The 72,089-nt window shown below is 42.8% G+C and overlaps 1 long non-coding RNA gene across 1 annotated transcript; it reads right to left on the bottom strand.

Annotated features, from left to right (window-relative positions):
* Positions 1–59,550: 59,550 nt before the first annotated feature.
* Positions 59,551–69,964, bottom strand: LOC138764519 (uncharacterized). Its single transcript, XR_011358176.1, has 3 exons — positions 69,862–69,964; positions 68,504–68,613; positions 59,551–60,006 (listed from the first exon to the last, which is right to left on the bottom strand). It is a non-coding gene; the product is annotated as an uncharacterized lncRNA (long non-coding RNA).
* Between the last annotated feature and the right edge of the window lie 2,125 nt (positions 69,965–72,089).

Genomic DNA, 72,089 nt, shown 5'->3' with positions numbered 1-72,089 from the left:
TGACTTCTGGTGCCCGGTAATGCCTCGTGGAGACTATGGTGCTGTGGTGCTCGTGGTCAAAGGTGGCACTGCCAAAGTCCACCACACGGATGGCCGTATTTTTAATCACATGCTCCTCACGCTTCTGCAAGAGAGAAGGTCAAGCTCATCAGCTGGCCTGCCACCGTGGGTTGACAAGGGTTCAAAGTCCAGGCAGCCGTAAAGAGATCACAAACACACACACACTCCTACCTTTTCCACGTTACCCACAACCTCGTAGTCAGAATTTACAAAAAGAATGTTCTCTGGTTTTAGGTCAGTGTGAGTAAGCTTGTTGTCATGTAAAACTATTAAAGAGATAAAAGGAAAGATTAGACAGCCATAGATACCATCTGCCCCAGAGCACAGCAACAAAGTGGTCAAGTGGAGGACTAGCAACCCAAGTTCAGGACACCGTTTCCTCAGTACAAACTGAAGGCGCATTCAATTCACTAAGTAAATCAACAACAAACACATGGTGTTGGCGAAACTGCCAACGAACGGCCTTCAGGGAAGGACACCTGCTGCCCTTGCTTGTGCACAATTTGTTCAACACTTGACTGTTTGAGGGGCAAGATAAGGGAAAGGCTATAAATAATGTCAATATTGCCCATGACCAGCTAATGGGGAAACAATAAAATTGACTAGAACTGACAGCATTCTTCCGAATGAAGTTTTAAGGAGAAACTTGTTACTTCAGGTCTTTAACTTGCTAAACTGAAGCCATTAGCAGAGTCCAATACCATGATTATTTATTTGTTGACCAGACACCACACTGGTTAAATCAGGATGGAACTCACAGTTAACTGCGTGGCAGGTCTGAAATGCCATGTGTCGTACTTGATGGATAGGGTACGGAGAGTAATTATTGTCCTTCAGGAAGTCAAAGGTACTCTGGCCCAGCAGCTCAAAAGATATACAGATGTGGCCGTGGTAATCGAACCAGTCGAACATCTGTACGCACTGACTGAATGGGAGAAGAGAGAAGAGCATTTAGACACTCCAATCACACAGCACAGAAATGGGGCCCAGGGCCCACCAACACTACATTGACCACAAAGCATCCATCCACACAAATCCCATTTTATTCTCCCACATATCTATCAACTTGCCCTAGGTTCTACCCCCACCCAACAGAACAGGGGCAATTTACAAATAACACCAACTGAAGTACCCGCCATGGAAGTCAAAGAGCTGCAGATACTGGAAATAGGATTTTTTTTTTTTTTTTTTTTTTTAAAAAAACATTGGAAAGTCAGCGTGTGTGGAAACAGTTCATGTATCCAACCTCTCTCATTTTTACCCAACTCTGGAAAATGACTTCTCTTTCCACAGATGCTGCTTGGCAAACTATTTCCATCACTCTGTACTTCAATTTACTTTTAACCTTGAGATACAACATAGCAACCGACCCTTCGGGCCTACAAGCCCAAATACATCTGGGTGACCATTTAAACTATGAGCCCCATCCGTCTTTGGAACATGGGAAGAAACTGGACTACCTGGGGGAAATCCACACAAGTGAATATATAAACTCCTTACAGTGCTGGATTTGAACACAGGACACTGGCGCTGTAATATTGTTTGTTGCGCTAACCGCTACACTATGTAGCCACATTAAAACCAAGGTTCCTTTATGGTAATGTTGTGGTGACCCACCACCACGGAGATTGAGCCAGCACATTGCGCGGCACGCACGGTAATAAACAGCAGCATTACAAGACCAGCAGCCCTAAAATGGCACTGGCCAAGTGCCCAGCTAACAAATCAATAACAGGCTGGTATTCACATGCAAAAATGTTCCTGTCCGCTATTGTTATTCACGCAGCTGATGTCAGCCAATCAAACAAACAGCGGGAACTCCAACTGTATAAAAGGACCCTTTCCAGTCTCAATAAATTTCAGATCTTAACCTCCCACACTGTGAGTGTGTGTTTCTTTGTAGCAGTCAGCTACAATGTAATAAAAACAGTGCAATGTTACATGGAATTTAATAAGACAGTCAAATTTGCCATTGGCAAAATTACAGTCAGAGAGAGTCCCCTCAGAGCCCCGAGTTTCTATAGATTAGGCTCTAGCGCTTCTGCAGTCCTACTGAGTCCAGTCCTAGATCAACAACCATGCAGTTTTATACCAATGATTTGCACCCATCCTAAATCAGCAACTCTGAGGCATTCTCCCATGGTTACCATACATCTTCAACAATCAAGAAACCAACCCCAACCCCCACTGAACAAATTTAAACAGATATTGCTCCTTGGGCACAGACCAATGCAGGAGCTATTCCCATAAAACCAAGTTCAGTGACATGACTTACAATTTGTTTTCTTGATCCTTCTCATTGATTTTTTCCAGCACGTTTATTTCTAAACGGGCAGCCTCTCTGTACTTCTCCACATTCTTAATTATTTTAAGAGCCACTCGAGAACTGCCCCTGTGAGAAGAGAGCAGAGCTGTCAGGAAGCATTCCACCAAAAGGCACTTGGGCATGAAGTGGACAGCTGCACTGGTGGAGAGAGGAGGAACCAATCTACATCAGAAGGGCCAAATGGCCCATGTTCATTTAAAATTTTTTTTTAGATATAATGCATGGTTACAGGCCCTTCCAGTCCATGAACCCATGCTGCCCAATTACACCCTATTCAGCTGCAACCCCTGGTACATTTTTGAACGGTTGAAGAAAACCCACAGACATGGGGAAACATACAAACTCCTCACAGTCAGCACAGAATTCAAATGCTGGTCCTGGACACTGTACAGTTTTATGCTAACCGTGCCACCTCCTAACGTGCACTGTTCACTGGCCAGTGCAGATGAGATGACGACTTAACAACAGTAGTTAGGAACAGACTGAGGGCAGATCCTCAGAGTACTATCACAATCTTTAGTGAATCACACCAGATCCACGCCAGTAATACGCATTACCCACGTTCCCATCAATTCCCTCGCAAATTCTACCACTTATCTACACCTCAGGGACCACTAACAGCGGCCAAATAACCCGTGTCTTTGGGATGTGGGATGAATCTGGAGAACTCTGGGAGAGGAGGTGCCATAAACTCCACCCAGGCAGCACCAGGGGTCAGGATCAAACCCAACTAACTGGAGCTGCGAGATAGTGGCTTTAGAAGCCATTCCACATCTCACACAGGTGCAGACTAAGGATGGAACGCCCAACAGTCATATTCAGACAGCACTGATCAAGAAGTTTAGCTCAGTTAGTCCATTCCCAAAGAGTTTGCACCTGCAACCCCACAACCCCGGCCCCCCCACTACACATCTCCCATATGTCAAAGCTTTGACCACTCAAATCCTACCAACACACTTCTGCAAGATGTGTCCTCTTGTTAAGCCTCCTACCCCATCAATGGTAACCACATACTTCAGTCCCTTTATTCACCAAAAGGCACTTGGGCATGAAGTGGACAGCTGCACTGGTGGAGAGAGGAGGAGCCAATCTACATCAGAAGGGCCAAATGGCCCATGTTCATTTAAAATTTTTTTTTTTAGATATAATGCATGGTTACAGGCCCTTCCAGTCCATGAACCCATGCTGCCCAATTACACCCTATTCAGCTGCAACCCCTGGTACAGATGACAAATAGTTCAGATGACAAATAGTTGAGGAACTGGCAGAGATCAGCACTGACTACCAGTTGCTTAACCGGGTTAGCGGAATGTTCCAGGGGTCAGGAGGTGGATAATTCAGAGAAACTACGGAGAATTCTCCTGTATCGCTGGATCTATATGCTGCCCGACTCACAATCCCCAGCATCAGATTATAGACAGAGTCATGCAGAAAAGAACAAGCCCTTAATGTCCCATTTGTCTGTATTTCGTCCACATCCTTTGAACCTATCTGTCTGAATACCAGAATTTTACCTACTCTATAGCTTCCCCCTGGACCAGCTGTGAGTGGAATGTCACACTTCAGCTCCCTCTTTAAATCTCTACCCCTTTCACCTTAAATCTTTCCCTCTAGTTCTACCCTGGGGAAATTGACTTCCTTCATCTATGCTCCTCATGATCATACAAGGCCACCTCCCAGCCTCCAACACCTATGCCATAGGTGCTTTGTGATTAGTAAGAGATTACTTAAGGTGGGATGAGAGTGGAAAGAAAAAGCCTGAAAACCACTGTTTTAATTGTACCTAACTGACTTGTTATGTGCACGGTGTGGCAAACCGCGTCACTCCTTAGTTGTGGGGTTGGGAGCTCCCGAGTTGGGGGATGGTGATAGCACTCCAACTGTATTTATTTAAACTCCTGTGAAGGTTTCATTAAACAATTCTGTTGGTTCAGCTCACAGACGACTCCTGTTGTGTTTTGTTCACTGCACCAGACGCTACATCGGTTTCCTAACTCCAAAGGAAATGGGTCAATGATAATTTTTCTCAAAAAATTTCAGTAACAACTGGGTCTGGAGCAGTGATTCTCAACCTTTCCTTCCCACTCACATCCCACCTTAAGTAATCCCTTACTCATCACAGAGAACATATGGCACAGGGATGACTTAAGATGATATGTGAATGGGAAGTTTGAAAGCCACTGCTCAAGAGAATAAAGTCCCAGCTTACCCAACCTCACTCTACAACTCAACTGCTCCAGCCCTGGCACCATCCTCTCTCTTCTGCACCCCTTTCCAATTTATTGATGTCTTTCATGAATTGCACAGTGGAGCTCAGGGGAGATGGGGAAATCAGAAGGAGCTGGGGAAATCAGAAGGAGCTGGCACCTACCTCCGATGGTCGATGCACTCTATGACTTTGCCAAAGGTTCCTTCACCTAAAGTGCTAACAATTTCATCTGACAAGGAAAGAGAGAGAGAGAAGGCAAAATGAAACTCTTCAATGAGACCAAACAAGAGCAACATTTAAAAAGAACAGTCAGACTGAAGATAAATTACAAAGTCTCTTCTCATTACACAGATATTTTTTGCACTTGTCAGTACAAGTAAGGCACATGTCTGAAGCAGAAAGCATATAACACCATCTGCTGAGAAAAAAAAGATTTCTGTACAATATTATTTTCCTGCATTTAGGATAAATTATAACAAGTATAAACATAAAAAAAGCAGGAGGAGAAGGAAGGGGATTAGAAAATAAAAACAGCAATGAGAGTTCTGCAACTTTTTTTTGGGATCTTAACTATTAGAGCTAAATGAAGTTACGATTTAAGCTTGTACATCGTTCTTGTAGCCAGTCGCCGGTGCGATAGATCAGGTGGCCTTCGTTGTCATCTTCCACACTCTTGGCCCTCCTGCTGCTCTGATGACTCCGCTGTGTACGCAGAATCCCCGATGCCCGGGCGGTGACAGCAACACACAGAGGCGCCCATCAAACCATCATCCAAGCCAAATTGGAGAGAGACATTTTCAAACCAGCAGCCACATTGGATGGTTTGGGGTGTTCGCATTGTAGAGAAGAAGGGGGGCAGCGATGGAGTGGTCGATTGCCAGATTGTCAAGATTCCAGGCAATTCATACGCCCACACAGGATATATAACGATAGGGATATTGCAAGGGAACATGTCAAGATACACAGTACTAACTCAGAAAATAAAAAGTAACCAACATTTCAAAAATCCCCACCTAAACCTTCCCACCCCAGTTAAGCAAGGTTTAATTTATAAAGTAAACTTTTACCAACAGTCCCAATAAATAATTTCTAGAGCAGTTAATTTAATCACGTAACATCCCAGGAGAGTTGCAGTGATATTATTACTTTTTTTTTTAAATTTAAGAGTTCAGTAATAAGCCCAACCCAACTCCTGCCTCAGTTTGCACTGTTCCCCAGTACAGCAACATGCAGCACATATCAAGCAGTTGCAGTCCCCATGAGCGAGTGGCAACTGGAGCACGCGACAGGCTGAATGCTGCACTGCTCCAGCTCGCAGATTGCACCAGGACTGCTCAACCTAGATGGAAAATAAAATGTAATATCGCTGCAACCTCTCCCTAGTAAATGCTCCCAGCTCTGCATTATAGTCACGAGTACTGTGCAGTGCATTAACTGTCAATCATATGGCAGCCTCCCATTTCTAATCCAGCTAAGCTCCTCCTATCACAGTAACCTAAGATCTGCACAGGCAGGAGGAACACTCCACAAATCCCAAACTGTCTCCTTTCCAAGATCATCCCTGAACATTTACAGTATTCTCAGCTTTGCAACACAAACCAACTCAGTCTTGGGAGGTTCACATTCAATTTAAAAAAAGGGGATAATGTCAACATGGGTGTGAGAGGGCAGGGAGAGACAGAAATAGATCCAAACATTCCCTCAGAGACGGTACAAAATACAAGAGAGTGAGCACCTGGCTTCACACCAGGTGATGACAAGGTTCTATTATCAATCACAAAGTTTGTATGTGATCCTAGTTTTGAACTGGATTTGACCTATTTGAGTACATCATGCAGTCAACAAGAGAGGGACATGTGACAACAGCAGAGACCAGCTCAAGAGAACATTTCTAACAGTCCACAGGACTGAGGAGGGAGCAGGGAGGAGAGAGGGAATGAGGTCAGGGGTAAGGAAAGGGCAGGGGGGGGGGAGGGGGAAGAAGAGATGTGGCAGGGTTGGGGGAGGGTGGGGAAGGCTGGGGGAGGGACAGAGAGCATGGAGCAGTGGTTTCAGCCACCCTGCTTCAAGCTCAGCTCATGCAGAGCATTCACTTCACCGCAGGTTCCACCCAGACCCACTTGTGCGATGCACACAGGTAGATATCCTGAACCAGTGAAGGATGGGTAGGTAAAGCACACCACCCCCCCCCACCCTGATGCAACACTTCCACAGAAATCTCAGCTCCCCCCAAAAAGGTCAAGAAATTGAGGAGTTTATGCATGTGGGGGTCAATTTTCCCCACTTTACCTAGGCCAGAGGTGCATTCTGCTACCCTCTACCCTTCACTGCCAGCAGTGGGGGAGGGAGTGAGGGCTATTGTAACAATCCAGCCCAATGCCAACAATTGCTCCTGGCTCACAACCAATCTGAAGGTAGGAAATGACGGATGGCATTGACCTGGAGGCTGCACCCAGAACCCACAGGCACGTGCCAAGTATTCCACTTTAAATACAGTCCACACAACCATAAAGAAGAAAAAATGGTGTACTTACCAAATCCTGTTGGCTGTAAAAACAAAAAAGACACTTATATGCTAAGTAGAGAGGAGGAAGTACTCACCGAGGAGGAGCGGCTATAAGACCTGCTTCGATGGCGCCGCCTTTTGTGCTTACGTCTGCTGCTCTTCCGACTCCTGTAGCTCCTGCCGCGGTCCTGCGTGCGCCGATAGTCATACGAGTTGTGCGAGCAGTACTCTGGCTCATGGTAGCCGTCCCCCTGTTCCCGGCTGTAGTTGCCCCGGAAGGCATCGCAGTACCTCCTCTCGTTGTATAGTCGCCTATCACATGAGCAGTTCTCTATACTGCAGAGTGGGGGACGGGGTTTGCAGGTGCCAAACAGCAGAGAAACATCGATCAAACAGGGTCAGAGCACAACAACAAGGATGCACCAGCGCTTCAGAAGGTAGCTCACTGGCTAGATTAGTGGCCAATGGGGAGGGATTACAGGGTGATATAAACAGGCCCTTCAACCACCAGTGCATCCTTTTCACATAACCCCATAAGAGGCTACAGGTGATGATGTCTGGGCAAATCCATTTTTGACTGGATACTTGTGGGCCTACCCATCTCATTGGCAGGACACTAATCAAGGCATGGTGCCTGACCCGCTGAGTTCCTCATTGTGTTCTCAAGGTTCCAGTCGCTGCTGATTTGGAGTCTCTAAGCTTTGCACATTGATTGCTGGTACTTTTTATGAAATGCCTTATTGATCTGACACATGCTTGCAAATGTTTTTTTTTATATAAACAAAGATTTTTCCCTGGAGGCTGTGAAAACGTTTTCCTCAGATCTCTTAACCTATTAGCTCTTCCCCTAAACTAGTAGTTCTCAACTTCCCCACCCCACTTGAGGCAAGTTCCAATGATCCTGAGTTTAAAAAAAAAATCACATTCTATTCCTCTTGGTTTGTATAGTTATGACCTTGAAATGTGTCAGATTCCACCCTCTGGACCACACCTGAATGGCAACCAGCTCTAGCACACACCCTCCTCTCTCTCTCCCCCAATCACAAGGCACTCTCAGTTGTTTTCTGACCTTGCAGTAAGAACCCTTCCACACGTTGCCCATCGATCTGCAGCCTGGCTGCAGGCAAAGGTCAGATTTGAGAGTTTCTCCCCTCCAGCTGCTTGATTTGTGGATATCTGGGGTGCACAGCTAGCCCTTCACAAGGCAGAGTTTATCTGGACAGCTGCTTGGGGCTGGTAAGAAGTTCCTGTAATTTAGAATATTATAGGACGGAGAGGGGGCCATTTGGCTCCTCTAGACTGTGCCAAACTATTAATCTGCCTAGTCCCACTGACCTGCACCCAGTCCATAGTACTCTAAACCTCTCCCATCTATGTTCAAATTCTTTTTTAATGTTAAAATTGAGCCCAAATTCACCACTTCAGCTGGCAGCTCGTTCCACACTCCCGCCACTCTGTGTGAATACATTCCCCCTAAACTTCTCCCTTTTCATCCTTAACCCACGTCTTCTGGTTTGTACCTCACCCAACCTCAGAATGAAAGTTGCCTTTTTACACTATATGCACCCTTTGTAATTTTAAATACCTCTATCAAATCTCCCCTCATTCTTCTACACTCCAGGAAATAAAGTCCTAACCTGTTTAACCTTTCACTGTAACTCAATTCCTGAAGTCCCAGCATCATACTTGAAAATCTCCTCTGAACTCTCTTTTTAAAAGAAACTTTATTTAAAAGATAAGTAAAAAGTATAACATACAATCTAAATATTCAAACAAAATAATTTTACAAAGATTTATATATAAAGTAAAACAAAAAACAAACATAAAACAAATAAGAAAAAGAAAACAAACAAAAAGAAAAAACCAAACCCCACCCCCCCAGCTAACTCCCTTAAGGGGAGCCAAAAATATAAATCATATTTAATTTTTTTTAAATAAATGTTAATAAAAGTTCAAAATACATCCAATTGCATACATTTCAAATACGGAGACCACTTATCAACAAAAAAAAAAATTATCATATAAATTGTAAGTAATTTCTTCCATAACTAGCAATGCATTTATGTGCTACCGATAACACCAAATGTACAAAAGCAATTTGAACTTTATCCAAACCCACTCCCCTTAATGAATACAAATCTCCCAACAAAAAAAATCGTTGGATCCAAAGGTAGTTTAAAATTATACAATTTTTCCAAAACTATTTAAATTTCTTTCACACAAGTCCAAACAGCATGTAAAAAAAGTACCAGTACATAAACCACATCTAAAACAAGAATCCGAATTACTAAACCCATTTTTTTTTTTAAACTTTTCCGGGGTCAAATACAATGGATGTAAAAAAATTATAATTGACCATACCATATCTTACATTAATCAATTTAATTACATTGTCCTGACACATCTTCAGGAAAAGTAAACACTAAATCAGTCTCCCATTTAAGTTTAGATTTTTTCCAATCTGGTTTATCCATATTGTCCTCTAATAAATTACACATAACTCAAACATAACCCTTCTTTGGTAAAGTAGAAGTCAAAGATTCAAATTTCGACAAAGTAGGTAAATACATCTCTCTACCATAATTATCTTTTACCAAATCCCTAAGCTGATAATACACAAATAAAGAATTTAAAGGTATTTCAAATCGTTCTCTCAAATGGATAAAAGAAATTGTCCCTCTACAAAACAGTCCTGTATTGTCTTTATACCCTTAGAATTCCAAATCTTTAAAAACTATTAAACATTGAAAAAGGGATACGCCAATGATTGTATATAATGGAGTTAAAATTGATAATTTATCTTTCGACCCCAATTAAAAAATTTTTTAATCCAAATCTTTAATACATGTTTCAGTATTGGCATATCATATTCCTGTAATAAAATCAAATTCCAACAGAATATAAATTCATGCATCTCCGTTCTAGGTAGACATGATTTATCCACCTTAGCCCAACTAGGAGGTTGATCCAAATCCATCAATCTACTAATAAAACTTCAACTGAGCTGCCTTATAATAATTTTGAAAACGTGGCAATTGTAAGCCACCCAATGCATATTTCCAAGTAAGCTTGTGCAATGCTACTCGAATTTACCTTTCCACAAAAACTCTCGTACTGCTTTATTCAAATCCTGAAAAAAAACTCTGAAAGTAAACAAGGTATTGATTGAAATAAATATTGAATTCGAAGAAAGATATTCATCTTAATACAATTAACACGTCCAATTAGAGTTAACGGGAGATCTTTCCATTTAGTTAAGTCTGCTTTAATCCACCTCAATATAGGTACATAATTTAATTGAATATCTTTCTCATCTAGTACCGGTAACGTTAATTTAGATAAGTAAGAATTAATAGAACCATTATTCTGTTTCCCCTCAGAAGTATATAATTTTTGATAAAATGAATAAAACTGGGTCATTAATTTCTTGAGGCTTAGAGGTGATTATTGAATTCTTCCTAACAGCATTAATAGTCCGAGACAACCTGTTCAGCTTTCAATTGCCAAGCAAGTACCTTGTGAGCCCTTTCCCCAACTCATAATAACGTTGTTTAGATCTATTAATCAAGTGCTCAAACTGGTAAGTTTGTAAAGTATTATAGAGTAATTTTAACTTCGCTAATATGGCTTTTTTTTAATCTTCTGTTATATCTTTCTGAAAATCTTTCTCTAGTTCAGCAATCTGATTTTCCAACTGTAAACTTTCTGCCATATATTCTTTTTTAACTTTTGTAGAATAGCAAATAAGCTTTTAAAGCATCCCATACAACAAAATGACTCTTCACAGAATTAATATTTTCGGTCAAAAATAAAGAAATATGCTCTTTAACAAAGTTAACAAACACTGGTTTTTTCAATAACCGCATTAAACCTTCATCTATATGTCGAACGTACCATCTCCGAACTTTCACGAGAATATTAATAATGAATGATCTGATATAACTCTACTTTTATATTCAGTTTGCAGTACCCTACCCTGAAGATGTGCTGATTCCAAAAATAAATCAATTCTGGAAAACGAGTCATGCCTTGAAGAATAAAAAGAAAAATCTTTCTCTGTAGGATTAACTTTTCTCCAAATATCTACCAAATTTAAATCTTTCATTAACACATTAAGTTGTATTGCCATCTTTGACTTCTTTATACTCTTTGGATTTCTATCTAATAAGGATCCAAAACACAACTGAAATCACCACCCACTAAAATATTCTCATTAGCCTGATTTAACAAGAAAAAAAGCTTTGAAATAAACCGCTCATCATCTATATTGGGTGCATATAAATTAAGCAGTGTCCAAAGTTACACAAAAATTTTACAACTAACTCTTAAAATTCTACCAGCATTCCCTTCTGTAGATTCCAATTCAAATGGTAAATTCTTATGAATTAAAATCGCTACTCTTTTTGCTTTAGAATTAAAATAAAAAATTTGACCAACCAAGTCTCTTCAATTTCAAATGTTCTCTCAGTCAAATGTGTTTCTTGTAAAAAAGCAATATCAATTTTCATCTTTTTTTTTTTATATACGCCAATACTCTCTTTCTCTTTATTAGATTATTTAACCCCTGAACATTAAAAGTTGCGAAGTTCAATTTAGACATAATTTTAACTATTAGTAAATATACACACACTAAAAAAATTAAAGTCTATAAAATAATGCTCCCCTTTGTAATCCTTCAAAAATTAAAAAAAAAATGAGGGGAAAAAACCCTCTTAAAAAAAAGTCAAAACAAAAAAAAACACAAAATAAACCACCCAAAGGCAGTATTACCCTAAAAACTGGGTGTGGGAAACCCACTGGTGGCAGTTGACTTACAAAATTTTCGGTGTCATCCACCCCCCTAGCCGGATACATTTTCTTTTCTTTGGATACATATTTATTATATAAACACATTCAAATATAGTCCATATTTTCAACCCAGTAACTCCAAACCCAACGATTGCTCCGGATCTTCGATATCAAGAGGATTCTATATTTCTTCTTTCTTTCCATTTTTTCCATTCTTCCCATACTTTCCAATTCCACTGCTATTTCCATTTAATCTCCTTTTAGGAGACAAAGGCGGAACACGACCATTTCTTCTCAATTCCGGCAGGGAGTTCGCAAAAACTAAGGCATCATGATCATTTTCGGAGGAGTCACATGATGGAGCAGTGGCCGGCAGGAGAATACCAGCCCTCACCAGAAAATAAGAAATAAAGTGAAGAAAATACAAAGTTCACGAAATACAAAACATAACAAATAAAAGATAAAGTTGTAGAGAAAAGAAAGAAAATGGCACCCAAGAAGGAAAAAGTAAAAACAATGGGAAAAAAAGAAAAGATGCCGGAAGAGAAAGAAGGCCTACCTGCATGAAGAAACGGAGTCGTCGTGAAGAGAGCCCGTTCTCCACGGTTGGTGACAACCCTGCAGAATCGCGACCCCCCCCCCCCCGACCGCTGGACTACAAAAATGGCTCTTTGAGCCAAACAAAAGTACGCAATGCGCTTACTAAGGAGAAGAACACCGATGGGAGGGGGGCTCAGTCAAGGAGCGGGCAAACACAACGCGACCAGCTGAGAGATACCTGACACCAGGGCTCTCAGCTGGAAGAAGAGGAAAGTGTCAGGGAAGGGAGTGAAAAGAAAGAAGAGCAGCAGCAAGAGGCCCAAAAGATGAGTAGCCCAGAAGAAGAGGACCAACAGCAAGAAGCCAAGCAAGAAGCCCAGCAAAGTGAGACAAGGAACTCATCAGGAAAATCAAGAGACACAGATACAAGGAAGAGAAGAAGACATAAACACAGGTGCAGACACAGAAGAGGTAGAAGACCAAGATCTGCACAGAGAAATAGAAGGTAAAACAGATGGACAGAATATAGATTAAAAAAAATTTCAAGAACAAATGAGAGGATTAAAAGAATAGTTGACATTAGAATTTAGTGAAATGAAAAGAAAAATTAAAAGTGAATAGAATAGAGCTGGTCATGTCAGAAATAGGGAAAAGATTAGAAAATGTGGAAGAATGAGAAATGGCTGTAGAAATGGAAATAAAAGACAAGAAAGTGACAAAAAAGTTAGAGGCACAAGAGTTGTTCGCTCAGAAAATTGATATGATGGAAAATTATAGTAGGCGAAACAACATAAAAATAGTGGGCCTAAAGGAAGATGAAGCAGGAACAGATATGAAGGAATTTAGAAAAGGATGGATCCCGAAGGTCCTGGGAATGACAGAAATACAGGAAGAAATGGAAATAGAAAGGGCACACAGAACACCAGCTCCGAAATCAGACACATCAAAAACCAAGATCCGTTTTTGTAAAATTTTTGAGAAATACAACAGGAGTAAATGTACTGGAGCGGGCAAAGAATAAAATTAGAGAAAACAAAAAACCATTGGAATACAAGGGTCAAAAAATGTTTTTTTACCCAGACATAAGTTTTGAACTCAAAGAAGAGGAGTTTAATAAAGCAAAATCGATCCTATGATCATTTTCAAAAAATTGAAATTGAAAGTTTCCATAAAAAACCTTCAAAATTGCAGGGTAACGAAAAGTGAACTTTTAACCTTTTCGCCACAGAACATCTTTAGCTGTATTGAAGTCTCGCCATCTATGAATAACTTCCTGACTCAAATCAGCATAAAAAACCACTGTTATTTTGAACCATTAATGGGGATTGGTTTTGTCGTGCTTTTTGTACTGACATACGTAAAATCATTTCTCTATCCTGGTATAATTAAACAACGAATCAAAACTGCTCTCGGCGGCTGTCCTGGAAGCAGTTTTCTTCTCAGAGCTCTATGAGCCCTAATCCAACTCCAAACCTTCAGGAAAGAACTCTTTACCCAAAACTTCTGGGATCCGGTATTTAAAGAATTTTATAGAATCAGAGCCTTCAATATCTTCTGGAAGACCAACTATCTTCACATTATTTCTCCGACTGTGATTTTCCAAAGAATCAATCTTCTTCAATGTCTCTTTTTTGAATTCCCCAATCTATGAAGGATCCTTCCACTTTTTCTATTCTTTGTCTATTATGCTCCACTTGATTTGACACTCAGAAAACGCTGTCACAATTTTCTTAAAATTTTCTTGTACAGTATCATGATTTTATACATTATGTCACTTTTGACTACATTCATATCTCACTTCATATTTGACATTTCTTCACAAAGTATGCATCTTCATTTTCACCTCCATAAATCCTTGATTAATTTGATCTGATATTTGTTTTGACTTATTACCCATCTGACAGGCAATCCCTTCCAGAACTGTAAATACTGAATCCATTCCAGGTTCCGATTCCACTTTGTGAGGTTAACCTTCATAGGGACCTATACAGGAGGGATGGTTTACACCTGAATGTGAAGGGGGCCAATATACTGGCAGTTAGGTTTAATAAAGCTGTCGGAGCTGATTTAAACTAATTTGGCAGGGGGAAGGGAACAGGACTGATAGGGAAGTAGTTAGGAGAGAGAATATAGGGGTGGTTCCGATAGACGGTGAAACAATAAGGAATAAGGGAGCTAAAAGTGATAGGAGAATAAGAACGAATGCACCAAGAACCAAGGTGGAGGGAGAAAGGAGGTATGGCATCAAGGTATTGTGTATGAATGCAAGGAGTGTAAGGAATAAAATGGATGAGCTTGAGGCGCAAATGGCGATGGGAGGTTATGACATTGTCGGAATAATGGAGACATGGCTGCGGGAAGGGCAGGATTGGGAAATAAATGTTCCAGGGTACACGTCCTTTAGAAAGGACAGAAAGTTAAGAAGAGGAAGTGGGGTAGCTCTGTTGGTAAGAAATGAGATTCAGGCGTTTGAAAGGAAGGACATTGAAACAGGTGAGGTAGAGTCTGTTTGGATTGAATTAAGAAATTGCAAGGGCAAGAGGAATATAATGGGGGTCATTTACAGGCCTCCGAAAAGTAGCTCAGATATCGGTAGTAGTATAAATCAGGAATTAAGAGTGGCATGTCAAACTGGTAGCAATACGGTAGTTATGGGGGACTTCAACATGAAGGTGGACTGGGATAATCAGACGGGGGCAGGAACACAAGAGAGCGAGTTTATAGAATGTCTACGAGATACTTTCTTGGAACAGCTAGTGGAGGAACCTACCAGGGGGAAGTCGATTCTGGACTGGGTGCTGTGCAGCGACGCAGACTTAATAAGTGACCTTGATGTAGGGGAGCCATTAGGGAATAGTGACCATGGTATGGTTACTTTTAAGCTGCAATTAGAAAGGGAAATGGAAAGGAAGTCAGAAGCATCTGTACTTCAGTTAAATAAAGGGAATTTTGCAGCTATGAGGGAGGAGCTATCCAAAATAAAATGGGAAGATACACTAGCTGGGAGGACAACTGGGGAAAAATGGCAGGTTTTTATGGACATTTTTCACAGGATTCAGGACATATTTATTCCAAAGTGGAGGAAAGGCTCTAGGAGATGCAAATGGCAGCCCTGGTTAACTAAGGAAATCAAGTGCATTATCAAGTCCAAAGGGAGTAATTATAAGATAGCGAAGCGGAGTGGGAAATTAGAGGATTGGGAAACCTTCAAAGAACATCAGAGGGTAACTAAGAAAGCCATAAGAGACGGGAAAATGAAGTACGAGAGGAAATTAGCAGATAATATTGCGGAGGATAGCAAAAGCTTTTTTAAGTATGTGAAGAGGAAGAAATTGGTTCGGTCTAAAATTGGCCCTTTGAAAATGGGCAAGGGTGAAATTATTACCGGAAACAAGGAGATGGCAGAGGAATTTAACAAATACTTTGCAACTGTCTTCACCAAGGAGGATATAGGTTATAGTCAGTTAGGGGGTAGTGGTCAGACTTGGGGAACTTTACTGGGGAGGTAGGGGATCTAATGGATATCCGGATCCAAAAGCAGGAGGTTATGAGTAAATTGTTGGGACTGAGGGCTGATAAATCCCCAGGGCCTGATGGGCTGCATCCTAGGGTGCTTAAAGAGGTGGCTATGGAAATTGTGGAGGCACTGGTCGACATTTTCCAAAGTTCCATAGATTACGGGGAGGTCCCTGAGGATTGGAGAGTGGCTGATGTGGTGCCGCTTTTTAAGAAAGGAGGGAGGGAGAAAACGGGAAATTATAGACCGGTTAACCTGACATCAGTGGTGGGGAAGATATTGGAGTCCATCATAAAAGGAGAAATAGCAGAACACTTAGTCAGTAATAATAGTATAAGGGCTAGTCAGCATGGATTCCTTAAGGGTAAGTCATGCTTGACTAACCTTCTGGAATTTTTTGAGGATGTGACAAAGAGGGTGGACTCGGGAGAGCCAGTGGATGTGGTGTATTTGGACTTCCAGAAGGCCTTTGATAGATCAGGGAGCATGGTATTGGAGGTAAGATGCTGACATGGATAGGAAATTGGTTAAGAGATAGGAAACAAAGGGTTGGAGTAAATGGATCTTTTTCAGAATGGCAGGATGCGACGAGTGGAGTGCCTCAGGGATCGGTGTTGGGTCCTCAGTTGTTTGTAATTTATGTTAATGATTTGGATGAGGGGATTATAAATAACATGAGCAAATTTGCAGATGACACTAAACTGGGTGGCAGTGTGGGGTGTGAGGAGGATGTAAGGAAAATGCAGAGGGACTTGGACAGGCTGGAGGAGTGGGCGGCTAAATGGAAGATGAATTTCAATGTGAACAAATGTGAGGTTATTCATTTTGGGGGAAGTAATAGGAAAGCTGAGTATTATTTAAATGGAGACAAGCTAGGGAGTGGGGAAGTGCAAATGGATCTGGGTGTACTTGTTCACTGGTCACTGAAGGCTAGCATGCAAGTTCAGAAAGCTGTGAAGAAGGCAAATGGAATGTTGGCTTTCATAAAGAGGGGATTGGAGTATAGGAACAGAGACGCCCTTCTGCAGTTATACAGGGCCCTGGTGAGACCCCACCTGGAGTATTGCGTCCAGTTCTGGTCTCCAAACTTGAGGAAGGACATACTAACTATAGAGGGTGTGCAGCGCAGATTTACAAGGTTAGTTCCAGGGATGTCATATGCACCAAGGCTAGAAAAACTGGACATATCCATTGGAGTTTAGAAGGATGAGGGGGGACATGATTGAGGTATACAAAATCATCAGGGGGATAGACAAGGTGAAGTCTGATTACTTGTTCCCAATGATGGGGGAGACGAGGACTAGAGGGCATAGTTTAAGAATACAGGGTAGGCCCTTTAGGACGGAGATGAGAAAGCATTTTTTTACCCAGAGAAGTGTGAATCTGTGGAATGCTCTGCCACAGAGGGTGGTAGAGGCGGATTCGCTGACTATGTTCAAAAGAGAGTTAGATAAGACTCTTGTGGGTAACGGAGTTAAGGGTTATGGGGATAAGGCTGGAAAGGGGTACTGATGGTAATGATCAGCCATGATCTAAAATGGCGGTGCTGGCCCGACGGGTCAAATGGCCTATTCCAGCTCCTATTGTCTATTGTTTATAGGTTGCTGACTCCCCCTGCTGGACATAATCTGCAAAGGTAAGCAATTCCTCTTCTGTCGTCGTGGATGCCTTGGCAGTGCAGCTGCGGGTCTGGACACCCGACGGCCACATCTTATCAAGGAGCTCCCGGACCTGCGACACTCCATACAGGCCGGGCAAAGCCACGGGGCGCGTTGGAGCGTCTTCCGACACTACTCCGCGCATCCCCAGGCTGCCCGGCAAGATCGCGGGGCCACGGGTCTCCCTGTCAACCGCGCACACGGCTTCACATGCGCACGTATCAGCAGCGGCCAAACTCACCAAGGTGCCGGCACCATCTTGCAGGAGCAAGGTCAGTGCCGGTGTCAAAATCAGTCGGGCTGGAGTCCTCTGGGCCTTAGGAATCACCGAAATCGACTCCAAGGCCTCAATTCCAAGGTCTCAATTCTTCCGTATTTTTAAATGGCAATTTCTTTTGAAGTTGAGCCTTAGATTTTTTTTTACATTAGTTGCCATAGTAATTTACTATTGTTTAAAAAAAATTAAAAATATTATTTTTAACTAATTTTAAACAACTTAAAGTCGGACGTTTAATGTTCCAGCTGGGAGTAGGTGGAATATACATCTTAACTTTACACCATCTTGCCACACCCCCTCCTTTGAACTCTCTCAATCTTATTGATATCCTTGTCCAAATCCCCTGAATTTTTAAAGGGAGAAAAAAAGGACAAATCAACAAGAGCATTCAGTGAGCTTCAGCCTCCTGAGACAAATCTTTGTTTAAAAAAGGCATTTGCAAACTTGTATGAGATCAATAAGGAACTTCATTAAAAAGTACCAGCAATCAATGTGCAAAACTTAGAGACTCCAAAACAGCAGCGACTGGAACCTCGAGAGCACAATGAGACGCTGGAGGAACTCAGCGTGCCTTGATTAAAGAGTCCCACCATGAAGCATTGACTTGACCATTTCCACCCATGGATGCTGCCCAACCCGCTAAATCGTACCCCCGCCCCCCCTACATTTCAATTGCTTCCTTACAGACTCTGTCTGTTAGAAAGAAGAGTATCTGGTGCTCAGTGAGGACTCAATTGGAGATCAAAACAGAAGATGCTCGAAACTCGGGAGACCTGGCAGCAGCTGTGTAAATAGAAACTGATCGTTTCATTCCACAAATGCTGTTTGAGCTGGGTTTTTCCCCCAGCAGTTTTACTTTTTTTTTTATTCCAGATTTCCAATTTCTGCAGTTTTCTGATAGAGATCGTTGGTCAGTTATAGAGCAGAGCAACAGGCCCTTTGGCCCACCATTTTAAACAAAAAATACTTTACATTTTAAATACAGCATGTTAACAGGCCCACGGGGCCATGACACCCAAATACTCCAATTAATCTACAACCCTCACACATTTACAATGACCATCAAGTATCTGTCCCACATTCATCCCATTTACCAGCGTTTCCTCTGCAGCCTTCTATGCTTTTGGCTGATCTAGCCATTCTCAACCTATTTTTGGCTAATCTAGCCATTCTCAACCTATTTTTGGCTATCGCCCCTTAGGCCTCAGCTCTTGTGAAGCAGTAAAGTTGGTTTTGTTCATACTTCTCTCCTAGCAATGACCTGAAAATTTTTTTATGACTTCAGTCTGTGCCCCCCACTTAAATGTGCTGTAGGCCCGGGGGGTGGGGGGGGGGGGGAGACAGTGCAAATGGCCCCTGTTGAGAATGGCTGGTCTAAATTATTTTTTTTTCCTGTCTGCCTCCAAATCACCCCCATCCCTCAGGCAGCATGTTCAAGATTCCAATCCTCCTGATGAATAAATTCTTCTTTGGAACCTTTCTAAAATGAACAATGGTTGGAATATAAATTGACTCAAACAGGCACATCGATGCAAGAAGAAATATAGGTGATGGGTATGAGGAAGGGAAAAATTAGATTGTTGTGGAGTAGATTTATAAGTCAGGACAGCGTTGTGGGCAGCAATCAGTGCAAGTACTTGGTCGTGCTGCCATCTCATTAAAGGGCACTGTGGATTGAAGGATCTATGCTGCAAAGAGATAAAACACTCCTGCTCAAGTACAAGCAATGCACAGGTTAGCCAGTGTTTGAGAGTTGCATCCACACTGTTAACACATATGGTTTTTTGGATTGAGGGACTCTGGTGTGCTGTGTACACAGATCCAGTGCCAGGCCAGCAGAAAGGAGATTCAAGGTCATAGTATCAGCAGGTTCTGCCCAAGCTAATACATCAGGTGGTTTGGGGTCGGCAAAAGCAGGTATGACGGGGAAATTTTGGACCATGGCAATGTATGTATTCAATACAATATTGAGCCCCTCTCAGCGCTTCAGTTGGGGCCGTGGGTACAAGCTGTCTGTATTAATCAGATTTCCTCTGCAGCTTTGAGGGTTGGATGTGGTTGCAGTTATTGAATACAAAAAGCAGCAGGCAGCTTTAACTGGTTAGTGACTTACCTGAAGGTGACACACGTTAACTCGTTGACCCCCTGCCTTTTGTTTCACCCCAGATAGTGGGTACGTGACATGGTACAGTGGCTCAAAGTTCAGATTTATTGTCAGAGTACATATATTTGACATCACATACAACCATGAGAATCTTTTCCTGTGGGGCTTTGCAATTTCTATCCAGTAAGCGTAAATAAACCATGCCGGTGTAAATATAATTATAAATAATGAGCATACGAGTCATTAAGTGAGTTTCATTATCCTCTATGCTCAAGAGTCTGATAGTTGAGGGGTAATAACTATTCCTGAACCTAGTGGTACAAGTACTGTGGCATCAGTTCCTCCTTCCTGATGACAGCAGCGAGAACAGAGCAAGGCCTGGGTGGTGCAAATCCCTTGAGTTGATGCTGCTTATAAAAATGCACCTTTAAATCTTTAACATTACGTCTGATTTTTTTTGTTGAGTATGAGTTAGGAGGTAAAAGCTAAAATTCACTTCAGAGATGAAGTCAGTCATATTATTTCCTCTTCTTAAGAGAAGCCAAACCAAGCAACTAAGGGGCACGGTTCTAATTTGACCTTAAAAATGGTAGATAAAGTTCAAAAGTAATTTTTTTCCAAAATTTTCTAAACTAGGGCAAGGCCAGACCACATGTATAATTGAAGCCTCAAAAATGTTACATTTATCCCATATTGGATCAATATCCGAATAGAAGCGAGACGATTGAAATATGTTCTCTGTTTAAACTGCAACAAATGTCATGCACAAAATGAGGATTCATTTATCAAATTTAGAACAATATCCCAATCCTCATCTAGAAGTGACAAATGATGGTGTCTGGATGCTCCGAGTAGCATTGTCTGGTTCCCCCAATGTTGCCCTTCATTTCCTATGTAGTTTAAATATGCAAGTTAACCTTGTTTAGAGAAGGGGGGGTTTGATTAGTAGGTTTTTTTTCTCTTGAAGTGTTTTGAAAACAGGCTTGTTTAAGAAGGGTACACACAATTTATAATATATGCTTAAGGTATTATTAGAGAACTACAAATTATGGTTTTTTTCATACATTTCATCCAGGTATTGGATTAATATGTGTGTATCTCTTTTTTTTAAAATAAAACTCAACAAAAATTATTTTGAAAAGATAATTGATGCCACTCTCTGACAGCAACTTTCCATATGAACATGATCAATAGTGCAGAGAGCTTTGCTGGCGATGAACTGGGCTTAAGTTAATTAAGAGAATCCACACTGACCAACCATGCTCCCACCTACTGGAGAGTTGAAATTGGCTTTCAGGCCAGGGGGTTGAAAGTAGCATGTGTGGCCAGCTACCCACTGCCACAAGAGAGTCAGCAGGTCATGAGGCTAATCCCAAAGAGAGATCATGACTCATGACTTCTCACCAGATCTGAAGAAACACAGAAATGCCCAGTAGCACCAGGCAGCAACCCAGTTCAATCCTGACCTCCAGCACTGCCTGTCATGCTCTCCGTATGCTCCTGGCTCCTTTCATATCACATTTCCGTTGAGTGCTCTGGTTTCCTCCCACCCTCCAAAAACGTACAGGGTTGTGCAGGGCAGGAGCTGAATTAGCCATGGCAGTACACAGATGAACCTGGGGTGATTAATGGATATTTGGGGAAAATTAAATGGGTTTGAGCAGGACAAGTGCAAAAGTAGATGCTTGATGGCTAGTGAGGACTGACTGGGCCGAAGGGAGTCCTTTTATACTGTATGAGGCACTACTGCATCCAGTGAGGGGCTCCTGTGGGTGAAAGTAACAGCAGAGATAGTAAACGGGAAAGAGCACAAACCTTCTGGACCTGATGCAACTCTCGTTCCTGTGCCGTCTGTCCCGATCACTGCTTCTCGACCTGGATCGCCGCCTTCCTCGCCTGCTTCGCCGGTAACGATCGTGGTAACTGTCCCTGCTCTCTCGGTCTGATGAACGGTACCGCCTCAAACGAGGCATCTGTAAAAGAGAAAACGGCAGCTTGTTTTCAGGTGAAAAAGTGGATCAGACCTGTGCATCAGCCAGCTGAAGGAAAGACCAGGTCAGGATCGACGGCCTCCTCCCATTCTGATCTTCAAGATCTTTCGGGTGGTACGGTCAACATGACACTATTATTGCCAGCCACGCAGGTTAGAATCTCATGCTGTGCATAAGGAGTTTATTTGTTCTTCCCATATCTGCCTCAGTTTCCCCAGGTGTTCTGGTTTCTTCCCACCCTCAAATGTACGGGGTTGTAGGTTAATGTGGGTATAATTGGACAGAGTGGGCTTAATGGCTGGAATTTGCTTCTACCATGCTGTAAATAATTTTTTAAAATTTAAATTTAAAATTTAAAGCAACTAGATGGTGCTTTGAGCAACCAGTGTCTCACTAAGCTTTCTTTTTCTTCTTTGGCTTGGCTTCGCGGACGAAGATTTATGGAGAGGTAAAGTCCACGTCAGCTGCAAGCTCGTTTGTGGCTGACAAATCCAATGCGGGACAGGCAGGCACGGTTGCAGTGGTTCCAAGGGAAAATTGGTTGGTTGGGGTTGGGTGTTGGGTTTTTCCTCCTTTGTCAGTGAGGTGGGCTCTGCGGTCTTCTTCAAAGGAGGTTGCTGCCCGCCGAACTGTGAGGCGCCAAGATGCACGGTTGGAGGCGATATCAGCCCACTGGCGGTGGTCAATGTGGCAGGCACCAAGAGATTTCTTTAGGCAGTCCTTGTACCTCTTCTTTGGTGCACCTCTGTCTCGGTGGCCAGTGGAGAGCTCGCCATACAACACGATCTTGGGAAGGCGATGGTCTTCCATTCTGGAGTCGTGACCTCGATGCTGTCGGCCTCTGCCATCTCGAGTATTTCGATGTTGGAGATGAAGTTGCTCCAATGAATGTTGAGGATGGAGCGGAGACAACGCTGGTGGAAGCATTCTAGGAGCCGTAGGTGATGCCGGTAGAGGACCCATGATTCGGAGCCGAACAGGAGTGTGGGTATGACAACGGCTCTGTATACGCTAATCTTTGTGAGGTTTTTCAGTTGGTTGTTTTTCCAGACTCTTTTGTGTAGTCTTCCAAAGGCGCTATTTGCCTTGGCGAGTCTGTTGTCTATCTCATTGTCTATCCTTGCATCCGATGAAATGGTGCAACCGAGATAGGTAAACTGGTTGACCATTTTGTGTTCAGTGTGCCTGATGGAGATGTGGGGGGTGCTGGTAGTCATGGTGGGGAGCTGTCTGATGGAGGACCTCCGTTTTCTTCAGGCTGACTTCCAGGCCAAACATTTTGGCAGTTTCCGCAAAACAGGACGTCAAGCGCTGAAGAGCTGGCTCTGAATGGGCAACTAAAGCGGCATCGTCTGCAAAGAGTAGTTCACGGACAAGTTGCTCTTGTGTCTTGGTGTGAGCTTGCAGGTGCCTCAGATTGAAGAGACTGCCATCTGTGCGGTACCGGATGTAAACAGCGTCTTCATTGTTGAGGTCTTTCATGGCTTGTTTCAGCATCATGCTGAAGAAGATTGAAAAGAGGGTTGGTGCGAGAACGCAGCCTTGCTTCACGCCATTGTTAATGGAGAAGCTCTCTGAACCCTTCTCCATTAACACTGAGCTTTATTGGGGGAAAAAAAAATCACAAGCTGATCAAATCACAAAGTGATCAAAACAGTTGATTCACAATATCTAGGCAGTTCATTTTCTGAACAATAAATGCCTCAAGACCTATGGGAAGACCAAAAGGAGTGACAAGAATGCTAGATGGGTGGTGCTGTAGTGGGAGTTGTTGACTTGGACAATATGAAGTCACATGCAGGCATGAGTTGGTAACTGGTAGCTAGATGAAAGAAAGTGGGATAAGGCAAGGATTCATGCTTAGGCTCCATTCACAGAACATATCAGTGACTTGAATGGAAAACTGCCAATACAATATTTTAACAATTTAGACAGAAAACTACATTGGTGTTTGAGGGAGATGTAGAGACTTCAAGGTGACTTCAACAAGTTCAGTCTGTGGTGAAGCATGCAGCAGATGCAATCAACGATTGTGAAGATATCCACTTCAGTAGGACAAACATAAAAGCAGAACATGCTTTAATGGTGACAGATTGGGAAATGTTGACGTACAAAGGAATGTGGCTGTTCCTGTACACCAGTCACTGCAAACAAACCAACAGTTGCATATTATATCTTCAACACAAGAGATTTTGGGTGTAGTCTTACTCGAAGGGGACACAATGGCACAGCTAGTAACTTGCAGGAGAAGGGGTGGAATCAGGAGGGGGCATGGGGAATGTGGAGAACCAAAATGGCACAAGCGTAAAATTTTGTATAAAATGGATGCCCAAAAGGTCCATTTCTATGCTGTAGCTCCCTTGAATCTATGGGGCCATGGTGAGACACATTAGAGCAGCCATTCTCAACGGAGGCCCCAGCACATTCAAGTATTCTTTTCATCTCACACAATTTTTTTAATGTAATTGGTAGGGAAAAAGTACAGAAGAAAGCAAAACTTGACTGCAGCACACAGAAGGGGCACATAAAATTTGAGCAGAGCCCTGGAAGGATGGGGGAGGTCACAGCCAGAAAAAAAAATTGAGAATGGCAGCATTAGAGCATTGTGCACATTGATCACAATTTTGGAGAAAGGATATACTTATCATGGAGAAAGCTTGAAGAAGGTTCACCTGAATGATTCTTCAGAGATGGCAACAGTCTTTTGAGGAGAAATTGGGTCAATTAATTGGCGTTTTAAAGAACGAGAGGAAGGTGCATTGAAACATACATTTTGATTGGTGCCAACTGGCTGGATATAGGGTTGCTTTCCCCATCTGGAGGGGAAGGGAATTAAGAACAGAATTAGTCTCAGGGTATTGGGCAAATTATTCAGAATTGAAGTGCTAGGACGCTCTAAACAGAGTGACCCCACAGTCGCCAGGAGTGGGAATTAACAATTCTCAGGTCTTGACCCATCAACCAACTAATCCAGTTTCATGTGTGAGATGGCTTGGAAGAGTTTCCTCGGTACCATGGGTATTATAAATACTATAAATATTTCTTTAACAGTAAAAAGGGTTTGTTCTCTGGATTTGGAAAACACTGATGTCTGTCATTTCCACACAACACATGCACAGCACATTTACAATATTTTGGCGACAAGGTGACAATGTCAGTCTCAATAGATCAACTGCAGGCCGTCCTCAAGCAGTAGCAGAAAATCTTTGAAGAAATACAAGTGAGGCTAATTGACCATCTGGCAGAATGTCCGTGGGGACTCCAGCAGTTGTAGAAGGTGAGCCTGAAGTTAATTCAAATTCAGCAGGTGCTTTAATGAGCTCTATCACTGAGTTCTCATTTGACCCAGACTCAAGTACATTTGAAACTGGGTTTAAAAAGTATGAAGATTTATTTGCAGTCGACTTTGCCAAGTTCAATGATGTGTGGGAAATTAGGCTGTTGTTGCTGAAGTTAAGCACTCGAGAACGTGAGCGCTACACAAACCTCATTCAATTAACGTGTTGGCAGAGATATTCGGTGAGCAAACATCGCTGTTCAACATTCTGTATTAGTGCCTCAAAATGACAAAGAAAGATACCAAAGATTTCAGGACATAAGCGGGGATGGTGAATCGACAGTGCAAATGTTTTAAACTCCCTATGCTGACTGAAGACCAGTTTAAGTGTCTAGTCTTTGTAGTGGGAATAAAGTCACATCACGATGATGCCAATCTCAGAACGTGTTTGCTAGCAAAATACGACTTTTCAAAGATTAACAGCCAAGTGCCAACACGTAATTAATCTGAAACATGACAGCAAAATGATGAAGTGGTATACCCATCTTCAAGCGACTACATCCAGTCAAGTCAGCAGACGCCACTAAACAAAAAAAGTGTGACCTGCCTAGTGCCTGTTAGAACTGCAATGAGTGGCACTGGACTGCCCATAAAGACGTCAACAATGCAGTGAATACAAGTGCCTGGAACATAAAGCAGAATGCTGTAGAGCTGGAAGATGGAAAACACCTGATAAGTTCGCTTCACCCTCAAAAGTGAAACCTATCACAGCAACTCTCAAGGTGGCAAATGCCAAATATAGGAAATATGTGAAAGTACACATTAATGGCAACCCAGTGAGGCTTCAAATTGATATAGGGTCTGCCATTACCCTAATATCAAAGAAAACATGGAAACAGATTGGTTAGCCAGAGGTGACTTGAACTGAAAATATGGCACAGAATGCTTCCGGGGGAATCCTGGAGTTATTTGGTTCAGTTGACTGTTCCGTCAGCTTAATGGCGCAGAAGGAAATGGAACACGTTATCTGGTGAAACATCCTCACCCTGATCTCATGGATCTTGACTGGTTTGAAAGGTTAGACCTTCTGGACTGGCCACTCAACAATATTTGCCGCAAGTTGCAAATACCCCATAAGCAGCAAATATCCCACAAAAGTTGCTGGTACAATCAACACCATGAAATGGTATTTTCCAAAGGCTTCGAACTGTGCACTAAAACAAAACTCTATGTTCTGCCAAACATGAAACCAACTTTCAAGCAAAAACGTCCTGTCCCATATACATCACTGAAAGAAGTGGAGCAAGTATTGGAACTGTTGAAACATGAAGGAGTAATTGAACAGGTCAACTACTCATCATGGACTGCACCTATCATGGTGGTGAAAAAAAATCCAATGGCTCCATTCGTCTCAACTTGTCTGAATGCAGCATTGGACACTCATCAATACCCACTACTATTGCCGGATGACCTCTTCGCCAAGCTGAATGGTGGCAAATGCTTTGCAAAGATTGACTTAGCTGAGGCTTATCTACAGGTGGAGGTTGATGACAAATCCAAGGAATTGCTAACATCAACATGAACCATCGACTGTTCAAATACACACATCTACCATTTGGAGTGAAGACTGCTTCAGCTATCTTTCAACAGATCACATAGATGCAATGCTGAACGATGTTCTAGAAGTTGTAGCATATGCTCCAGAATTGTCTTGATTGCATTCTGTCCCACAATGACTATGGGTTTTGAGTGCATCCAGAAAAATCCACATTTTCATGGTCAGTGAAATACCTTGGTTTCTTCGTTGACGAACATGGACAACAGCCAGATCCACAAAACACTAGGTGTTTTTTATGCTGCAGTACCTGGGTAGCCCTCCAGGGACTCGGGTGTAATTACAGCACCTTTCAAACTGGGGGGGGGGGGGGAGAGATAAAAAATTGTTCCAGTAAATCACCAACATGGCAATTTAAGGGGAGATCCCGCTCCTGCGGTGACGCAATAGGTGACACGCAAACTATCGACGGTCAGTCTCCCCGCCCCCCCCCCCCACCATCAATAGTGCTCCCTCCACTCCGCAGCAGCGACCCCTCTGCCCCCACCAATTGCAGTAGAGACCTCATTCCAATTGTGCCCTCTCCCCCAGGCAGTGACCCCACCCCCCTTGATCAAGGCATACACTTCAGCAGGGGTTTCCCTGGGACACCAGCGCACAAGCACTGATGTCACGAGTAATTGGGTCAGCCCTTTATGTTTTCAAGCCGCTGGTGGACGCGACCTAGGCAAATTTAATTGGGTTCCATGACTACCTCCAAGATAGGGCAGGGACCCGGTTGATTTTGGAGCCCGCTGAATGGGTCAGATCCTTTCAAAGTGCATTGTGAGTGGGGTGCTAACCGGGCAAATTGCCCAGTTAACCCCATTTTACAAGGCAGCTTGAAAGTGCCTATTGTGGGTGACTGGCATCCATTAGGAAGAGACATTAGCAACCATACTACCAGTTTATGGCTAAATACCTGTCAACCACAAGCATCGGGCAAGCTGATGAATTGTCACAACTCATTAGCGAGCAGGAAAAAGACCCAGAAGATATTCTTGTTGCGGAACTCTCTGTAGAGGCAGAGGTCAACCAGGTATTGAAAGATGTTGATAACAGCAGAAAATCAGACAAGCAACGAGCAAAGACAACCTCCTGCAAGAGATAATGTGTTATCATTGTTCAAGGTGGCCAAAAACTTGTCCACGAATGGAAATCCCACCATTCTTCAAAAGACGAGAGTCATTGGCATCACTCATGGCTGGATTTTGTTTGCAGAAAGGATTGTTTCTCCCAAAGCTCTGCAATCTACAATCCTCAAACAATTCCACAATGGACATCCTGGAACAAATCGAGGGAAAGCATTTGCATGTTTATTGGTCTCTGATGGATGACCAGAATGAACAACTGACAGTCATGTATCCAATATGCCTTGGCTGCGAAATTCCCTGTTAAGACAAATCTATATTCCTCGCCTCAACCAAGCAGGCCGTGGAATTATCTTCATATCGACTATGCAAGACCAATTAATGGGGAGTACCATCTAACCATAGTGGACATACTCCAAATGGCCTGAGATCATCAAAGTAGCCCTACCAACAGCATCAGCTACAATCACGGAACTCGTCCATATCCAATCGCTTTGGTTCTCCTGTCACATTAGTTTCACACAATGGGACACAATTCATTGAACCAGCTTCTCATGTTGTTTTGTAATCAATACGGCATCACGCATATTCGCTCGCCTCCATATCATAGTCCAATGGTCAAGTAGAACATTTTGTGGATATATTCAAACAAGCTCTGAACAAAGCCAAGGGGGAGGGCCCAATAGAGAATATCCTGCAGACATTCTTGTTAAATTACAGAAGCACTCCAAACCCATGAATTCCAGGTAGTACTTCGCCTGCTGAAAACCTCTTTGGTAGGAAAATACGAGCACCATTTCCACAAAGACCAGAATTTGGATCGGGAGATTATGATATGGAACAACAGTACATTACCAGCATGGATCCAAAGAAAGCACGCTGCACGATGGCCAATGTGTGTTGGTGCGGAAATACAGAGATAAGCCAGATGTATGGCAGCTGGGAAGAATTCCAAGAAAAATTGAAGATGTTCTCTATTATGGACAAGTTGGATCAGATATGCCACCTAGTTGCAACCAACAGAATGCAACCTTGCTGGCAATACTTGTGCAACTCAGCTTGGGTGCCTTGTTGGACACATTTGAACCTCAGAAACCAATGAACCACCACAAAGAAACAAGCCTATACTCTCTACACCAGTGGAAACCGCAAGAAAGCCTCAAAAAGTTCGGAGACCTTTCAAGTGGATCCCAGACTCCACTCATATGAGTAACCAGCTCAAAGGAGGAGGTGCTAGGACGCCCTAAATAGTTGCTAGAGTGGGGGTTACTGGTTCTCGGGACTTGAGCCAACAAGCAACTAATCCATTCACATGTGTGAGAGGGCTTGTGAGGGTTCCCTCAGGACCAAGCACATTGTAAATACTATAAATAATTCTCCAATTGTAAATAATAGGGTTCGTTCTTTGGATTGGGAAAACACTGGTGTCTGTCATTTCTCTATGGGTCTCACAAGGTGGAAGCTTGTATTCCACACAAACATTTGGCACGTAAACAACATGAAGTGAGGAGAAATTTCTTCTCTTAGAGGGTTGGGAACTTGTGGAATTCACTGCCACACAAAGAATATATTCAAGGATGAGGCAGATAGATTTCTTGACACAAAAGGTGTAAAAGGAGAGATCAGGAATGTATTTTTAGTTAAATAATCTATTCTTCTCATTTTATTATTATTAAAGAAACAGGCAAAATGTTTCCCCATTCTAAGTTTGCTCAATGCCCTCAGAACAACTACTTATTATTGGTACTCAAGTTGCACATGCCAGTAGCAGAGCATCTGTTTCATAGAACATTAAACCAGAGTACAAATCCTTCGGCCCATGATGTTGAGACCACACATATATACCTACCCAAAAAAACACTAAACTCTCCCTACCTCGTAACCCATTTTCCTTTCATCCATGTGTCTTTCTAGGAGTTTCTTAAATGCCTTTAATGTTTAAGCCTCCACCACCACCTTTGGCAGCCACAACTCTTGTGTAAAAAAAAAAAAGTACCCCTGGTGTCTCCCCTAAACTTTCCTGCCTTCACTTTGTACAGATGTCCTCTGGTGTTTACTATTCCCACTCTGGGAAAAGGGTGATGGCTGTTTACCTTATCTCTGCCTCTCATAATCTTGTAGACTTCTATCAAGTCACCTCTCATCCTTCTACACTTCAAGGAGAAAAGTCCTAGCTCTGTTAAACTTGTCTCATGACAAATTTTCCAATGCAGGCAACATAAACTGACCAGAACTGAACACAATATTCTGTGTGGTTTCCCCAGAGATTTATAGCTTCCTCAGACAGCTTTAGAAATACATTTGAGGTTTCTACTTTCATCCCTTTTTTAATTTTTTTTAAAAAATTTTTCACACTATGAGCCATATCAACCAAAATATTTCTCATTAAATTTAGTGGTTTCTCCCCTTTCTCCCCCTCCCCTCTACCCACCCCCCTCCAAAACCCATAAATATTCAACATACAATAAAACCATAAAACAATATCTTCATACTCTACTTTCAATCCTGAGGACATTTGGCATGCTATCAAATATGAATATTTATGGATGCACTGTGGAAAGTATACCAACTGGTTTGGAAACTTGAGTGCCCAGGAACTCAGAACACTGCAGGAAGCAGCAAATCTCACCCAGTCAACCACAGACACTGGCCTCCAGTTGATTGAAGACATCAATGAGAAGACGAAATGACAGGCACCATAATTTAAGGATCCCTATCAGCCTAGTTGTAACCTCTTGTGGATATATTTACTTGTGTCTGCATGTTTTGCACCAAGGACACTATTTTGTCAGGTTGCACTTGGATGACAATAAACTCAACTTAACTTCTCATTGCTACCTTCAGGTAGATGGTACAGGGAGGGGCTTGAAGATCAGTACCTCCCAGATTCAAGAACATTTGCTTTCCAACTGCAATTGACCCAGTAAAATACCAGTAATCCAAAACAACCAAAAGATCTGTCTGAAACAAGAAACTCTGCAGGTTTAAAAAAAACAATGCTGAAGAAACTGTACTTTATATAGCAAAGATACATAACCAATTTTTTGAGCTTGAGCCCTTCATCAGGGAATGGAAAAACACGAACAGACATCCAAACAAGACAGTGGGGGTGGGAAGGAACATGGTCCCAAAGGGAGGAGGCAATTTGGATAAGGGAGCAAGAAGCGGGAGGGGGGATAACTGTGAATAGAGAGGAAAGGGGGTGGAGAGCTGGAGGAAAGACAATAAGGGGAAAATGGAGAGGGAGAACAGAGAGTAGATTAGCAGAAACCAGAGAAGTTAATGCCATCCAGTTGGAGAGTGCCCAGACAAAAAAAAGTGTGCACCATTGAAACATTTTCTTACCAACTGTAAATATTGATAATAAAAACAACATGGAGAAACTCAACGGTTCAAACCGTGTACTTTATATACCAAAGATACATAATCAACATTTCAGGCTTGATCCCTACATCAAGGTATGAACAGATGTGGGCAGACAGCCAAACAAAATGGTTAGGGCAGGGGGAGGAGTACAGCCCCAAAGAAAGGATGTAAAAAATTATATTGCTCTTTATCTGACTCGTGGCATGTTGTGATAAATTTATTCTTTTGTTGTATCGTTTGCATCTGTGTGGCCCCAACAAGCAAAAGTTCATTTATCTGTAGATGGTACTTGCGTATATGGCATAACTCTCACACCATACTGGTCTTCACTGTACAATGGGGTGGGGACACAGCCCAACTTGATCACCTAAAACAGGCAGAGGGGTCACTGCCCACACCACACGCCCTCCCCCCAGCACTGTGGAAACCTAACGAGCCGAAGCTACGAGGTCCCTTCAACCCCTCTCCCATCATCCGGGCTACGCAACAAACGAGACTACAACTCCCGGCAGGCAATGCGCTCTGCGCATGTGCAACCCCCTCCCCCACTTCCTAACAGGACGATTCCCCTCGTAGATAATTTTTTTAAAATCATGTAGCGTTTTCTTCATCGAAATATGAAGAAGCGGTTGCGACGAAGGCCAGGGGGGCGGTACCTGGACCCCGGACCGATCTGCTCCCCCTCCCCGGCCGCCATTTGGCAGCGCCGCCGCCATCTTCTCTCCTCGCAGAGCCCCGGAGAGCGGGGTCGTCCGTTCGCTGCCCCGCCGCCCGCCCCCGACCGCCTCCGTCCGTGCGCCGCTTTTACCCCACCCTCACCGTCTTCGCAGCCAGCCCAGTGTGCTTGTCCCACAAGAAATCCGTGATGGCGGAATTCCTCCGGACCGCAAACTTCTCCCGTCCCCGCCGCTCCAATTAAAAAAAACTCTCCGCAACGGCACATACGCTGTGACGCTATCGCGCAGCTCCCGCCTCCATGGTGACGCCTCTGCAGCCGCTGGTTCCCTCCCGCGCCTCTGATTGGCCGGATAGTCCGCCCATTTGTTGACGCATCGGCGGCCTCCGGACACACCCGCTCCCCTGATTTGCCGCCTGGCCTGCCCGTCAGCCGCTCCTCGCTCGTGACGGACGCTGCGTCCCGCCTTGCGGCCGAGGAGAGAGCAGGCAGTGATCTGCTTCCCTAATCCGTGACGGGCTAGCAGGTGGGCGCCAAGGTCCTGCATTATCAGTGACACGTTTCCGTGATCAAGGTGCTATTGTGTCCCTCACAGTGGGTGCTAATGTTCCTTCATAAAGGCTATCCTCCCGCCTACTGGGTGCTGAGGTGCCTTCATAATGGATGTGCTGCCCTCACACTGGGTGCTAATTGTAAGGCAACTAATTGCACCCAGAGACGTGAGAGGAGGACAAACACGCTTTTAATAGCTTACAATCAATGTATTAGTCCTCAGGTGAATCTGAGGTAAGGCGGGAAAACCAGGGCTGGGCTTATACTGGGGTGGGTGAGGGAGGATCAACCTGTGGGTGAAAGACAGAGACCACACATTAAAAGAAACAATACTTTACAAATATTTACAAGTTAATTCTGGTCCAGCGCCTCAGTACTGAACGACTTTGGGCTTCCTGGACCCCCTGTGGTACAGGGTCAGTGGGTCTTGAGGGCTCTGGCTCAGGTCGTGGGGTGCATTGGACCACTTCCCGAGCAGTGATCCGGGGGCCCTAGGTGGGGTACTCGGTAGTTCCTGGCTCATTTGAGGCATCGGACCCTCAGTTCTGGTGGGTGCCGGGTGTCTGATTGAGACAGAGTTCCCCTCTGCCATCGGGGTATGCCACGTAGGCATATTTTGGGGTGGCATGCAGCAGGTGCGCCCTCTCGATCGGGGGGGAGGGGTCTGCTTTGCTCCTCACGTTCTTTCTCAGCAGGACTGGCCCCAGTGCCATTAGCCAAGCCGGGAGAGTATTCCCAAATGTGGATTTTGACTAGAACGTGAGCATAAACTTGTGAAGAGTTGCTTTGATCGCTGTGCAGAGAAAGAACCTTATGGAGGGGAGCGCCGTGGGTAGGACATCTTGCCAGCGAGAGTCTGGAAGGCCTTTGGATCGGAGAGCCAATTTCACGGCCTTCCATAAAAGTTTTCTTTTTCAACTTGTCCATTCCCCCGGGGATTGTAGTTAGTCGTCCTGCTTGAGGCAATGCCTCTTACGAGCAGATACAGACATAGCTCTTCGCTCATAAATGATGAACCCCGATCACTAGGGATATAGCTGGGATACCCAAATGGTGAAAATAGAGTGCAAGTACCAGATGACCGTGGTAGTGGTCAGGACTAGGCAGGGGACGGCAAAGGGAAAATATGAGTACTCGGCAATGACGTGGAGAAAGTACATGTTTCCGTTGGTGGAGGGGAGGGGACCTTTGAAATCAACACTGATTTGTTCAAAGGGGTGGGATGCCTTTATCAGGTGCTCTTTGTCAGGGCGGTAAGAAGTGCGGTTTGCACTCTGTACAGACTGGGCAGGACCTGGTCATTTCCCTGATACCCTCAATGGTGTAGGGCAGGCTGAGCGCCTTGACAAAATGAGCCATGCGGGTGGCAAAACTCATCGTGTAGTGACAGCAAGTGGCTGGATGCCCAGCTTTTTCTTGACAGGGCATCTGGAGGTTCATTGAGAGTACCTGGCCTGTATGCTATGTCATAATTATAGGTGGAGAGTTCGATCCTCCACCTAGTGATCTTATCATGTCAAAATCAAGCTCCTGTCAAGATACAAAAAGTACAACCAATGCTCACAGTAAAATTCAAACAGACTTTATTCAAATAACGCGTGAGTAGTGTTGGGTGGACAAGGTCACCTCACTGAGACTGTTTGGTCTCATTCAAAGAACACAGTCACAGGGTACAACATTTAAGGCATTTTCCTGCATACAAATTGGATAACATTTCTTTGAAGCTATTGGTACAGCTTATGTTTTATATTTTGCATATCCTCTTCCTAAAGTCAGGGAAATGATTTCTTGTTGGTCATTTAATCTCATGTACCAATTATAATTAAGAACATCTTTCTGGTATACAAAAAATCAACAGAAGTCTGGAAGGGTTGCTCACAGTACACATCAATACCTATTTTCTGCCTGTCTGATTTCTGATTTCCAATTTACACATGTAAATGTCTAGTTTCATAATCATCTTAGATTCTTGAAGTTGACAATGGTGGCCAAAACTTCAGCACTGAGACAATGCCATTCAGGGACTGAGTGATGCTGGACACTTATTCACTTATTGCAACCTTTAGATCAGATCTAACAGGTATTATGTTGAAGAGATCAGGCAGGCATTAGGATATAGCTCAGTCGAAGAGGTGAGAATGGATTCCTGTCTGGAATGTCCTTGGTTACTCTCTCCCAACTTACTGACAAAGTCTGTGTGATGGTTTCTTCATCAAAATTCCCATAACCAGATATTCTATAGCTAATATTCTACTATCATTCTTTATTTCACCCCTTTTTGCATTATTAAACATAAATGCCACTGATCGCTGGTCGGTGAGCAGTGTAAATTTTCTGCCAGCCAGGTAATGCCTCCAGTCCTCCAGTGACTTGACCCTCTTTCTCCACTGATGGGTTCTGAAGCTCATGGCCTTGTAGGGTGTGGGAGAAAAAGGCAACCAGCCTGCCTGCCTGGTTAAGGATAGCGACCAGAGCTACATCAGAGGCATCGCTTTCCACCTGGAAAGGTTCATTCTCATCCACTGCAATGCATGGTTGTCTTTGTGATGTAACCCTGAACGTAGTCGAAAGCCGCCTGGGCTTCGACTGATAATGGGAAGGAGATGCATTTTAAGAGGGGCCCACTGGGCGTAGTAAGAAAAGAAGCCCAGGCACCTCATTAAGGCCTTCATAGGTCTTCAGGATCTGGAGTCAGGGCCAATGATGCCATTCTCCATCATATAGCCCAGAATTGGAAGGGAGTCACGTGATGGAGTAGTGGCCGGTCGGGGAACTCCAGCCCTCTCCAGAAAAGTTAAAAAAAAGACTGAAAAAACAAAGGCACAAACACAAAAACAAAAATAAAGTGTAAGTAAAGGTGTGGAGAAAATGGCAGTGAAAAAAGAAAAGCCAAAAGCAACGGAATGAAGAGAAGAAGAAAGGAAGTTGGAAGAAGAAGGTGAAGGCCTTACCGGTCCGAGGAGGCCCGCTGCGGAGAGAGAAGCCCGCTCCCTGAGGTCAGTTGAAGCCCCGAACTCGGGACTACAAAAATGGCTCACGGAGCCAAATAAAAGTGCAAAACCGCGCACACGCGACTCCTCACTCATGCGCGATGCACAAGACAAAAATAACACTGACGGGAGGGGGGACCAGCTGAGAAGTCGATCTCCGCAGCTGAAATTGACAACCGCAACAAAGCAGCAAGAGGAAAACACAGAAAATAATGAGAGCAAGAAAGAAGAGAGTAAAAAGAAATCAAAGAAACAACAGATGACCGACCCAGAGGAAAAAGACCAGCATCAAGACACTTCTAGTAAAAATAAGAAGACCAAAAATACCCAACAAAATAAAACAAACAAACCAACAAGAAAACCAGAAGAGACAGAGGTAAAGGACACAGATCCTGGAGTGGACTCAGAAGAAGAAGAGGAAGAACACAGAGAAATGGAAGATGAAGGGAAGGGCAAGACAATGGATTTTTTTTTTAAAGAATATATGGAATCAGTAAAAGAATGGCAGTCACAAGAATTCAGTGAAATAAAAAGAAGAGTAAAAAGTACAGAAGAAAAAATGAATAGATTAGAGATGATCATGTCAGATATAGGAAAAAGAGTGGACAGGGTGGAAGAACGAGAAACAGCCGTAGAAATGGATGACTTAAAAAAGAAATTAGAAGAATCTGTTAAAAAAGTTAAAGAGACACAAGAGCTGTTAGCTCAGAAGATAGATATAATGGAAAATTATAATAGAAGAAACAATATAAAGATAGTGGGCCTTAAGGAAGATGAATAAGGCAAGAATATGAGAGAATTTATAAAAGAATGGATCCCCAGGGTCCTAGGAAGACCAGAATTACAGGAAGAAATGGAAATAGAAAGGGCACACAGAACATTAGCCCCTAAACCACAACCACAACAAAAACCAAGATCCATTCTAGTAAAATTCTTAAGATATACAACAAGAGAAAATATATTGGAGAAAGCAATGAGGAAAATAAGAGAAGACAAAAAACCACTGGAATACAAAGGTCAAAAATTTTTTTTTCTATCCAGATATAAGTTTTGAACTCCTGAAGAAGAGGAAGGAGTTTAATACAGCAAAAGCGATCCTATGGAAAAAAGGATATAGATTTATGCTAAAGTATCCAGCATTACATAAAACAGTTATTCCAGGGCAGCAAAACAGACTATTCTTGGATCCGGAGGAAGCAAGAAAATTTGCAGAACAACTACAAACATAGAGAGGAAGAGATGTAATGAGAACAAAAATGACCACAAACTATATGTATGTGTGTATGTATAAATAAAAAAAAAAATAGAATATAGGTAAGAACTAAGAAGGGAAAGAAAGGGAACAAAGGAAGTATGGGGGGAATTAAGAGAGTGACCTTTGTTGTATATGAAGATTACAATATTTTCTGGGGGGACTGGGTGGGGAAGAGTTACGGTCACTGCGAAATCAGTTGACGCTTGTGAGTGAATTCGCAAATCCAAATGGAGAGGGGAGATGTGGTTGCCCGACAAGGGACAAAGGGCAACTCAGGGAGGGGGGGGGATAGTGGGGTTAAAGGAATTTTAGATAGGAGAATAAGGGAAATGTTTGATGTTTTAGAAATGTTGTCTTATAAAGTGTTCAAAAAAAGAAAGCAGAAATGAATAAGAAGGAAAGGTGATGATGGAGAAACGGAAAGGAAAGATAAACAAAGTATGAAATGGCTATGTTGAACTATATGACTTTAAATATTAACGGAATACATAATCAAATCAAAAGGAAGACACTGTTAATTTTACTGAAAAAAGAAAAAAATGATATTGCATTTGTACAAGAAACACACTTAACTGAAGTGGAACACAAGAAATTAAAGAGAGATTGGATAGGACATGTAACAGCAGCATCATATAATTCAAAAGCTAGAGGAGTAGCTATATTAATCAGTAAAAATGTACCAATCAAAATAGAAGAAGAAATAATAGATCCAGCAGGGAGATATGTAATGATAAAATGTCAGATATATTCGGAGTTTTGGAATTTACTCAATTCACCTAACGAAGAAGATCAAAAATTTATGCAAGATATCTTTTTGAAGATAGCAGACACGCAAGGGAACATACTAATAGGAGGGGATTTCAACCTTAATTTGGATTCAAATATGGATAAAACTGGGAAAAAAATTAACAGAAAGAACAAAGTAACCAAATTTATAATTAAATCGATGCAAGAAATGCAACTTTTGGATATATGGAGGAAACAACACCCAAAGGAAAAGGAATAGTCATATTATTCGGGTAGACATAAAATATACTCAAGAATAGACCTATTCCTGTTATCAGCTTGCATGCAAGACAGAGTTAGGAAAACAGAATATAAAGCTAGACTATTATCGGACCACTCACCCCTGACATTGACAATAGAGTTAGAGGACATCCCACCAAGAATCTATAGATGGAGACTAAACTCCATGCTACTTAAAAGGCAGGATTTTAGAGAATTTATTGAACAACAAATTAAAATGTACTTTGAAATAAATACGGAATCAGTGAAAGATAAGTTTATACTATGGGACGCAATGAAAGTGTTCATCAGAGGGCAAATAATAAGTTATGTAACTAAGATGAAGAAGGACTACAATCAGGAAACAGAGCAGTTGGAAAGGGAAATAGCAAATATAGAAAAAGAATTAGCAATGAAGGAAGACACAACTAAAAGAAGAGAATTGGCAGATAAAAAAATAAAACATGAAACACTACAAACATATAAGGTGGAGAAGAACATAATGAAGACAAAACAGAAATATTATGAACTAGGAGAAAAAACGCACAAAATTCTAGCGTGGCAGCTTAAGACAGAACAAACTAAGAGAATGGTATTGGCATTAAGGAAAAAAAAACAGAAAATCACATATAATCCAACGGAGATTAATGAAAACTTCAGAGAATTCTACGAACAATTATATCAAACTGAAAACTAAGGGAAAGAAGACAAAATAGATGAATTTTTAATTAAAATTGAACAACCGAAATTACAAACAGAGGAACAAAATAAATTAACAAAACCATTTGAAATAGAAGAAATACAAGAGATAATAAAAAAACGACCAAATAATAAAACACCAGGAGAGGATGGATTCCCAATAGAATTCTATAAAACATTTAAAGATTTATTAATTCCTCCCCTTCTGGAAGTAATCAACCAGATTGAAAAAACACAAAGCTTAACAGATTCATGCAAAACAGCAATAATTACAGTAATACCAAAGACAGGGAAAGATCCACTCGCACCAGCGTCATATAGACCAATATCATTACTTAACGCAGATTATAAGATAATAGCTAAACTATTAGCAAACAGATTAGCCGACTATGTACCAAAAATAGTAAATCTAGACCAAACTGGATTTATTAAAAAAAGACGAACGACAGACAATATCTGTAAATTTATTAACTTAATTAATGCAGTAGAAGGAAATAAAGCTCCAACAGTAGCGGTTGCTTTTGACGCAGAGAAGGCCTTTGACAGAGTAGAATGGAATTATTTATTCAAAGTACTACAAAAATTCAGCTTACCAGAGAAATATATTAATTGGATTAAAGCATTATATAAGGGGCCATTGGCGAAAGTGACAGTTAATGGATATATATCAAAACAATTTAACTTAAGCAGATCAACAAGGCAGGGATGCCCACTAGCTCCCTTATTGTTCGCGTTAGCCATAGAACCACTAGCAGAACTGATAAGAACAGAAAATAAAATAAAAGGGATAAAAATAAAAGGCAAGGAATATAAAATCAGTCCATTTGCAGATGACGTTATAGTATACTTAGCAGAACCAGAAATATCAATAAAAGAATTACATAGGAAATTGAAGGAATATGGAGAAGTGTCGGGGTACATAATTAACGCAAATAAAAGTGAAGCAATGCCTATGAATAATGCGGATTTCTCAAAATTTAAGAAGGAATCTCCATTTAGATGGCAAATGCAGGCAATAAGATACCTAGATGTACAAATAAACAAAAATCTCGGCCAACTATCTTCTTTGGCTTGGCTTCGCGGACGAAGATTTATGGAGGGGGTAAAGGTCCACGTCAGCTGCAGGTTCAATTGTGGCTGACAAGTCTGATGCGGGACAGGCAGACACAGTTGCAGTGGTTGCAGGGGAAAATTGGTTGGTTGGATGTTGGGTTTTTCCTCCTTTGTCTTTTGTCAGTGAGGTGGGCTCTGCGGTCTTCTTCAAAGGAGGTTGCTGCCCGCCGAACTGTGAGGCGCCAAGATGCACAGTTTGAGGTGATATCAGCCCACTGGTGGTGGTCAATGTGGCAGGCACCAAGAGATTTCTTTAGGCAGTCCTTGTACCTCTTCTTTGGTGCACCTCTGTCACGGTGGCCAGTGGAGAGCTCGCCATATAACACGATCTTGGGAAGGTGATGGTCCTCCATTCTGGAGACATGACCCACCCAGCGCAGCTGGATCTTCAGCAGCGTGGACTCGATGCTGTCGGCCTCTGCCATCTCGAGTACTTCGACGTTAGGGATGAAGGCGCTCCAATGAATGTTGAGGATGGAGTGGAGACAACGCTGGTGGAAGCGTTCTAGGAGCCGTAGGTGAAGCCGGTAGAGGACCCATGATTCGGAGCCGAACAGGAGTGTGGGTATGACAACGGCTCTGTATACGCTTATCTTTGTGAGGTTTTTCAGTTGGTTGTTTTTCCAGACTCTTTTGTGTAGTCTTCCAAAGGCGCTATTTGCCTTGGCGAGTCTGTTGTGTATCTCGTTGTCGATCCTTGCATCTGATGAAATGGTGCAGCCGAGATAGGTAAACTGGTTGACCATTTTGAGTTTTGTGTGCCCGATGGAGATGTGGGGGGGCTGGTAGTCATGGTGGGGCGCTGGCTGATGGAGGACCTCCGTTTTCTTCAGGCTGACTTCCAGGCCAAACATTTTGGCAGTTTCCGCAAAACAGGACGTCAAGCGCTGAAGAGCTGGCTCTGAATGGGCAACTAAAGTGGCATCGTCTGCAAAGAGTAGTTTACGGACAAGTTTCTCTTGTGTCTTGGTGTGAGCTTGCAGGCGCCTCAGATTGAAGAGACTGCCATCCGTGCGGTACCGGATGTAAACAGCGTCTTCATTGTTGAGGTCTTTCATGGCTTGGTTCAGCATCATGCTGAAGAAGATTGAAAAGAGGGTTGGTGCGAGAACACAGCCTTGCTTCACGCCATTGTTAATGGAGAAGGGTTCAGAGAGCTCATTGCTGTATCTGACCCGACCTTGTTGGTTTTCGTGCAGTTGGATAATCATGTTGCGGAACTTTGGGGGGCATCCGATGCGCTTTAGTATTTGCCAAAGCCCTTTCCTGCTCACGGTGTCGAAGGCTTTGGTGAGGTCAACAAAGGTGATGTAGAGTCCTTTGTTTTGTTCTCTGCACTTTTCTTGGAGCTGTCTGAGGGCAAAGACCATGTCAGTAGTTCCTCTCTTTGTGCGAAAGCCGCACTGTGATTCTGGGAGAATATTCTCGGCGACACTAGGCATTATTCTATTTAGGAGAATCCTAGCGAAGATTTTGCCTGCAATGGAGAGCAGCGTGATTCCCCTGTAGTTTGTTCAGTCTGATTTCTTGCCTTTGTTTTTGTACAGGGTGATGATGATGGCAACACGAAGGTCCTGAGGCAGTTTTCCTTGGTCCCAACAAAGCTTGAAAAACTCATGCAGTTTGACATGCAGAGTTTTGCCGCCAGCCTTCCAGACCTCTGGGGGGATTCCATCCATACCTGCTGCTTTGCCACTTTTCAGTTGTTCAATTGCCTTATATGTCTCATCCTGGGTGAGGACCTCATCCAGCTCTAGCCTTAGGGGCTGTTGAGGGAGCTGGAGCAGGGCGGAATCTTAGACTGAGCGGTTGGCACATAAAAACCTCGGCCATCTTTATAAACTCAATTATTATCCACTAATGAAAAAATTACAAGACGACTTAGCGCATTGGAAAGACTTACCACTAACACTGATAGGAAGGATAAAGTATATTAAAATGAACATTTTCCCAAGGATACAATACCTATTTCAGGCATTACCAATACACTTAACAGAGAAATTCTTCAAGGAGTTAAAGAAAATAATAAGGAAATTTTTATGGAAAGGGAGGAAACCAAGGATAGCACTAGATAAATTAACAGAATGGTATAAACAAGGAGGCTTACAACTACCAAACATTAAAAATTATTATAGAGCCGCACAATTAAGATACCTATCAGATTTTTATCAAACAAGGGAAAAACCAGATTGGACTAGATTAGAACTAGATAAAATAGGGGAGAAGATACCTGAACATATGTTATATAAATGGGATGAAAAATTGGTACAACGTAGGAGTTCTCCAGTATTACATCATCTGCTCAACATATGGAAGAAGATTCATGTAGAAAGGAATAAAACAAATTACCAACTACCAAAACTAATACTGACACAAAATCAGCTAATCTCTTTTACAATAGATAACCTTTCCTTTAGAGAATGGGAGAAAAAAGGGATCAAAAGAATAGAAAATTGCTTTTCGGGAAATAAATTATTATCCTTTAAACAAATGAAGGATAAATATAATATAACTCACGATACAGTGTTGGCATACTACCAACTGAAATCCTACTTGAAGGACAAATTGGGAAGCAGTCTGAGGTTACGAGAGGGAAGTAATTTTGAATATGTGATTACAGACACAATGATAATCAAAAAATTTGTAACAAGCATGTATATTAAACTACAAGAAAAGGAGAATGAGGAAACAAATGGTAAAACTAAACAAAAATGGGAACAAGATCTAAGCATAAAGATAATGAATGAAACATGGGAGAAGTTATGCTCAGGATCTATGAGAAATACAATAAACACGAGGTTACGTATGATACAATATAACTGGATACACAGGCTATACATTACACCTCAAAAGTTAAATAAATGGGACCCAACAGTATCTGACAGGTGTTTTCGCTGTAAAAAGGAAATAGGAACAACAATTCGTGCAATTTGGACATGTGAGAAAGTGAAAAAATTTTGGGAAGACCTAAACCAGATATTAAATAAAATCACAAAAAGCAATATACCAAAAAACCCAGAGATCTTCCTCCCAAGTAACATAAAAAACAAAGAATTTGGACTCGATTTGGATGGTGCACAAAAATGATTTGTTATGATAGCCCTAGCTGTAGCAAAAAAATGTATTATGTCAGCCTGGAAATTAGAAGATAACTTGAGAATACAACAATGGTATATAGAAATGAATAAATGTATTCCATTAGAAAAAAAACCTATAATTTAAGAAATAACATTACAATATTTGAAGAAATATGGGAGCCATACATGAAACATAATAGAGAAAACCTACCGTGGACATCTACCATCTAAAATGACAGAAGGAGAAGAGAATGAAAAGAACTGACTCAGTGGAATTTCTTGTTTATTTTTATTGAGTGACAACATTGTTTGAGGGGTTTAATGTATCTTATATTCTGAACTTTAAATAAATGGGAGGGGAGGTAGGGAGGGGAGGAGGGAAGGGGGAGAAAACAACACTGTATATATTTAAGAAGGAAAATGTATGTATCTTGATCAATATGGTTTATAGTGTGAAAAATAAAAAAATTTAAAAAAAATGTAGCCCAGAATCACCAGACGTTTAGTCCAGAACACGTACTTACTGGAGATTCAGGCCCTTGGCCATGTAGAGAAACTTCTGGAGGTTGGCATCGTGGTCTTCCAGAGAGTGTCCACAATTGATGACATTGTCAAGATAAGGGAAGGTGGCCTTCAACCCGTATTCGTCAACCATTTTGTCTCTGAAAGACCGAATCACCATTAGTGATACCAAAAGGACCCTCTGGAACTGATAAAGCCATCTGTCTGCCTCAAATGCTGTGTAGGGGAAGACCTCTGAATGAATCAGTAACTGATGGTATGTAGCTTTCAGGTCGATGGTCAAATAGACCCATAACTGTGCAATTTCGTTTACCATGTCTGAAATTTGAGGGAGGGGATATGTGTCCAGGAGTGTGAAACAATTAATTGTTTGGCTAAGTCAATCACTAGCCTGGACTTTTCTTCCCCTTTCACGACTATCATCTGGGCTGTTGCTAGGCTCAATGATGTTTTCTTTGAGCAGCCGCTGTGTGTTGGCTCTAATAAATTCCTGATCCCCTGCACTGTATTGTCTGTTCTTTGTGGCTATTGGTTTGCAATCAGGAGTCAGGTTCAGAAACAGTTGGGGGGAGGGAAATCAATATTTAGGGTGGAGGGACCGCATGTGGCGTCCGGCTTTTGAGACCCTCTGTTCTGTACCATGATTGGAGGAAGAGGACCAGAGTACTTCATGGTCACGCTTTTAAGGTGACAGGAAGTCCAGGCCCAGCAACACAGAAGCACATAAATTCTTCAGTACATACAATCGGAACTTACAAAATTGCCCTCCTTTTACTACTATACAATACCCCTGGATCGTCAGAGTGGAAGTACGAAGCTAGAAAAATACAATAGTCCATCAGGTTGTACCGCAGACCAATCACAGAGTTTATAAAGCTCTCAGTGGAAACAGTGTCTACCAAGCATTCAGTCAAGTGTCCATTTACCCTCACCTCCATCGTCGAGTTATTCAATTGGTGAGGTATTGCCTGATCCAGGACGATCGATACCAGTGCTCCGGAAACCCCGTTGCTCCCCATGTTGATGTCAACACTCCTTGGCCCGCGGGCAGACAAGATGGCATCGACCACGAGGTGTGGCAAGATAGCCGCCCTACATCTTGATCCGAGAAGACTAGGTGGCTTCGACCTCGAGGCCTGGAAAGATGGCTGCCATTGCTTCCCACGATGGTTCCAGTGGCAAGTCTCCCCACAAGACTCAGCAAGATGCTGGCAGCGAGCAGCACAGAAAGGCTGAGGCCAGCAATTCAGGACTCGGGCACGGGTCAAACATCGATTCGGGATGTCACACATGCAGTCGCCCTCTTTGGGTTCCCCTTAGCCCTGCTGACCTTCACTCAGTGTCCTCGCTTACTGCATCCTGAGTACACAGTGTCTTTTGCGGGGCACGGGGGTACTGTGCCTGTCCACAGAAGTAGCATCCCTAGTTGGCGCTGGGGCTGTGGAGTCGTGGGCACCTCAATGACTTGGTCCTCTGAAAAGGTGCCGCTTTCGCCTGTGAGGTCATCAGCTCCTAGTTGGGCCTGTTTGAGTGCTTTCACCAGCTCCAGAGTGCTGGGCCAGTCTTTCTTCCCCAAATCTAGCAGTTGCTGCCTCATGTACCTTCACCTCACTCCTGCCACAAGGGTGTCCAGGATTTCTTCCTCTTCTCTCAGCTGGGCCATGACCGCTTCGTAGTGGCATTTTATAGTCAGGGCCCACAGTTCAAGGACATAATTGTCCATTGACTCACTTGGATGTTGCCGATGTTGAGAGACCAGTGTCTCGGCAGCACATCGTTCTGAGGTCTCATGTAGCGGGCCTTCAAACCTATGGCAGACTTTTAAGTGGCACAGTTTCTGATGACAGCGAACCCCTTGGCCTGACTCGAGGAAGAAGTGCAGATCTCTGTAGATTACCAGAGTTGAAGATATCTTGTATGGCCGTCAGGTAGGACTGGAAGCACTCCAGTCAGAAGGCAAATTCCTCAGAGGCTTCTGGGGACAGAGGGTCGACCTGGAGCATGCCTGGTTCAACAGGGCTTCAATCCTGCTTCAAAGTTAAGCTATTATACATAACCAAATCAAAAGGAAGAAAAAATTGATATAGCATTCATGCAGGAAACACATCTAACTGAAGTGGAACACAAGAAATTAAGGAAAGACTGGGTAGGGCACGTAATGGCAGCATCATATAACTCAAAAGCCAGAGGAGTAGCTATATTAATCAATAAAAATGTACCAATCAAAATAGAGGAGGAAATAATAGATCCAGCAGGGAGGTATGTGATGATAAAGTGTCAGATATATTCAGAATTTTGGAATTTGCTCAATATATATGCACCTAATGTAGGGAATCAAAAGTTTATGCAAGATATCTTTTTGAAGATGGCAGATACGCAGGGGAATATTGATAGGAGGGGACATTAACCTTAATTTGGACTCAAAGATGGATAAAACTAGACAAAAAACTAGCAGAAAGAACAAAGTAGCCAAATTTATGGTTAAATCGATGCAGGAAATGCAACTTATGGATATATGGAGGAGACAACACCCAAAGGAGAAGGAATACTCATATTATTTGAATAGACATAAAACATACTCAAGGATTGGCCTGTTCCTGTTGTCAGCCCATATCCAAGGGAGAGTTAGGAAAATGGAATATAAAACTAGATTGTTATCTGATCACTCACCCCTGTTATTAGCAATAGAACTGGAAGACATCCCACCAAGAACATATAGATGGAGATTAAACTCCATCCTACTTAAAAGACAGGATTTTAGAGAATTCATTGAGTGCCAAATTAAAATGTACTTTGAAATAAATACGGAATCAGTGAAAAATAAATTTATATTATGGGATGCAATGGAAGCTTTCATCAGAGGGCAGATAATGTTATATAATTAAGATGGACTACAATCGGGAAATAGAACAGCTGGAAAGGGAAATAGTAAGTACAGAAAAAGAACTAGCAACAAGGGAAGATAAAACAAAAAGAGAATTGGCGGACAAAAAAAAAATGAAACACTACAAACGTACAAGGTGGAGAAGAACATAATGAAGACAAAGCAAAAGTATTATGAGCTAGGAGAAAAAAATGCACAAAATACTAGCTTGGCAGCTTAAAACAGAACAAACTAAAAGAACGGTATTGGCATCAAGGAAAAAGGACAAACAAATTACATATAAACCAACAGAGATCAATGAAAACTTCAAGGAATTCTACGAGCAATTATACCGAACTGAGAACAAAGGCTAAGAAGACAAAATAGATGAGTTTCTAGCTAAAATTGAACTTCCGAAATTGCAAGAAGAGGAACAAAACAAATTGATAAAACCATTTGAAATAGAGGAAATACAGAATATATTAAAAAAGCTACCAAACAATAAAATGCCGGGAGAGGACGGACTCCCAATAGAATTCTTTAAAACATTTAAAGACTTATTAATTCCTCCTCTCCTGGAAGTAATGAACCAGATTGAAGAAACACAGAACATGCCAGATTCATGTAAAACAGCAATAATTACAGTAATACCAAAGATGGGGAAAGATCCACTAACACCAGCATCGTATAGACCAATATCTCTACTTAACTCAAATGATAAGATAACAGAAAAACTATTAGCAAACAGATTGGCCGACTGTGTACTAAAAATAGTAAAACAAGATCAAACTGGATTTATTCAGAAAAGACGAACAACGGACAATATCTGTAAGTTCGTTAACTTAATCCATGCAGTGCAGGGAAATAAGACGCCAACAGTGGCGGTTGCTTTAGACACAGAGAAACCCTTTGACTGGGTAGAATGGAATTATTTATTCAAAGTATTACAGAGGTTCAATCTACCAGAAAAATATATTAATTGGATTAAGGCATTATATAAGGGTCCAGTGGCGAAGGTGTCAATAAATGGATATGTATCAAATCAATTTAAATTAAGTAGGTCAACTAGGCACAGATGTCCACTATCTCCCTCACTGTTCGCTTTAGCAATAGATCCATTGGAAGAACTGACAAGAACAGAAAATAAAATAAAAGGGATAAAAATAAGAGAAGGAATATAAAATCAGTCTATTTGCAGATGACATCATAGTATACTTAACAGAACCAGAATTATCAATAAAAGAATTACATAAGAAATTGAAGAAATATGGAGAAGTATCGGGGTACAAGATCAACGCAAATAAAAGTGAAGCGATGCCAATGAATAATGCGGATTTCACAAAGTTTAAGAAAGAATCACCATTTAAATGGCAAACATAAGCAATCCGATACCTAAGTATTCGACTAGATAATAATCTAGGCCATCTATACAAATTAAATGATCAGCCATTAATAAAGAAATTACAAGATGACTTAGAACATTGGAAAGATTTACCACTAACATTGATAGGAAGGGTAAATTGCATTAAAATGAATATCTTCCCAAGGATACAATACCTATTTCAATCGTTACCAATTCCCTTATCAGAGAAATTCTTCAAAGAGCTAAAGAAAATAATAAGGAAATTCTTTTTTTTTTAAATTTTTTATTTTTCCCACCATAAACCACATTGACCATGATACATACATTTTCCTTTTCAAATATATACAGTGCCATTTTCTCCCCCCCTCCCTCCTCCCATCCCACCCTCCCTACCTCCCCCCCATCCATTTAAAGTACAAAATCTAAGATACATTAAACCAGTCAAACAATGTTGTCATTCAATAAAAATAAACAAGAAATTCCACTGAGTCAATTCTTTTCATTTCCTTCTCCTTTCGTTAATTTAGGTAGTGAATGTCCCTGGTAGGTTTTCTCTATTGTTTCATGTAAGGCTCCCATATTTGTTCAAATATTTCAATATTATTTCTTAAACTGTTATTTTTTCTAATGGAATACATTTATTCATTTCTATATACCATTGTTGTATTTTCAAATTATCTTCCAATTTCCAGGTTGACATAATACATTTTTTTGCTACGGCTAGAGCTATCTTAACAAATCTTTTTTGTGCACCATCCAAATCAATTCCAAATTCTTTGTTTTTTATGTTACTTAGGAGGAAGATCTCTGGATTTTTTGGTATATTGTTTTCTGCAATTTTATTTAATATTTGGTTTAGATCTTAACAAAATGTTTCTACTTTCTCACATGTCCAGATTGCATGAATTGTTGTTCCCATTTCTTTTTTACATCGAAAACATCTGTCAGATACTGTTGGGTCCCATTTATTTAACTTTCGAGGTGTAATGTATAGCCTGTGTATCCAGTTATATTGTATCATACGTAACCTCATATTTATTGTATTTCTCATCGTTCCAGAACATAACTTCTCCCATGTTTCCTTTTTTATCTTTATATTTAAATCTTGTTCCCATTTTTGTTTAGTTTTACCATTTGTTTCCTCATTCTCCTTTTCTTGCAGTTTAATATACATATTTGTTATAAATCTTTTGATTATCATTGTATCTGTAATCACATATTCAAAGTTACTTCCCTCTGGTAACCTCAGACAGCTTCCTAATTTGTCCTTCAAGTAGGATCTCAATTGGTAATATGCCAGCACTGTATCTTGAGTTATAATGTATTTATCTTTCATTTGTTCAAAGGATAATAATCTATTTCCTGAAAAACAATTTTCTATTCTTTTGATCCCTTTTTTCTCCCATTCTCTAAAGGAAAGGTTATCTATTGTAAAAGGGAGTAACTTATTTTGCGTCAATACTAGTTTTGGTAATTGGTAATTTGTTTTATTCCTTTCTACATGAATCTTTTTCCAAATATTGAGTAGATGATGTAATACTGGAGAACTCCTACATTGTACCAATTTTTTATCCCATTTATATAATATGTGTTCAGGTATCTTGCTTTAGTATTACTGTAATTATTGCTGTTTTGCATGAATCTGGTAAGCTTTGTGTTTTATCAATCTGGTTGATTACTTCCAGGAGGGGAGGAATTAATAAATCTTTAAATGTTTTATAGAATTCTATTGGGAATCCATCCTCTCCTGGTGTTTTATTATTTGGTAATTTTTTTATTATCTCTTGTATTTCTACTATTTCAAATGGTTCTGTTAATTTATTTTGTTCCTCTATTTGTAATTTTGGTAGTTCAATTTTCGTTAAAAATTCATCTATTTTGCCTTCTTTCCCTTCGTTTTCAGTTTGGTATAATTGTTCATAGAATTCTCTAAAGTTTTCCTTGATCTCCGTTGGATTATATGTGATTTGTTTGTCTTTTTTCCTTGATGCCAATACCATTTTCTTAGCTTGTTCTGACTTAAGCTGCCATGCTAGAATTTTGTGCGTTTTTTCCCCTAGTTCATAATATTTCTGTTTTGTCTTCATTATGTTCTTCTCCACCTTATATGTTTGTAGTGTTTAATATTTTATTTTTTTATCTGCCAATTCTCTTCTTTTAGTTGTGTCTTCCTTCATTGCTAATTCTTTTTCTATATTTGCTATTTCCTTTTCCAACTGCTCTGTTTCCTGATTGTAGTCCTTTTTAATCTTGGTTACATAACTTATTATTTGCCCTCTGATGAACGCTTTCATTGCATCCCATAGTATAAACTTATCTTTCACTGATTCCGTATTTATTTCAAAATACATTTTAATTTGTCTTTCAATGAATTCTCTAAAATCCTGCCTTTTAAGTAGCATGGAGTTTAATCTCCATCTATACATTCTTGGAGGGATGTCCTCTAACTCTATTGTCAATATCAAGGGTGAATGGTCCGATAATATTCTAGCTTTATATTCTGTTTTTCTTACTCTATCTTGCATACGAGCTGATAACAAAAATAGGTCTATTGTTGAGTATGTTTTATTTTTTACCCGAGTAATATGAATATTCCTTTTCCTTTGGGTGTTGTTTCCTCCATATATCCAAAAGTTGCATTTCTTGCATCGATTTAATTATAAATTTGGTTACTTTGTTCTTTCTGTTAATTTTTTTCCCAGTTTTGTCCATATTTGAATCCAAATTCAGGTTGAAATCCCCTCCTATTAATATGTTCCCTTGCGTATCTGCTATCTTCAAAGAAATATGTTGCATAAACTTTTGATCTTCTTCGTTAGGTGAATATACATTGAGTAGATTCCAAAACTCCAAATATATCTGACATTTTATCATTACATATCTCCCTGCTGGATCTATTATTTCCTCTTCTATTTTAATTGGCACATTTTTACTAATTAATATAGCTACTCCTCTTGCTTTTGAATTATACGACGCTGCTGTTACATGTCCTACCCAATCTCTCTTTAATTTCTTGTGCTCCAATTCAGTTAAATGTGTTTCTTGCACAAATGCTATATCAATTTTTTTCTTTTTTCAGTAAATTTAGCAGTTTCTTCCTTTTAATTTTCTTATGTATTCCGTTAATATTTAAAGTCGTATAGTTCAGCATAGCCATTTCATACTTTGTTTATCTTCCCTTTCCGTTTCTCCATCATCACCTTTCCTTCTTATCCATTTCTGCTTTCTTGTTTTGAACACTTTATAAGACAACATTTCTAAAACATCAAACATTTTCCTTATTCTCCTATTTAAAACTTCTTTAACCCCATTCTCCCCTCCACCTCCTGAGTTGCCCTTTATCCCTTGTCGGGCAACCACATCTCCCCTCTCCATTTGGATTTGCGAATTCACTCGCAAACGTCAACTGATTTTGTAGTGACCGTAACTCCTCCCCACCCAGCCCCCCCCAGAAAAGATTTCAATTTTCATATGTAACAAAGGTCACTCTTTTCATTCCCTCCTTATTCCCTCTATTCCCTTTCCCTCCCTTATTAATTCTTGTCTATACTCTATACTCTATATATTTTCCTCTAAATACGGATACATTCATGTATACACACTATATATATACACATATACCCCCTTACACACATACATATAGTTCGTGGTCATTTTTACTCTCATTACATGTCTTCATCTCTCTGCTTGTTTTGTAGTTGTTCTGCAAATTTCCTTGCTTCCTCTGTTTTGTTGCCCTGGAATAACTATTTTAAGTACCACTGGGTACTTTAACATAAATTTATATCCTTTTTTCCATAAGATCGTTTTTGCTGTATTGAACTCCTTCCTCTTCTTCAGGAGTTCAAAACTTACATCTGGATAGAAAAAATTTTTTTGACCTTTATATTCCAGTGGCTTTTTGTCTTCTCTTACTTTCTTCATTGCTTTCTCCAATATATTTTCTCTTGTTGTATATCTTAAGAATTTTACTAAAATGGATCTTGGTTTTTGCTGCGGTTGTGGTTTCGGGGCTAAAGTTCTATGTGCCCTCTCTATTTCCATTTCTTCCTGTAATTCTGGTCTTCATGGACCCTGGGCATGCAATCTTTTATAAATTCTCTCATATTCTTGCCTTCTTCATCTTCCTTAAGGCCCACTATCTTTATATTATTTCTTCTATTATAGTTTTCCATTATATCTATCTTCTGAGCTAACAGCTCATGTGCCTCTAACTTTTTTATTAGATTCTTCTAATTTCTCTTTTAAGTCCTCTACTTCCATTTCTACAATTGTTTCTCGTTCTTCCATATTTTCCACTCTTTTTCCTATCTCTGACATGGCCATTTCTATTTTATTCATTTTTTCTTCTGCATTCTTAATTCTTCTTTTTATCTCATTAAATTCTTGTAATTGCCATTTTTTCACTGATTCCATATATTCTTTAAAAAAATATACATCCATTGTCTTGCCTTTCTCTTCTTCCTCCACTTCTTTCTGTTCTTCTTCTTCTTCTTCCTCTGGGTTGACCATCTATTGTTTCCTTGTTTTCTTTTTACCCTCTTCTTTCTTGTTGTCGTTATTGTCTGTGTTCTGCACCTGCTGCTGTGTTGCAGGTGTCTCTCTCAGCTGTGGAGATCGACTCCGCAGCTGTTCCCCCCTCCCGTCAGTGTGTTTTTTTTCATGCGCAGTTGCGCACTTTTACTCTGCTCTGTGAGCCATTTTTGTAGTCCCGAGCCCGGGACTTCCACTGACCTGAGGGAGCGGGCTTCTCTCTCCGCGGCGGGCCTCTTCGGACAGGTAAGGCCTTCACCTTCTTCTTCCGACATTCTTTCTTCCTCTTTTCTTCCCGTTGTTTTCGACTTTTCTCTCTTCGCTGCCATTTTCTTCTCACCTTTATTTTTACTTTATTATAAATTTTAATCTTGTACCTTTGTGCTTTGTGTGTTTTTTTTAAACTTTTCGGGAGAGGGCTGGAATTCCCTGACTGGCCACTACTCCATCACTTGACTCCTCAATGAGGAAATTCTTATGGAAAGGGGGGAAACCAAGGATAGCACTAGATAAATTAACAGAATGGCACAAACAAGGCGACTTACAGCTACCAAACTTTAAGAATTATTATAGAGCAGCACAATTAAGATACCTATGAGATTTTTATCAAACAAGGGAAAAACCAGATTGGACCAGGATAGAGCTAGATAAAATAGGGGAGAAGGTACCAGAACATATACTTTATAAGTGTGATGAAAAGCTGGTGCAACATAGAAGTTCACCAGTACTGCATCATCTGCTCAACATTTGGAAGAAGATTCACGTAGGAAGGAAAAAAACAAATTATCATCTACCAAAATTATTATTGACGCAAAATCAACTAATCCCTTTCACAATAGATAACCTTTCCTTTAGAGAATGAGAGAGAAAAGGGATCAAAAGAATAGAAAATTGTTTTTTGGGAAATAATTTATTATCATTTGAACAAATGAAGTACAAATATGGTATAATGTTTGCATACCACCAACTGAAAACCTATTTGAAAGACAAATTGGGAAGCAGGCTGAGGTTACCAGAAGGAAGCAGCTTTGAATATGTGATTACAGACACAATGATAATTAAAAGATTTATAACAAACATGTACATCAAGCTGCAAAAGAATGGGAACGATGAAATAAGCTGTAAACCCAAACAAAAGTGGGAACAAGATCTAAACATAAAGATAAAAAATTAAAAATGGGAAAAGCTATGCTCCGGAACTATGAGAAATACAATAAACACATGATACAATATAATTGGTTACACAGGCTATACACCATGCCCCAAAAGTTAAATAAATGGGACCCAACATTATCAGATAGATGTTTTCGCTGTAAGAAGGAAACGGGAACAACAGTACATGCAATTTGGGCATGTAAGAAAGTGGAAAAGTTTTGGGAAGATCTAAATCAGGTATTAAATAAAATCACAAAAAGCAACATTCCAAAAAATCCAAAGATCTTTCTTCTAAGTAATATAAGAAGTAAAGAACTAGGCCTTAATTTGGATGAAGCACAAAAAAGATTTATTATGATAGCCTTAGCTGTAGCAAAAAAAATGTATAATGTCAACCTGGAAATCAGAAGAGAGCCTGAGAGTACAGCAATGGTACATAGAAATGAATAAATGTATTCCATTGGAAAAAATAACATATAATTAAAGAAATAACGTCACAGTATTCGAACAAATTTGGGAAACGTACATGGAACACAACAGATAGGGCCTACTGTGGACCTCCATCCCCTAAAATGACAGAATGAGAAGCAGACTAAATGAACTGACCCAGTGTGTAAAAGAAGATGACATTGTGTGATGACATTGTTTAATGGGTTTATTGTATTGTATAGATATTGTATTGTTTAATGGGTAGGGAGAGGGGTGGGAAGGAGGGAGGGAAGGGAGGGGGGAAAGGGGAAAAAATTACACTGTGTATATTCAAGAGAGAAATGTTTGTGTGTATTTTGGTTCATATGGTTCATAGTGTGAAAAATAATTTTTTTTTTAAATGACTTCCCAACTCCTGTACTCAATACTCTGATTTATGAAGTCCAACATAACAAAAGCTTTCTTCACCACCCTATCTACATGTGACTCCACTTTCAGGAAATTATGTACCAGAATTTCCAAATCCCTTTGTTCTACTGCACTCCTCAATTGTCTACCTTTTAATATGTATGTCCTTTGCAGATTATTTCTACCAAAATATAGCACCTCACACTTATCAGGATTAAACTCCATCTGCCATCTTTCTGCCCACTCATCTAACTGGCCTATATCCCACTGCAAGCTTTGAAAACCTTCCTCACTGTCCACAACACCACCAATCTTAGTATCACCTGCATATTTACTAATCCATTTACCACCCTATCATCCAGATCATTTATATGACAAACAACAATGGACTCAGTACTGATTCCTGAGGCACTCCACTAGTCACCGGCCTCTAATTTGACAAACAATTTTCCACCACTACTCTCTGGCATCTCCCATCCAACCATTGTTGAATCTTTTTCACTACTTCAACATTAATACCCAATGATTAAACCTTCCTAACTAACCTCTTATGCAAAACCTTGTCAAAGGCCTTACTAAAAACCATGTAGACAACATTCACAACATTCCCTTCATCGGCCTTCTTAGTTCCTTCATCGAAAAATTCTATAAGATTTGTTAAACATGATCTACCATGCACAAAACCATGTTGACTAGTCTATCCAAATAATTGTATATTCCATCTCTAACAACACTCACAATTAATTTAGCTTCCACCAACATCAGACTCACAGACCTATAATTACACGGTTTACTTTTAGAGCATTTTTTTTGTGGCAACGTCACAGTGCAAACATTTATATAAACCACCTTAAAATAAAAAAGTAATGCAAGAAAAACAAAAAGACAAAGTAAGACCGTGTGTGGTTCATTATTCATTCAGGAATCTGATGGCAGAGAGGAAGAAGCTGTCCGTGTGCCTAGAGTGCTCATCTTCAGGCTCCTGTACTTTTTTCCCAATGGTGGCAGAGTGAAGCGGGCATGGCTTGGGTGGTGAGGGACCTTGAGGATAGAGGCTACTTTTTTAAGACACCGCCTCTTGTAGATGTCCTCGATGGAGTGAAGATTGATGCAGGCCGAGGTTTTGCACCCTCTGGAATTTTATCTTGTCACCTTCATTCCATGCAGTGATGCATCCAGCCAGAATACTCTCCATGGTAGAAGTTTTCAAGAGTCTTCAGTGAGATACCAAATCTCCTCAGACACCTAACAAAGTATAGGTGCTGGTGATATGTCATAGACATGAACCAGACAAGTGTTATACTAATACTAATACAGGGCTTTTATTAACAGACTCTCAGCTGCCATTATACAGGCCAGTGGGAAAGCATCTCCATCTGTTATACCAGTTGGGTGGAGCATCTCTCCTGCCATAGCCAATAGCAAGCAACTCCATACATGATTAGAGTTAGTATAATTAAACCCCACCCCCCCCCCCCCATCCTGCTATTAAATCATCACAGGTGGCGAACCTTCTTTGTGATTGCATCAACATGGCAGATCCTCGGAGATGTTGACACCTAGGAATTTGATGTTCTTGACCCTCTCCACTACTAACTCCTTGATGAGGACTGGGTTGTATTCTCTTGATTTCCCCCTCCTGAAGTCCACAGTCAGTTCCTTTGATTTGTTAACCTTGAGTGCAAAGTTGATTTTTTAATATTTTAGTTACAAATTTTAAACCACCATGATTACATTCAATTCAAAAATTATCTCAAAAAGTTATACATGCGGTGGTGGTATATAAACCTGATTCCCCCAAAAGTTCTAGACCAGGGGTGTCAAACTCAAATTCACGGAGGGCCAAAATTAAAAACTTGGACTAAGTCGAGGGCCGAATTAAATATTTATTGAAAATTTTCAACAACATCTGCATGTTTTCTCTTCTTTCAACATATGTAATGTTAAACTTTTTCTTATTAAAATAAATGTTTAATAATAGTTTTGGATAAACTCTTTCCAGAAGCATTAACAAATGAGAAATAAAATATTCAATAAATAATATTTCTCTATAGAGGATTTGTCAAATGTTGCTAGTGTGCTGTCGAATAGTAAAATCTGAGGGCTATTGAGAATGTGGGAGAATAACATGATTCCTGAAACAATAAAATGGGTGACTGATTGTGGGCATGAACTCTAGCAGGGTTATTTGCCATGCCCCTTTCCCATTGGTACAGATATCCTTTGATTTACACACTTTTCAAGTTTTATGCCTAATGAGCTTGTATCCAGGTGCAGGACCATTTTTAACCAGGAATATATTTATCACTGTGACATGAAACTATTGGAAGATCGTTTTATCCTGAGATTAAAGTTCATAATACTAACTCAGGCCTGTGTGCGGGAGGGCGGGTTTGCGGGCGATCGGGTTGGACGACAGTGTGGGGGCGGCATCTCGGCGGATCAGCGGCGGATCAGAGTCGCGGGTCGGCCTGCGGCAGGGAGGGGGAGTGGGCAAAGGTCCTGGTGAGGTCAGGCCCCCCCCTGAGTTTCTGCCGGACCCCCCTTGACCTGCTGAGTTTCTCCCGGACCCCCCTTGACCTGCTAAGTTTCTCCCGGACCCCCCTTGACCTGCTGAGTTTCTCCCGGACCCCCTCCCCTTGACCTTCTGTTTCTCCTGGACCCCTCCCCCTTGACCTGCTGAGTTTCTCTCGGACCCCCCTTTGTCCTGCTGAGTTTCTCCCGGACCCCCTTTGACCTGCTGAGTTTCTCCCTTCTGGTGTTTTTACGAGAACCACAGACTTTCGCTCATACATTGATGAGGGGGATCAAGGGCCAAACATTGTCAGGTACCTCTCTGCTGGATAAAGGATACGGTTTAACCCGCTGAGTTTCTCCAGTGTTGGGTTTTCACGAGGTAGAGTCAAAGGGCCGAAGGGCCTGTTTCTGATCTGTAATGTTCTACGGACCCTGCTCTTCTTTCCATGCCGGTGTCCCAGGACCTTTCCAGGGCAGACTCCGTGCTCAGGACCGCGCTGGGATCCCGGTCAGCGGTGGAGGAGCAGGTGAGCGCGGCTAATCTCAATCCAGCCCATGCCACTCCCGAGATTGGCGGGGGGTTCCACCCTACCTGCCCGACCAGCCTCGCTCTCCACGTGTACTCCGGGCACCCACCGCTGGTCCGGTGGGAAGGCGCAGGGCGGCCGGCGCCCCCTTCGCCCGGCGGGGAGCCCCAATCTTCTCTCCGGCGTCCCGACTCCATCTGCAGCTCCAAGAAACGCTGTGCCACTGGGGTTCCGGGCGCTGGGAAGCGGCCTTGGCTTCCCATGACACCGGCCAGGCCGCGCTGCGGTGGGGGAGTGGGCGGGGGGACACGACAGTGTGTTTATAAACCACCCACCACTACTTTTCAAGGACACAGCGGTTACTGTGCATACGCTATACTGGCGCGGCGGCCAGCGGGCCACCTCTAATACATTTTTGATACGTTCTTGCGGGCCAAATACAATTATATTGCCCGCGGGCCAGAGTTTGACATGTGTGTTCTAGACCGAAAAAATAGAGAAGGAATGCCAAAGGAATAGAGCATTTGTATCATAAAGTCTAATATCGGTTACCAAGAAATGAGGTCTTCAGAGAGTATATTAAACATACAAACCCACATTTTGTAAATATGGGTCCCAGATTAATCTTCTCAAGTGGTATTCAGCTACAAAGTTCTGCGTGCCATTTTTCAGGCCTAAATCTGTTTCTGACTTCCATGATATTGCTAAACATTTCCTAGAAACTGCTAAGGCAATTTGTACAAATTCATTTTGATACATAGTTAATTTTAGTTTATGTCTTATAACCTTAATATTACTCAAGAAAAGTAACATCAGATCCTGGGAGAACTTAACCCCCGTAATTTGTTCCAAAAATTTACCGCCTTCCAACCAAGAGTGCAAGGTTGTTGTTGTGACACCACTCAACTAGCTGATCTATCTCCCTCCTGTATTCTTCCTCATTGTTGTCTGTGATTCTGCCAACAACTGTGGTGTCAATCGGCAAATTTGTAGATAGTATTTGAATTGCACCTTGCCACATTGTGGAGTGAGTAGAGCAGTAGAACAGTGTTGAGGGAAACTGACTTGGTCCTCGAGGGAGGTATCCTGGCCAAACAGTGGGTAGAGTCGATGCCTCTTGGCCCTGAAGATCTGGATTTGATCCCCACTTCCAGAGCTGGGAATGGAAGTGACCACGCATGATGCTCTACTGAAGGAATGGTGGCAGCAAAAAGGGATGTGCGACTAGAGATTAGGCTCAATCAAAGACTCTTCCTCAATCTCCCCTCCCCTCCCCCAGTCTCCTCATGCCGTCCCTCTCTTACCCACCTATTTCCTCTAGCCTGTGGGACTATGCTCACCCTGTCCCCCACCCCACCATCTTGTTCGGGCGCCTGCCTACATTTTGATGAAGGGCTCAAGCCCGAAACATTGGTTATGTATCTTTAACTTTGGTATATAAAATACCCTGTTTGACCTGCTGAGTTTCTACAGTATTGTTTTTTTTTTTAACTTGGACATTCAGTTCTCTCTTGCATTTCAAAGTTCTGCAGTCTCAAGCATTCAAATAATATATTTCATTATTAATAACTTCTATTCACATCCCCACTCTGGGACATATTGGCCTACACGACTGAAATGCACAGGGACACATTGCTTTCATGCTTAATGCAATGAAACTAACCCTAACCCATTGCAGTTACTCAAAAATGTTTCGGTTTCACTAATTCCTTTAGAGGAGGAAGTCCACTCTGCCCAGACGTGACTGAAATGGTCCAGCAAGCCACCACAAAGTTCGAGGGGAATTAGGGGCAAACAACATATGCTGGAGATTCCCATGCACAGTCAAAGCCGGTGCTCCCCTATGGGGTCCAATAGCCCAGTCCGACTGCCACTGGCTCTGTACAGGTTTTATGCAGCTTGTTAAAGGAGATGGTGATTTATTTTAAAATACAGTGACCCTGGGGTCTGGCCTGAGATGGCGGCACCTGTGATCGGCAGTGGCCACAAGGGATTGCAGCCTCCGGGGAAGCAGCACCAGAAAATGAGACCACCCCATTTGAGAAGCAGAGATGACCTACAGGATGGTGACTACACCAGCAGACCAGTGAGGGGCTCTGAGCCTGAAGAACACACAGGTGGTTGGGCTGGTGGTGACTCAAGGCGAGGAACCCACACAGGCTGTGCGCTGCTGGCGACTGCAGTCAAAGGTCTTGCACTGGGTTGTGGACAGCTGGAGACTGGCTGATGGGGTACTAGGTATCAGAACCAGGATGAGAGATGGTGCTGGAGGGTTCTTGATCATATTGGGAGGTGTACATCTGGAGCTCAATTCACTGAAGCTTTGGACTGAAGGCTGTGTGGCCGCAGGAGCACTGGAGGTGAATTCATGGACACTCGATATCACTGGGGAGACTCTCTTTTGGTTCTCTTTCTCTGGCTGAAAGGGGCACTGGGCAATTTCCCTTGATGGAGAATCTTTGTCTGCCTTAGACTAAAGGAAATTTCATGTACTATCACATATTCTGTTTTATTACAATAAAATGATCAAATACCTTGAAAAATGATGTGGGTCACAGACACTGAAGAGAAAGAGGGATCACTATTTATTTAAGCAAGAGACAATGCCTTTGAGAGCTCAGAGAAACGTCACCAGGTTACAAGGAACCCTGCAAATGCCAAGAACTGTTGAAAACGTTCGATTTCAGCTGAGTTTTCCTGGAGTTGTGAATTGGTTCTCGTTCCTGGAGATGGTCCCCATGGAAAGCCCTGCAGTTCCCACCTGGAATGACATGGGAAGGTGCACCTTTCCTGGAAGGGGATCAACGGTTTGGGAAAAACGATGTTAGGAGAACACAAGGAAGGCTGATCTTCAGGCAGGCCCAGCTGGAAGAAGATCCGGAGGGGAGATCTGGAGGGCAGAAGATCCGGAGGGGAATACTCCTGATATCACTTCCTGAGCAGATTCAGAGCAGGGAGTGACTGACTCATCAGTCGGCGATGTTTTATTAACTCCTGTGTATTTTCCATCCAGAAACACTGCAAAAACAAAAGTGAAACGATGATTGCTTGAATGGAAACTAGAGAAAATAGTAGACCATTTTGCTCTTCAAGCCTGTTCTGCCATTTAACTTGGCAGAGAGGATCATTGGAGTCTCCCTCCTTCCTCCCCATCTCAACATGATCTATCAGGATCATTGTCTGAAGAGGACACGCAAAATTATTGAGGACCCCTAAGAGATGAAATACAGGAGTATCAGAGCCAGCACCACCAAGATGAGGAACAGCCTCTTCCAACGGGCAGTGAAAATGTTAAATGATCAAAGGAACTTTCAAGACTCTCATGTTCATGAAACAATATTTATTTATTTGCATATTTGAATACTTGTTCTGCCTGTGAATTGTTTGTTTGTGTGATGTCTGGTTGTGTGTCTGCGCGTTTTGCACCGAGGAACGGAGAAGGTTGTATTGTCAGGTTGTACTTGTACAGATGATAATAAACGAATTGAGCCCAGATCTCAGTAACATGTTACTGTTTCTTCCTGAGAGTCCTTGATGTGCCTTTTGTCCAGAAATCTGTCTCCCCACCCCCCACCCCCCACTGAATGGCTTCTGCAACCTTCAGGCCGCACAGTTAATGCAACGCTATTGCAGCCCCAGTGACCCAGGTTTGGATCCGCTGTTGTCTGGAAGAAATTTTTATATTCTCTCCGTGACCTACCTGGGTTTTCTCTGGTTGCTCTGGTTTCCCCCTACCCCCCAAAACATATTTTGTAGGTTAATTATTTGTAATTGTGCAGCACTGATTTTATGAACAGGAAAGGCCTTCAACCATGCTGTACCATCACCAGAGATAGTAGCCAAAGTAGGCCCTTTGACCCATCAAGTCTCCTCCACCATTCAAATGAGCTGATCCATCCTCCCACTTGGCCTCATTCCTTGGCTTTCTCCCTGTAACCCTTGATGTCCTGACTAATCAAATACCTGTCAATCTCTGCCTTAAACACACCCAACGACCTCACTTCCACTGCCGCCTGTGGCAACGTTCACAGATTCATGACCCTCTGGCTCAAGAATTTTTTCCCCATCTCTGTTTTAAATCCTGAAGTTGTGCCCTCTTGTCCTAGACTCCCTGAACATGGGAAATATCTTTGCCACATCTACACTGTCCAGGCCTTTCAGCATTTGAAATACCTCTTCTGGGTCCTCCCCTTATCCTTTTAGACTCCAACGAGTACAGTCCAAGAAGTGACAATCGTTCCTCATCTGCTAACCCTTTCATTCCTGGTATCATTCCAGTAAATCTTCTCTGAAACCTCTCCAACGCCAGCAGGTCTTTACTCAAATACAGTGCCCAAAACTGTACCCAGTACTCCAATTGAGGTCTCACCAGAGGTTTATAGAGTCTCAACATTACACCCTGCTCTTATATCCAATGCCTCTAGAAATGAATTGCATTTGCCTTCTTCACCACCCACTCAACCTGGAGGTTCTTTGGCTTGGCTTCGCGGACGAAGATTTATGGAGGGGTATGTCCACGTCTGCTGCAGGCTCGTTGGTAACTGACGTCCGATGCGGGACGGTTGCAGCGGTTGCAAGGGAAAATTGGTTGGTTGGGGTTGGGTGTTGGGATTTTCCTCCTTTGTCTTTTGTCAGTGAAGTGGGCACTGCGGTCTTCTTCAAAGGAGGTTGCTGCCCGCCGAACTGTGAGGCGCCAAGATGCACGGTTTGAGGCGATATCAGCCCATTGGCGGTGGTCAATGTGGCAGGCACCAAGATATTTCTTTAAGCAGTCCTTGTACCTCTTCTTTGGTGCACCTCTGTCTCGGTGGCCAGTGGAGAGCTCGCCATATAACACGATCTTGGGAATGGGAAGGCGATGGTCCTCCATTCTGGAGACATGACTCACCCAGCGCAGTTTGGTCTTCAGCAGCATGGATTCGATGCTTGCGGACTCTGCCAGCTTGAGTACTTCGATGTTGGTGATGAAGTCATTCCAATGAATGTTGAGGATGGAGCGGAGACAGCGCTGATGGAAGCATTCTAGGAGACATAGGTGATGCCAGTAGAGGACCCATGATTCGAAGCCAAACAGAAGTGTGGGTATGACAACGGCTCTGTACACGCTGATCTTTGTGTGTTTCTTCAGGTGGTTGTTTTTCCAGACTCTTTTGTGTAGTCTTCCAAAGGCGCTATTTGCCTTGGTGACTCTGTTGTCTATCTCTTTGTCGATCCTTGCATCAAATGAAATGGTGCAACTGAGGTAGGTAAACTGGTTGACCATTTTAAGTTCTGTGTGCCCGATGGAGATGTGGGGGGGGTTGGTAGTCATGGTGGGGAGCTGGCTGATGGAGGACCTCAGTTTTCTTCAGGGTGACTTTCAGGCCAAACGTTTTGGCAGTTTCCGCAAAACAGGACGTCATGCGCTGTTATGCGCTGTCATGACCTGGAGGTTAACCTTTAGGGGATCCTGTACAAGGATTCCCAAGTCCCTTTGCATCCCTAAATTTTGTACTTTCTCCCCATCTAAATAAAAGTCTGCCCGTCTATTTCTTTGACCAAAGTACATGACGGTGCACTTCCTATTAAAATTTCACATCTTCACCAACCTTTGCATGAAGGAATCTCATCTCAAACTCAAATGGTTTACCCTGTTAACTAACTGGGCAAACATCATCTGTGTTTCTGGCATATCGAGCCCAGTCTGGGGAAGATCCCTCATTCATCTAAAATGTAAACCTACTTGCTCCAATCTATCCTCCAACAACAGTATCTCTATTCCAAGAAATAGTCTTGTGAACCTTTGCTCCACTTCCTTTATGACAAGTACATTCTCCCTCTTAGGTAAAGAGACCGAATTGTATATAATGCTTCAGGACATTCAAACATCTGTAATGGCAGCACTGCCCCTGGTGCAGATCTGTAGGGAGCAAAATTTCAGTCCGGCCAACCAATCAGACTGCCATTGGCTCTGTACAGGCTATAAACAGCCTGTTAAAGGAACCAATGGTGGTTTATTTTCAAAATCCTGTGAATGAGGGGTCAGGCCCAAGATGGTGACACCTACAATCAGTAGCAGCTACTAGGGGTTGCAGGTTCCAGGGAAGCAGAGGACTGGCGGAGGGCACCAGAAAATGGGGAGACCAACCCCCACCTTCCACCCCATTTGAGAAGGAAAAGCAGAGGAGACGACCCATGGGACGGTGACCACGGTAGCAGACAAATAAGAGGAGCTGAGGCTGAAGAACACACAGGCTGCGGAATGCTGGTAACTGCGGTCAAGGGATGTACACCGACCGGGCTGCTGACTACTGGAGACTGGCCAGAGGGGTACTGGGTATCGGAACTGGGATGCATGAGGGCACTGGAGGCTTCCTGATCATGTCAGAGGTGTGCATCTGGAGCTTGGATTTGGAGTGGAGGCGGCGGGAGTGCTGGAAGCGAATCCATGAACACTCAATTGACTCTGGGGGACTTTCTTTTGCTTCTCTTTAGCTGTAAAGGGGCCCAGATAATTTTTGCTAATGGAGAACCTTTGTCTGCCTTACGGTAGACTAAAGGCAAATCACATTTTCTGTTTTATTATCGTGTGGCGGCCCTCCGCAGATCCCCCACGGGGCCTCACAAAATGAAGAACGAATGCGATGATCCAGCAGGCTGCACGAGGCCCGCGGCGCTACCCTCCAATTGGCCACAACCAAAAGAGCTTAACTGGCCGATCAGGGAAAGCGGATCACAAACACACCAATCAGTGCTGAGAGGGTTTTGACCATGCCCCTCGGCTTGAGAATAAAAGAGGCCTGTGAGCCCAATAAAGCTCAGTTTTAACTACACTCAACTGGGTTTGTGTCATTCTGGGAACAGCATGTTCTTTTTCAGCTAATCTCCATGCCAGCTATAACTTCTCCTGTACTAGAGGTTCTGCAGAGCCATAGCTTGTAGCAGCTAGCTACAACATGACAAAAATAATCTTGAAACAAATATACCATTGCAATCTTAACTGCTTGCTGCACCTACTTGCTTGCCTTCACTGACTAATGTACAAGTACATTCAGGTCCTCTTGCATATCAACATTTTAATTAATCTTTAGCTAATGTTCTTGATATTTAACTTCCAGAAATTACAAGTCAGCTAGAAGTGCCAAATTATTTCTTTCACTGGGAACCTTTATCCATGGCAGGCCAGAATTGATTGTCTTGTGTGAAGGTTAGGGTCCTTTCCCTTGTAGTAAAAACACAGAAATGCTGGAGGAACTTAGCCAGTCTCACAGTGTCCATAGGAGGTAAAGATATATAACTGACGTTTCGGGCCCGAGCCCTTCCTTGACGGTATTCTTGTTTCACTCCCTGGCCTTGAAGGTCACTACGGATCCAGAAGATTCTTAGGACAAGTTGCAGTCACCAATATTATTTTCTTTGTTTAAATTAGAGATATTTTAATAATGCATTTAAATTTCCAGTCTGCTGTATGGGATTTTAACAGTGGCGGATTAACCAAGACCCAGGCCCTAGGCTGATCTTTAGTAAGGCCCCCCCCCCCCCCCCAACCCTTTGCAAGGATATGGCCAGGTTTTAATGTTAAGGGGAGTGAGAACTCATAAAAAATGCACCATGCGCGCACGTGCACAGACTTAAATTGGCAGCCACAGCCAGGCAACCTTTGCTTCTGCCGACCACGAAACGATAGAGGGAGCTCTGCATTGTGTGTTTGTCCTTCAGATCGGTCGTGGCATGGGGAGAGATTTTCTGATCTCTCCCATCTTTCGCTTGGTGGTGCTGAAAATGGTGCTTGTGCAGACAAGGTTTGTAGTGCAGACTGGTACCACCTCGGACACCAACACCCACCCCCCCCCCCGTTCCTTTTCTCTCTCTCCCTCCCTCCCCCTCCAGCGAGCTCAGAGACCATCTGTCTTACTAGGATTTTCCACCTCCCAGCTCCCTCCCTGTTTCCACCAGCGGCATTGCCCCAAGTGGGACAACAATGTTGGGACGGAGAAGGAAGGGGAGAGAGCGAAGCATACAGCCACTCCCTGCACACAGGCAGGCTCTGCATTTAATTGATCACATTCCATTTGAATGGAATGAGTTCCCAATAATTTAAACTATTGAAGCGATGACTGCTTTAAAATTAGCTATTATTTAATAAAATTATACATCTTTTACATTTTAAATAATTTTATAACGAAAATGCACTCTGTTCACTATTTCACCTACATACCCAATGTAACAATAACCCCTTTTGATTAAAGTTATTTTAATATTTGAATCTGGTGTGCATGTGCAGTAGGCCAAGGGGATGGGAGGGTTTGGAGTCACGACTCGGTCGTCAGGAGCTCTGGATTAGGCTGAGGGAAAAGTTCGGAGTCGGGCGTCGGGAGCTCCCAGCTCCAGTAACTGGAGTTCCCGATGCCTGCTACGAACCCTCCCCTCAATCTACCTGAACTGTGGGACACAATTTGCAAATCTACTCAGTTTATATAAAACAAACATTTTTCTTACAACTCTCGCCTCTCTGGGCTATTAGCTAGCATGGATTGTGAGAACACAAGGGCGCGAAAGGAATTCAATATTCGAACGGTAAATCAGAGCAGGAGAGCCCTTGTGTTCTCACAATCCATGCTAGCTAATAGCCCAATCAGCCATGGTCTCAGTTCAAAAACAGATGTCACTTTTGAACAAATGTGCTCAGGGGGAACGGTTACTCCGTCTGTAAACCCTCTTCCCCCCCACCCCGTTATGCCACTGCCACCCTGAAAGAGATTCCCCTCTACCCCTTCTCTCCCACGAGCCACCCAGACACAACTTCAGGTACACAGTCCCGACATCGGTTGGCTTCCTCCAACCGGCCCCGGCTCGAACCCTCTTGCCCTCCCCGCTTCCCTTTTCTCCCAAAGCATTAACAATACTGGAAAAGAATATCTCCTTGTTTGTTGTTTCTAAATGTTCCCCATTGGTAACACATCCTACTGTCAAGTACAACCCACCGATCTCTCAGCTCGGGCCTTTCGAGAGAAAGTGGTTCACTTGTTGAAGCAGCTGCAAAGGGCATGGTAAGAAACCAGCTGTAAGCTGCAGCCACTGGGGCTACTCAGCTCCCTGGCCAGCACTGGCTGAACACAATGTGCAGGGAAAGGGGAATCCGGCTGGGCCCAGGTCTGGCCACGAGTACAGCCGTAGCTTGTGCATTTTGCATGGTTCCACCCAGCAGTCGTGGGCAAAGGAGACAGTGAGCACGTTGCCAGTTGTGTGCAAGTCTACGGACTCACAGACATGCTGGCGCTATTATAACGAAATGCACTGCAAATGGGTTTCTAAAAATCTTAAACACCCAGGGCAACCAGACAGTGACAGCGCTGCCGCTAGCTCAGGTGCAGTTCATGGGTCTCTCACAATCAAGCAAGTTTAACAAATTAATATCAGAGAAATCCTGGTGGAGCACCTGGGGAAAATTCACACAGACATGGGAAGAATGTACAAACTCCTACACACAACGCAGGATTAGAATCCCAGTCCCGATCGCTGGTGGGGCAGTCTGTCTGGGATTAACATTCTTTTAATAAGATGGCATGGTTACAAGGGGTCATATTTATGCTTCTACAACCAGTGACGGATTAACCATTAGGCTGAGCAATGAACCTCGTTGTTTTTGTTAAGTCAGTTTAATCAGACCATAATGCGTTGGGCTCCCTTACCTTCCGGGACCCGAAGCCTACTCAGCCTAATGGTTAATTCGCCACTAGATTTGAACCGTCTCCAGAGTCCTTAACAGAGTTTAACAGTGTTGAAAACAAACGCTTCAGCCCAACTTATTCATGCTGACCAAGTGTTTTAAAATTTAGACATACAGCACCATAACGGGCCCTTTCAGCCCATATGCCCGTGCCACCCAATTATATCTAATTGACCTACAACCCCCAATACATTTTCTTGAATGGTGGGAGAAAACTTGAGCACCCGGAGGAAACCCATGCAGACACATGGAAAACGTACAAACGCCTTACAGAAAAGTATCGATCACTGGCAGTGTAACAGCATTGCACTGAATGCTATGCCTGCTGACTTCTTCCCATGCTAGTCCCATTTTCCTATGTTTGGCCAATATTTCTTAACCTTTCCTCTCCCCATATCTCTCCAAATATCTGTAGAAAGGAACTGGATAATGGAATAAGGGAGTTGGAAAAGGGTAGGTGGATGAGAAGGAGTAAAAATCAAAAGTCACCAGACACTGTGATTGCAATAGAAACACACAGAAATGCTGAAGGAACTCAGCTGGTCTCGAGGTGTCCTCAGGAAGTAAAGATATACTACTGATGTTTCGGGCCTGAGCCCTCCTTCAAAATATAAGCAAAGAACAGGAAGGCGTCAGAATAAAGAATGACCGGGATGAATCCAGACCATCAACAGATGTTAATTGGTTAAGAGGAAAGGTGAGAATTGATTTTGGCTCTGTGAAATGGGACAGAGGGAAAAGGAGGGAGGGAGAGGGAGAGAGAGAGAGAGAGAGAGAGAGAGAGAGAGAGAGAGAGAGATAACGTAAACCAGAGAAGTCGATGTTAATGCCATCCAGTTGGAGGGTGCCCAGATGGAAGCTGTGTTCTTCCAATTCACAGTGGTCTCAGTCTGGCAGTACATAAGATCATGAATAGATATGTCAGCAAGGGAATGGGACAGGGAATTGAAATGGGTGGCCACTGGGAGATCTGTGCTATTGCAGCCGACAGAGCTGAGGTGGTCAGCAAAGCTAACTCCCTGTCTGTGCCGTCTCTTTATGTAGAGTAGACCACAATGGGAGCACTGGATGACCCCTGCAGATTCACAAGTGATTAGTAAGAACATGAATTTGGAGGATTCAGTTATATTGTTAGGTCATGGACAACCCAGGCAGAATACAAGGTGCAGTTCAGATATGTACTCAGTCTCAACCTGGCTCCAGAGGTGTCTGAGGTGAAACGTCGGTTTGGGAATGGGAGGGCAATTGAAGTGGCTTGCAATAGGGAGCTCTAACTGGAGTGTCAAGGGAGAGCACAGGTGCTTGGCAAACCAGTCACCCAGTCTTGTCGAGGTCAAGGAGCTCCAAATGCAGTAGATGGTAGTGGAGAAGGTGCATAGGTCACCCTACCTGGACTTTGAGGCTCAGAGGTTGACTATACTCAAAAAGAAAATGGAGAGATTTTTGGATCATGAGGAAATCAAGGGAAATGAGTTGGTGCAGGATGGTGGCATTGAGATAGTGGTCTCCTTCACGTTAGTTCCATCCTTCACAAGTTAGTTCCAGAGAATAGTAACTTTGGCAAGACCCCGGGAGATGAATCCGCGGTAAAAGATAAAACTTGCGTTTTTATATGTGTGCCAAACTCAGATCTTTCTGACTCATTGTGAAGTAGCAACTATAATCCCACAACTACTCCGATTTATCACAGGAGGCCATCAGCACTGGGTTAAGAGAGAACATGCAGTGCCACTGGATCTGACAGTGGTGTCCAGCCCTGGCCAATTTCACTGCTGGATCCATGTTTCCCAGATGTCCACTTCTTACCAGGACTTTGTGGACACGGAGGAGGGAGCCCTGGAACTCAGTGACCTTCTGCATGTTGTCTTGGAACCTCGCTAGCTCGGCGCTCAGCTCCTGAACAGCTTCAGCCAGTTCTGTAAGAACACAGGTGGGGATTTAGAGGCAATGGGAGGGGGGGGGGGGGTGCAGGGAAAGCAGGTCATGAGATAGAGAAGGGAACAAAGTGGGATGTAATGGGGAAGGGGGGTCAGAGAGAGGGGGAATGGGGGAAATCACAAGGATGGTGGGTCAGGAGGGTGGTCAGGGGAGGGGGAATCACGAGGACAGGTTAGGTTAGGGAAACTGGGTGGGTCAGGAATGAGGGGACAGGGGTCGGGAACTGGGGGAGTTCAGGGGACAGAGGAAGGAGATGGGGAGGCAGGGGGGAGCAGATGGGGAGGCGGGGGGAAGAAGACAGGAAGGTGGGAGGGAGATAGTGGGGGTCAGGAGGAGGGTGGTCAGGAAGGGGGGAATCACGGGAACAGGTTGGATTAGTGGAATGGGGTGGGTCGGGAACTGGAGGAGATCAGGGGATAGGGCAGTGGGATAGGGAGTCAGGGGGACTAGAGGGATCGGGGAGATTCGGGGGAACGGGGGTCAGGGGATGCAAGTTTCGGGACAGGGTTTAAGGAGATCGGGGACCGGGGGGAGGGGGGTCAGGGGAACCAGAGGATTCAGGGGGACAAGGGGACGGGACCAGGGTCAGGGGGACTGGGGGGAAGGGGATGGGGAGGGGACAGGGGAATGGGGGAGTCGGGAAGACAAGAGGGTCAGGGGACAGGGCATCAGGACAAGGGAGGGTTCAGGGAGACGGGTGGGGTCAGGGGGACGGGGACGGTGGGGTCAGGGAGGGGGGAACAGGGGGGTCAGGTTGGGTTAGTGGAATGGGGTGGGTCAGGAATTGGAGGGGGTCAGGGGGATGGGGCAGGTCGACAGGCAGTCACGTGGACTAAAGTCCTCCGGGAGATTCAAGGGGACTGGGGTCAGGGGATGCAGGTTTCAGGACGGAGGTTAAGGCGATCGGGGACCGGGGCGTCACTGGGACCGGAGGATGCAGAGGGTCAAGGGAACGGGGGACAAGGGGACCGGGAGATGGGGAGGGGGAACCGGGAAATGGGAGAGTCGGGAAGACGAGAGAGTCGGGGGACGGGGCGTCAGGACACGGAGGGTCAGGACGAGGGGTGGGTCAGGGGGACGGGGGACCGGTGGGGGTGGGTGCACCGGCACCGGGTGGGGGGGGGGGTCAGGGGTCGCGGGTTTCTGGCGGCCGGGGGGGAGGGTGCGGACAGGTTGGGAGGGGGCGGGGGGGCATTCCGGAACCCCAGAGCCACTCATCCTCGAACCTCGCGCCTCCGACATGGCACCTGATGGCCGACCAACGGCCGCACTCCGCCTCGCTAACCATGTTGGCGGCAAGACGGCGGGTGGCCGACCAACGGCCTCAAGGAGCGGGAGTTGCAATGTTGCCTGACCTTTATCTATTTATTTGAATATATGAAAACTTGTCCTGCAAGTGTCTTCTTGTCTGTGTGTGTGTTATGTCTGGTTGTGTGTCTGCATGTTTTGCACTAAGGACCGGAGGACGCTGTTTCGTCGGGTTGTACTTGTACAATCAGATGACAATCAACTTGACTTGATAAAGATACTGTACTTAACCAACGTTTCAGGCTTGAGCCTTGATCAAAATGTGGGCAAGTACCCAAACTAAATGTTAAGGTGGGAAGGGTAGGGGGAGGAGCACAGGCCCACAGGCAGGAGGTAAAAGGTAGATAAAGGAGGGAGGGATAGCTCCGGGAATGGAGTGGAGAGCAAGGAAAGAAGACAAGGGAAGGGAGTGGAGAATGGAAAGTACGTTAGTAGAAACTGGAAAAGTCCATGTTAATGCCATCCAGTTGGAGAGTGCCCAGACAGAAGATCAAGTGTTGTTCCTCCAATTTTACAGGTGGTCTTGGTGGGATAGTTCATGAGGCCATGGACAGACATGTCAGAGTGGGAGTGGAGCACAGAATTGAAGTGGTCGGCCACTGGGAGATCCCTTTCACTGATGCAAGTGATCTCCCAGTCTACACCCAGACTCTCCATCTCTCCCAATCTATACCATAGGTGCTCTGTGGTTTGTAAGGGATTACTTAAGGAGATATCTGTGTAGGGCACTACCAGTAACCACCAAGACAAGGCTGAGGGAACGATAGGCTTTAATATACAGAAAAACCTTGCTGGCCCAGATCCAGGTATAGGAATGGCAGGAAGGGAGAGGTGGTTCGACCTTTATGGCCCAGGACCATGGGGGAGGAGTCATAGGGTATGAGTCATCAGTGGGCGGGCCAGCTCCCTATATACTATGTTATATAGAGAATTTAGGTTAAAATGACTTAAGTTAAAATGTGATGATTAATCATAAACAAGGAAGCCAGAACGGACAGGGAGTTTACTAACAGTCAAGGACAAAAGGATCTGCTGAATATGTTTTTTTTAAACCTATCTTTTCATGGTCATAGTGAGAGACATGCAGGAGACAAAGGATTGATAAGAAGGGTGAGAAACAGAATTTAGTGTATGTAGAGTTCACAGCATACGTAACGAACGTGATAATTAAAAATGCAGTTATACTTAGAATGCTTTTGTAATACTAACCAATTAAAACAGTATTAATAAGAAGGGGAAGGGCAAATAATAAGGGTATAAAAATCAATGCACTGTATGTATCGGGGCTTAACTGGTGAGAAACCAGTTGAGTCCAACTCTGCAGACTTGTAAATAAAGCTTGTCGTGTCATCAGTTTTAAAGAGACTCGTGTGTGAGAAGTTTTATTTCTGACATACTAAATCCAATTTAGGAAATATATCACCACAATGTGAGTGGTTAAAAAAGGTTGATTCCACATGTTGATCATGTTGCACCTTCCCCATCCCACACAGTTGCTCACCACTATTTATTTTTATGTTCAAAAATATAATTTGTTCATATAAAATATGTTGAAAGTTGATCACCCACTCAAAATTCCCCGAACAAAAATGTCAACGATACAGTCAGGGTATCTTTACGGTGCACTACACAAAAGTAACGGAGAAACTCAGCAGGTTATGCAGCGTACATAGGAAGCAAAGATATCTAACCAACATTTCAAGCCTGAGCTTTTGTCAAGGTTTCCCTCAATAATTTCTTTAAATGACAGCCTCGGACGTCCATCTCCTAAAGTGATAAAAAGATAAACATGATCAGATTTAATGTGTAAAAGTGGACGACATGACTTTCTTTGTTTTTCTTTTGTGAAGATGTTGTTTTATTGTATTTTATATGTTTAATATTTATTGGTTTGGGGGTGGGAAGGAGGGGAGGGAGGGAGGGAAGGGGGAGAAAGAGGGAAAATGTCACTGTGAGAATCATTTGTACATATTTTTGTTGCTATGGTTCATAGTGCGATAAATAAAAAGTTACAAAAAAATGTTCTCCTTTGACTCATCCCACTTTATCCAATAGGTAACAATAGGTACCCTCATGGGCTCCAGCTATGCATGACTTTTTGTTGGCTATGTGGAACAATCCATATGACAAGCTGACACAAGGCAAG

This window comes from Narcine bancroftii, chromosome 5, assembly GCF_036971445.1.
Source record: "Narcine bancroftii isolate sNarBan1 chromosome 5, sNarBan1.hap1, whole genome shotgun sequence".
NCBI lineage: Eukaryota > Metazoa > Chordata > Chondrichthyes > Torpediniformes > Narcinidae > Narcine > Narcine bancroftii.
Note: the sequence above shows the minus strand (reverse complement) of the source record. Positions and strands in the feature narration are given on the sequence as shown.